Consider the following 72,089-nt stretch of genomic DNA (forward strand, 5'->3'; position numbering starts at 1 on the left):
TCTAAATAATAACTGTTGCGTAAAGCGCGCCACACACCGAGCTGAACTATGCTTGGTTTACATAGCTTACTCGGTAAACTATGCTGGCTTAGCTAGGCTCATCTTCATCATACTAGGCTTGGCGAAAGCTGTCCACCTCCTTATATCGTCCAACTATAATACCGAACTCTAAGGTACTATGGAATTACTCCACAAAGGGAATAAATTTATGTCCACCATCATGCGAAGGAAGCTCCCTTCTTGTTCACGGAAAGTGTTTTTTTTTTCAATTATTGCACTTGCTATCCTTTGCTAAATTAATTAATTATTTTTTCAGAGATGGTTTTGGATGGGATGATGATGAGTTGCGTTTATGATGATTGATTACATATGAAAAGACTTTTCACGATTTTTTTTTTAAATACCTATAGACTTGCGCTTGGCTGCAATCAGACCTGTAAGCAAGTGATGATGCAGCCTAAGATGGAGCGCGCTTGCCTAGAAGTTGCCTATTCACTCTTGACTTGAAGGTACCCATATTATAGGAATTATTCACGAGATTATTGTATGCTACTTGAGAAATAGTTTATCTTTAATTCAGATTATTCTATTTTATTTCTATTATCGGATATTACTCTATTATCGTCGTCGCTGCCCCACAGTTCAGTTAGCTGGTTCGCGATGTGAAGTAAAGTATGAAACAGTGCCGAAGCTGCCTGAGCTAAGCTAAGTTAGTTTAGTTCGCGGTGTGACTGTCGCTTAATATTCGCAAAATTAGCGTCCAAACATATCTGATAAGAATGGACGTGGCCATTTACGAAATTGTCCAACAATTATAACTACAGTAGGATTAATTTATATAATAATATTATCAATGTCAATTTCATTTCCCATTTATTCCCACGATATAAGTATTTGTTGCCTATGCGGATAAAATTTGATTTTTGTTTACACTATTTTTAATTTAATTTACTTATAAAAAAAGATAACAGATATCAAAATAGATAAGATAAAATAATTTGAAAAGATTTTCAATCATTTCTTGAACAAAGTGATGCCGGCGATTACGTCCGGGTTTTTACAGATCCTGGGGGATCTGTCTGATTTTCCGGGGCCGGACATAGTCTATGTTCTTCTTCGGGATACATGTTTCATCAAATTTCATCAAAATCGGTTAAACCTAGCAGACAGATAGACACACTTTCACATTTATAATATTAGTACATATTCAATTTGAAAATATAAGGCTAGTAACTTTTCAGTTTCCTAAGTTTATGATCCTAAAACCTAGAGAAAATTATTTGGTATACTTACCCACCCTATACACACCAGTTTTTGTGTCGAGAAAATCTAGAACAAAATATTTTTGACCATGAATTAGTGAACACTAAATTGAGCTGCTCCTAGTGCAAAACAAAAAGGAATATTTACTGTTCAAATAATTCACGAACGCAAACTGTGGGATTAAAGGTGACTGCACATCTAGATATTCGCACTGTCCGCATTTCGTCCTGCGCCAACTGCACTGTGTCAGAGTGGGACCTTCAACTAGCATAGTTAGTGATTTACTGATCTGTCTGTGTGGCCAGTGGTCTGGTCTGTGACGCCAAATATAGCACTGGACGCTGAAGTCTTCGTTAAATTTGAATACTGCATATTCAAATGACAGAATAAATACAGTAGGTATCTGGATGACATCACTTTAATACTTATTTAGTTTTTGGATTTTTACGTACAGTAACTTTGAAAGATCAATTGAAAAAATGAAATACAAATATTTTATATTAAAATATACTTTTACAAGTACTTTTGAATCGTCAAGTACATCTATTGACCACAGGTTCGGGACTGTACGACGAGTGCGTTGCATTCAGCGCGAGCTCACCGGTGTGCGATCAGCTTAACTCCACCTCAGTGGCTTTGCTTTTAGTTTTAAAAGTAAAAGCGATTGCATAGAAGTTATTTAGAGCGTAATATTTGTTCACCAAAAATAGCATTCAGCTGAAAGCTGAGCTTAAGGAGCACCACAGACGGCCGACAAACAGTCGGCTAGCTAGCTAAAAACGAATAATTCAAAAGTGTTCAAAAACTCGACTGCGGCTTGCACTGTATCAGGTCTGCTGTTTCTTCTTCTTATTCCTATCCTTGAGCTATTCTTCACAACAATTTACAAACACCTAATAAAATACAATCCGATTCAATCCGATCTCATGATTTTAGACGAACAAAATATATTAGTGATCAAAATAGGACGGGATTTCTTTGTCTGAAATCGGTTTTTGACAGATAAAAAATCAGTGTCTAGGCAAAAATCCGTCGTCTGCGTTAACATTAAAGGCTAAAGTTCGTAAGTAGAGCAGAGCCCGCACGAGTGGAGGCCGCCACAGGAGTTGAATTCAGTTGATTTCAACTGATTTCAACTATTTCCAATTGAAGTAATGAAGTACGTTGCAATTTAGGAAGATATTTATTCAATCAACATAGTTGGACTCATGAAAATAGCAATCCATATCAAATAGCAAGCCAACTGAGTTTTCTTGCAACAATAATTTGAACCCTATGTCAGAGTACATAAGCTGAGTTTAATCTCATGTGGTTTAATTTCATGAAGAAAAACTGGCCAGTACGAGGTGAACTCGCGCGGAGAAAATTACGTACAGTCAATATGTAGGCTGGGTCTTTGTTCTAAGATGGTCCGCTTTAAACACAGTTCGTTTCTACCAACATATTAGATAAGTTATCTGAACAGACTACAGCTACTAAAGCTACCTACAACCACTCAAATGTAATACTTAAAATTGACAGCAGTGTTGACACCGATGTTCGTTGGAACATATGTATACCTACCTATTGTTGCTAGGTGGCTCGACTCTTGTATAACCAAAGGTTACTTCCTCGTAGGTATGGAGCGCTGCATCTATTGGAACATTTAGCTACATCGCTGTTCTCTCGTTATTGGGTATTGGAAATAAGCCTTTATAACAAAAATAAATAAACAGAGCGTATAAAATATTAGTGACATTCATCAATTTGTGTTTGCCTAACAAATTGCGTGACGTATTGCATCCAGTGTGACGTGAAATAGCGTTGTTAGTTTAACAGTGAATGCACTTTATTACCTGCCTACTGTGTATAACTGTAGAGGCACTAGTAAATAAGCATTTTCGAGCTACGCCGTGTGAGGCGTAGCAAGTTTGGTTAGTTGCCTCTAGCCCGTTGTATTGTGTGGTAGTCTACAAGAATTGTAACTTTAAATAGTGAATTATAATATATATATTTTTTAGTGTTCATTTCTTTTGTTTTTATTACTACCCTGGTAGAGAACACGGCGCTACTATATATCCAGCAACATCAGTCGTACATTAAATATATGTACATTAAAATACCTGTACAAATATACCTGTACATTGGTGACTCGGACTTTGAACTACCAGGGTAGCGCGTGTTAATTTTATTAAAATAGTAACGTAACGTAAGCTAGGGCAACTCAAGTTAACACGTGTAAGGAAGTGAAAAACTAAAAAACTGTAAAAATGGCGCAACCTACGACAGTAGTGATGGATGAAGACACGCATCTAGCGTCGATATCTATCACGTCGAAGATCCCGGAGTTTTGGACCGACCAACCTAGGGTCTGGTTTATCCAGCTGGAAGCAATACTGGCACCACAAAAACAAGGAGACGCATCCAAGTATAATATAGTGGTATCCAAGCTGGGTAAGGATGTCATTCAACAGGTGACGGACATCCTCATCAATCCTCCGGAGGAGCGTAAGTACGAGGTACTTAAAGAAAGGTTGCTGAACATATATGAAGAGTCGGAGAACCGCCAGATACAGAAGCTCATCGGGGAGATGGAACTGGGTGATCAGAAACCCAGCCACCTCCTCCGAAAGATGCAGGATCTGGCCAGAGGTAAAATTAATAATGAGACCCTAAGCGTATTATGGCAGAATCTGCTACCAGCAGCAGCACGAGGCGTTCTGGCTGCGACAGAAGCTAAAGATCTAGACAGACTAGCCGTGATTGCTGACAAAGTAATGGAAACTATGAAGTCCCAACCAGTAGCAGAAGTGGCAGCAAAGGAGGCGGTACCCGGAACTTCGTCGATGGCAGCTGAAATAGCCAGGATACATGCAAGGTTGGACCAGCTGGACAGGTCCAGACACAGTTGGCGAGGCAGGCGAGGTCGCGAAAGGTTCCGTGGTCGTTCGCGTTCCCGAGGACGAGAGGAAAACAGGTCCAGACGTACCCCGGATAGCCCGGACTGGCTCTGCGTGCATCATTTTAAATATAGGCAGAGAGCTAATCGCTGCGAACAGCCGTGCACCTGGAATAAGCAGCAGGAAAACTAGTGGAGATGCAGGTGGAACCGGTGGGTACCTGCGTCGAATTAGGGAACCACCGTTTATGTATTACGGATAAGGACAATGGCATACGTTATTTAATAGACACAGGTGCGAACATTTCAGTGTTGCCTAAAAGTTATAAATCAGTGTGTGACAGTGCAATGAATAATAAATACAAACTTTATGCCGCGAATGGTAGTGAAATACAGACTTACGGAACAAAGACTCTAGTGTTAAATTTAAGATTGCGTCGTGCCTTTAAGTGGACTTTTGTGATAGCCGACGTTAAACAACCCATTTTAGGAGCGGATTTTTTAGCTAAGTATAATTTGTTAGTAGACTTAAGAAACAGACGATTGTTAGATCAAGAGACTAACATGTATGTAATTTCCACTATAGTAAACTCGGAGCATTCATCTATTTTTACTATAGCCGAATCGCATCCATGTTATTCTCTTCTAAGTAGGTTCCCAGAATTGACAAAGCCAGCGACGTTCAAAGAACCACCACGTCACAACGTAAGACACCACATCGAAACTTCAGGACCTCCGGTGCATGCGCGCCCAAGGCCGCTGCCGCCGGACCGATTTAAAAAGGTAAGAGAAGAATTTCGCCTTATGCAGGAAATGGGTATTTGCCGCCCGTCAAAGAGTGCGTGGGCGAGTCCTCTACACGTTGTACCTAAAAAAAATGGTAATATAAGGCCGTGTGGAGACTATAGAGCGCTGAATGCAATTACGAAGCCTGATAGATACCCAATTCCTCACATAAAGGATTTTACGTTTATTTTAGCCGACAAGAAAGTATTTAGCAGGATTGATATTAACCGAGCGTATCATTTTATTCCGATAGCAGAGGATGACGTGGAGAAAACAGCTATCATTACACCTTTTGGTTTGTTTGAATGGCCATGTATGTCTTTCGGTTTAAGAAACGCAGCACAAACGTTTCAACGTTTCATGAATAATTATGTTTTACAGGATTTAGAGGCAAATTTTCAGCAAAATAACCCGGATAGCGCGAATTTTAAAACTGAATTTGTTTTTTCATATTTAGACGATTTAATAATAGCTAGCGAAAATAGTTCGCTCCACGAAAAACATTTAGAGACCGTTTTTGAAAGATTACAACAAGTTGGGTTAACTATTAATTTAGCAAAGTGTGCGTTTTCACAAGATAAAGTTGAGTTTCTGGGTCATGAGGTTTCAGCCAGTGGCTTAAGGCCGTTGCCAAGCAAGGTCCAAGCCATTGTAGACTTTCCCAGACCGAAAACGGTAGAGGAACTTCGTAGATTTCTAGGCATGGTAAATTTCTATAGAAGTCATTTGCGTCAGGCAGCCGAATATCAAGCAGAATTAAATAACTATCTTCACGGAGCAAAGAAACGTGACAAAAGTAGTATAGTGTGGACAGAAAGTGCCGTTCAAGCGTTCGAACAATGCAAGTTGAATTTACAGAACGCTGCTTTGTTAGCCTATCCGATTTCAGGTCAAGTGCTTGCTATAATGGCAGACGCGTCAAATAATTGTGTTGGAGGCACATTGCAACAAAGAGTAAATAACGAATGGGTTCCGTTAGGTTATTTTTCGAAAAAATTGACTGACACGCAACAAAAGTACAGTACCTACGACAGGGAGTTACTTTCGCTTTATTTGTCAGTGCAATATTTTAGGAACATGTTCGAAGGTAGAGATCTCGTTTTGTATACAGATCATAAGCCGTTAACGTTTGCGTTTAAAAAGCTAAGTAGTAGTAAAGAAACGCCGCGAAGGACCCGTCAGTTATTATTTATTAGTGAGTTCACGACGGAAATACGCTATACAAAAGGCGAAGAGAACGCGCCCGCGGACGCGTTATCGCGCGTTGAAACAATTTCGTGCCCGTCTGTACTTGACTTCACAGAAGTGGCTATTGCGCAAGCCAACGACAAAGAGCTCACAGAATTGCTAGGAACAAAAAACGGTAATACGAGACTAATAAAAATTGACTTGCCGGGTGTAAATAAGCCGATTGTTTGTAACTTGCGAGGCGATAAGGCTAGACCTTACTTACCAAAACAGTTTAGGCGTATCGCATACGAAACAATACATAACCTCAGCCATCCAGGCATTAGAACAACAAGGAAAATGGTAACTAATAATTATTTTTGGCCTGGGATGAATAAAGATATAGGTATTTGGGCTAGGTCGTGCATAGAGTGTCAAAAAGCAAAGGTTCATAGACACACTATGTCACCTTTAGGGCAATTTGCAAAAGTAGATAGAATGTGTCATTTACACATTGACATTACAGGTCCATTCACTATTTCAGAGGAAGGCTACAGGTATTGTCTTACAATGATCGATAGGGAAACAGGTTGGCCGGAAGCATTTCCAATTAAAGATATTTGTGCGAAGACAGTAGCCAAACTCGTGTATGAAGGATGGATTACTAGATATGGGTGTTTTATTAATTTGAGCTCAGATCAAGGAAAGCAATTTGAGAGCAGTCTCTTTAGGCATTTAATGAATTATTTAGGAGTTCATAAGTTCAGGACGACACCGTACCATCCACAGAGTAATGGTGCGATCGAACGATGGCATCGTAGTTTTAAGGCCGCCTTAATGGCGAGATTAAAGGACAATAGGTCATGGGTTGAAGAAATGCACACCATTATGATGGGACTACGTGCAGCACCACGCAGTGACACAGGGGTAAGTGCCGCGGAATTAACCTTCGGGCGAACTCTGAGGCTCCCTGGAGAATTTTTCGAACCATCGGATAGTAAGATAACGGACGGTGAGGAGTACCTAAAGCAGTTGAAACAGGTAATTAGTAATTTAAGACCGAAACCCGAGACACAGAGAGACTCTCGGACTATTTTTGTGCACCCTGCCTTAAAAGACTGTAAAAAAGTTTTTGTTAGAAACGATGTAATGCGTAAGTGTCTGCAACCACCGTATGACGGTCCCTATGACGTCATAAAGCGGTTGGAAAAAGCATACTTAGTACAGTTACCCAATAGACAAGCACTAATTTCAATTGACAGGTTGAAACCGGCTTTTGTCCTGGATATCAAAAATCCACGACAAACGCTGGTTGAAACGACATGTAAGAAAAAATGTAGATTTAGCGACGATGACGTTTTGCCGACTCATACAATCCGTACTACTCGGAGTGGGAGAGTCAGCAAAACGCCCGTTAGGTATCAGTAGAATAATTCGAATAGTAACTAGCAATTAAGCAAATGAGTATTACGAAATAAGTATTGTAAAATGGCCCGATCCGCATATATTATTTTTTATTAGAAAACATAACTAAACCTTATTATTGGGAGTGTTAGAGTGGTTTGGACGATTGTTATAGTTTATTGGATAGTGTGTAAATGTAAAATGTAATGTAACCAACATTCGAAGTGTTGAGTGCAACGTAGGCTGGATGGCGCGGGCATAGCAACAATTGTAAGTGGACTTGCCACAGCGACCCCGTCGCCACCCGCTCAAGTTGTAGTGACCTCATCTCAAGTATGATGTGTTAAGAGATGTACCATGCATCGAATCAAAGGAACACTTTAACTGGGTGACGTGTTTAAATTATGATTTGTTGGGTAAGCGGATCGGAAACATTGTTAGGGTTGTCGAAAAATAAAGAACGAATATTGTGAAATAAAATTAAGGTTGCGGAAATTAGTATTTGTTTAATTTTTATTAAGATAAAAATTTGGGGTGGTGTGATGTAGAGGCACTAGTAAATAAGCATTTTCGAGCTACGCCGTGTGAGGCGTAGCAAGTTTGGTTAGTTGCCTCTAGCCCGTTGTATTGTGTGGTAGTCTACAAGAATTGTAACTTTAAATAGTGAATTATAATATATATATTTTTTAGTGTTCATTTCTTTTGTTTTTATTACTACCCTGGTAGAGAACACGGCGCTACTATATATCCAGCAACATCAGTCGTACATTAAATATATGTACATTAAAATACCTGTACAAATATACCTGTACAATAACTACGTAGGAATAGGAATAGGACTAAAGCGGTCCAGAGGTTAAATACATACATTTTCAACAAGGGGTTCACACTTATCGGTCAACTTACTTTATTAAGGATGAGTCCTACTTATTTTTTCTTTATTTCCTTTTACTAATTTTAGTAAAAGGAAATAAAATTATCTAAATTATTACTTTCTGAATTAAATGAACGTTATTTAAATGGATAATTTTAGTAAATCTTTCCTAGATTCCTTTTAGTAAATCCTGACCACCGCAACAAATATTCGTTACAAAGTATGAAAACATTAATAATAATTGTCGAAAACTGAACAACAACAGGCAGTTTTCCACGCTATGCCGTTATCAGTACAGTTATCAGCTTCACGGCGCGATAACCCATCGGAAGTCATTTCCATACATCGCGCTTATCACACCAGCCCATCGACCGACACAACTACCTACAATGTTCTAACATCGATATAGGTAAAAATACATGTACGGGAGCTGTGTGGCTGTATGTGTGCTCGACCGTAGCAATAGGGAAATTTCCCAACCGAGCGGTGTTGTGCTCGGTAGCGCCAGCTGGGCCGACGGTTAGACGTTGACTCCTCTATATATAGTGCAATTTGGTAAACGCTCTGTCAATGCGATTGGAAGTTGCGTGTTTCTCCTTGTATTCCAGTTAAGCTACCCGTGCTGCCATCTAGGCGTAGGTCGTGAGTTATCAGGCTGGGGTTCGTGTTTCGAGCGTTGTTGATTGATTGAGTTTAGAAGCGACATCTTCTTGCGAATGTGGCAACCGCTACATCACTCCCCTCTGAGACGACGTCGTGGTGTGAAGTATCGAGGAGAGGTGGCGTTGTTGTGCATCCAAGGGGAATGGCGCCTGGCTTAACCATCCAGAGAAGTGGCGTTGTATGCTGACATCTGCTGGTGGAGTGCAGACCCATTGTGCCCTGATGTGCGATGACGCTTGCTGCGCTTGCGCCGTGCGATCCCAAGGGTGTTGCGGTGTGTGCGCGATGCGTCCCTTGACCGCGTTGGTGTGCGCCGTGCGTCAGTGTGCGGTGTGCGTCCACTTTTTGGTCACGTCGGCTGTTGCGGTGGTGTGTGACCACGCTGAGTTGGTTGCGGTGATGTGTGATCCGTCTTCAATCACGTCGACTGCTTGTGGTGGTGTGTGTGACCACGCTTGAGTCGGTTGTGGTGGTGTGCGATCCGTCTTCGATCACGTCGGTTGTCACCAATGTACGGGAGCTGTGTGGCTGTATGTGTGCTCGACCGTAGCAATAGGGAAATTTCCCAACCGAGCGGTGTTGTGCTCGGTAGCGCCAGCTGGGCCGACGGTTAGACGTTGACTCCTCTATATATAGTGCAATTTGGTAAACGCTCTGTCAATGCGATTGGAAGTTGCGTGTTTCTCCTTGTATTCCAGTTAAGCTACCCGTGCTGCCATCTAGGCGTAGGTCGTGAGTTATCAGGCTGGGGTTCGTGTTTCGAGCGTTGTTGATTGATTGAGTTTAGAAGCGACATCTTCTTGCGAATGTGGCAACCGCTACATACATCTAATAAAACTTTTCTATCTTTTCTATCGGTCTTGTTATGCATCATGCTAAAACTACTAAACGGATTTGAATGAAACTTGATAAACTTATGTCTACTGTCTTCTGTCTGAGTTAACAGGATATTACCTATTTGCACCTTTCCTCACGCTATTTTCCTTCGCCCTTAAAGCAAATTTTATTTAATTGCTTAAAACACACACAACTCCGCCTGCGTGCCCGGATTCGAACCCCCGACCACCCGAACGGGCGGCCGACGTCTTAACCTCTAGGCTATCACCCCTTTTGAAACAAAATATGAGCATAAAAAGAATAGTGTGACGTCAACAACGCTGCAACATAGTTATCAGTGCAGTCATCACTGCGATTACGTGCGGAAGTCATTGCCATACGTCGCGGTAATCAGATCACGCGGCAACCCCCAACCCCTAACCCCCAACCCCCAACCCCCAACCCCCAACCCCCGCCCCGCGCCGTGTGCTGCATTCATAACAAGTGCAATCCCGTCCAATGATAAACTATGTTTCGCGCTAATTGGGAGTTGCTATTACTTGTTATTGAAATCAATCTTTTTTTTTAAATTCATGACAGGCAAGTGATGATGTGGCCTTAGATGGGACGCGTTTACCTAGAAGATACCTTTTTCGAACAGGTACATTCCAGCTCTCTCATTTAAAAACAAGAGTTAAAAAGATAAGACGTAAAACCTACTTAGCATTTCGCAAAGCAGATTATCTCGTGTGCATTTCTCCGTTCCCTCGCTCTCAGCAGCCGCGAGGCGTGAACGTGATAGTCAAGCGTAGTCGAGTGCGCTCGACGCGCGATGGGGGCGCGTTGGGGGCGCGCTGGGGGTGAGTGCATGACAAGATGTAGCGTCGCGGCGCAACCTCGCACTCTGCGACAATTATGTAAAAATGTGCTTCTTTTTATGTTTTTATCAGCCCCCTTTATTTGATACTCAGAAGGTAAGTACATCTTCAAAGATACAAAGTCGTTCATAAATTATTTATATTTGTACTTTATTTTTTATATCGAACTCAATGGTACTATGCTGTTATTTTTGAATATCGAAAGAATAAAATGAAGATGTAGGTGAGGTTAATTTATCGTTTGTCGAAAAGCTGAATCTACATTGCTACAATCTCAATTGTTGTGATTGGTTGAATTTATGGTTTTCTTGCAGCCACATTAATTTCACTCAATAGCGAGAGAGTGTCGTAGTGTTGGCCAATCAGAGGCGATTGTGATTGTCATACTGTTGCCATCGAACTACGCGGTAGCACAGCTCACAGCGTGGTAGTGGTAGGCTCCATATACACATACCTACTCACATAAAATTTGACCTCCCTCGAGTCAAAAGCAAATAAAGTCAGTTTCTGATACCTGTCTTTCAAATAAGTAGATATTCCGATTTCGACTTACAAGTAACAGACCATCGCAAACTAGCAAACTTATTTTTTTACAATAAAAATAGCGAGCAAACGAGCAAGACACCTGATATTAAGTGATTACCGCGGCCCATGAACATTTGCATATTGCAGCACTAGAGGAACCGCCGACGCGCTGCCGGCCTTTCAGCTATTTGTTATTGAATATAGTTTGCACATCAATGTAAGTAATCGTCTCCAAGACATTCTCACTCACCTTTAAGGTGAACGTCCACTTATCCGAGTTAAACGCGTCGAGCGAATCGAACGAAACGAATTTTAGAATTCTGTATATGAAATATCATGAAACCTCGCACACTTCCGATTCGGCGCATTCGGCTTCTGTCTGCTACCGTTTCGTGCGGCTCGGATAATTAGTGTGGGTTAACCTTTAAAATGCATTATGATAGTTATTCTACCTGAAGTAAACTGGAGGAAAACGTTACAAGGTGTGACGTAATTGGATAAAAATCGCAGCATCCCTGCGGAGAGGCGGCGGGGGGAGGGAGGGAGGGAGGAAGGCGCACACATGACAATTACATCACATTCCACTTGACTCGCGACCCCCTAATTGTTTATGGAGGGCTGAGATTTGCACTTAAGCAAACACACGCTTATGCTTTCATATTTTTACTGACGGTGACAGGTTTTCTTTCGACAACGATGTCACGTGGAAGTACCTACCTTGCAGTTTCTAGTACATGAAAGAGGCTCAGTCGTTGTTTTTAGGGTTCTGTACCTAAAGGATCCGAAGGGAACTCTATTACTAAGCCTCTGTCCATCTGTCTATCTGCTTATTAGCGGGCTGTATTTTATGAACTATGAATAGGTACAGAGTTCGTCTGTCTGTCCGTCCGTCTGTCAGCAGGCTGTATCTCATGAACCGTAATAGGTAGAGTTGTATAGAGTGTGTTTCTATTGCCGCTAATTATAAAAATTTCAAAATGCCCGCGAAGCAAATTTAAAAAATCTGAGTACATACTTAGTAGTGTGCCGGCTCGGTATTGGAGGTGACAATATTACTTACTGCCGTTAATGTTAAGGTTCCAGGGCGGGGGTGAGGGCGGGGGTGAGGGCGGCGGTGAGGGCGGGCGGCACGTGATGTAAGGCGGAGTGCCATTTGAACACTACTGGTACACGGACTAACTGCCTGTTAATGTTCCCTAAACGTCTTTTTAAATGGAACGGGACGATCTATTGCCCGCGGCCATACCTACCTAGTCTGTACTACATTTTACTTTACGGAGGAGTTCACACGACTTGTACCTGCCAACTGCCTAGCGACTAGGTTCCCCATATTAGAAATCTAAAATTGCTTAGCTTCGCACGGATGGTTTTATCCATACCTACGTGAATATAAACCTTCCTTACATTACTTTATAAACCTAGCAGTAGATATCTTGTGAAATAAATAATGACGTTGAAAACCACAACGAAATCCACAGTCTAGGCGAAACTTGTGAAAATGTGGGGTCCACATGATATAGAAATTGTATTCACTATAAAAGTGAGAGTAATTCTCGTCTTCACCGATGATACGCTCGAATTCTAGCTGTTACATTACAAGCGAATGCTTTTATCAGTGCGCACCCTTATGTTCCAATGAAACATCTTACCGGTCAGTTACCAAGATGTCAAAAAAATGTGAATTCAAGATGTTGAATAATGTTTAATTAGTAATAGAAGCCATAAAATAAAGGCAGTAGTTCTCACGAGGCATTAGGACGTTAGCGCACGTACGGAAGGTTCCATTCGACCAGTTCCGGCCTTATTAGCGAGGACAATAATTATCCCTTACGAGGACACGGACTGCCCTTTCACCCCGTAATTGGATTAACCATTCTCTTTTATGTCAGCCCGTTGCCTCCCAGACGCGCATCGACTGCCGTGATGTGTTCGGAATTTCCTGTAAAGGCTAGTGTTTTTAGTTTTAGGGTTCCGTCATAAAATAAGTACCCCTTAGTTTCTATGCAGACTGCATAGTTTTATTGCAGTTTACCATTATTGATTAATATTGCTATAGATGACAGGATCCTGCAGTATTAATTTGTTACCATGAATTTCAGTACTTGCTTTTTTATTACTCTTGTTTCCTTTTTATTACCTGCTAGCTGAAAAATGACAACTGAAAGAAAATTAAGTAATCGTGACATAATATCCCATAGAGATAGTATATTAATATCCCCTCACGCCACATACCTATATTCGTCCTCAGGTAAACGACACTCGTATATCAAAGTATAAAATATTGGTGAAGCAAAACCGCTCGGAAGCCGCCGGTCTTAGCGACCCTCTCGATGGAGGGGCGACGATATTATGCCGGGACACGGTTGCTTCCATTCTTAGTGATTTAATTTCCTTCCACATCACCAACATTCCAACACCTCCTCGCAACATATACTAGATCTTACCCCCTTGTAATACGGCCAGGACAAAAGCAAACATAAAGTGGCGGTGTCACCAACGTTTAGGATTTGTTATTGGCAGTTATGTGCCAAGTTTCATGTTTGTATCACCAGTAAAAGGGTTCTGAATTGCCAAATATTGGAGATTGCTTATTTAATGCGCGCTACAACGTTTTACTTTTAAGTGTATCACATTTTTTGCGCTGCAGGTAATTATTATCGTTTCTGGACCTGGTGGCTTAGGTATTGGTAGGTAGGTATAGATTCGTCATTGGTGAAACCTCAACTAAGAAAATGTAGTTTTCATAAATCCATACTAATATTATAAATGCGAAAGAGCGTCTTTCTGTCTGTTTGCTAGCTTTTCACGGCCCAACATTTGAATCGATTCAAATGAGTACAGAGTTAGCTTACATCCCGAGGAAGGACATAGGCTACTTTTTATTGTGGAAAGTCAAAGAGTTTCCACGGGATTTTTGAAAAAACCTAAATCCACGTGGATGAAGTCGCGAGCATCATCTAGTATGGTTATATTAAAATCAGAGAGAGCATACGAGCACGGCGCACTTCCCACAGCTACAGCACAGTCGCTAACTGAGTTAGTGGCGTGAAAGTAAAAATTCCCAACTTGTACACTTGTAACCACCCCGGGGCACGTAGCTGTAGGCACCTCCTTCAACTCACAGTTGCTGTGACTTGTTGTGCATTCATCTGAGAGCAGTCGCGCGGTGACTCGGCTCGATCATGTATGGTAATATCTACGAACTAACTTCTTTTGCAATATTTTTCAGTCAATGTATGCTTTTTAATGCTAGAGCCAAATAATTGTTTATGCCTCTTTCGAACAGGAGTCAAAAATGTTTTTCTTTAAATTATTTAAATATATTTAAACATCTTTTATGCTGAGTTTCTTGTCGACTCTTCTCAGTACAATCTATTTTCCGAACGTTACTAGAGCCATTAGCACAGATTTAAATTGGATTTCTGTGGTCATTAGCATAGGTAAAGGTCTAAGTTGTCTTACATGAAATAAATTGGTTTGAATTAAAATTTTCTTTGGAACACAATGATGATGGAGTGCTTGAAGATGCCTTATCCTCTGTTCCTTCCTCGAGGGTTATCGTGCATCTGTCAGTTGTCAGGGCGCCAGGCAGTGGCGACAAGCGCCGGTGTCGGTTTTTACTTCTTACGCAAACTGCTGAGCCACGACTTTGTGGCATAAGCGATATGTTAGAGCAAAACCTTGTACGGGGCAGGGCGCGGTGAGTGGCTTTGGCTTGCTGTGTATAGGTACTTTTCATCGCATAGTTCAATTTTTTTATTTAAATGAGTTCTTCCATAAATACCATGTGTTACAAAAAGGTCGTCGATAAAGTACCTATCTACTTCATAGCTCTTGCAAGTTTTTTATTAAAACTTTTACCAGTTACGACAGTTTTTATTTTTAATTCGCATTTTCCTATTTATATTTTTTAAGGATATTTTCAAGTAAGTATGTCTGTATCTATATTTGAAATACTTTAGTACCTTTGTTACTCCACCACAATACCACAGTTTTCGATAGTTAGGGAACTACTACCAAAACTTCGAGGCTTCACGTCACTGGCAAGCGTGAAATATTAGTACATTTGACGGAGGTAGCCCTAACGTAGCCCTATTTTTCTATAATTTTACCATAACTTATTACTTGACATATTATCGTCAAATTCAAATTCAATGATTTATTCAATAAAATGTAGGTACAATATGTTGGAATAATGTCTGATGAGCCTTATACATTTTACCACTATAACTGGTGTTTGAATATTATCGTCGATTCACAATCAAACCGAAAATTTCCCCACTCTAGTTCACTCTGCTAATACAATAAACATTGCATGACACAAGCTCAATCTGCAGATGTACGAATAAAAGATTTCAAGTTGGTACACTCGTCGAAGGAACTAGGTACTACCTGCTTAATAGCAGAATTAATGAATGGTTGTAATTTATTCTTCTTAATTATTCTAAACTTTGGATTAATCGGAAGCTGTCGCTCATGCGGCGAGGTAGTGGCCCCGCAGCCGCCGCCGCGCAGTGTGGCAAAAACCTACTCTACAATAATTCACTTTGTCTGTTTTACTCCGACTGTTACTTTTCAACAGAAAACTCTTTACTTGTAAGTTGTAATGTAAAACGTGGTAGCTAACATAGTAACCTGCATATCAACAGAAGAAATTTTAAGGCATTAATGTACAAAAGATCCCGAAGTATAAGCTTCAAAAAGATAAGTACTACAACACAAACAAAACTATAACAACTACATTCGAAGGAGGCAATTCCATTTGTTCGCTAAAATTCTATCTAACAACACTTTACAGCCATTGTTGCAAACTTCCCAACCTCATTACGTACATAATTATATTATGTATTCGCGCGTAGTACATCCAAAATATTACAATGTAACTAGATTTGAATATGACTGCATTACAATAAATCGATATTACGAACAGCAATTTTGCTAATCTCCAATTTCGATTACGAATCTAAACCTTCGTTGTCGGAAATTACATGAAATTCCGCTAAGCTCCTAGTAATGATGCATTTTCAATTAAAATAGATTTATTTCAACTACGGCCATAATTACTTTGAATGATTTTGATAAGTTTATAATTATTTTGCATTTAAATTATTAAACGTTGAAAAATTAATAATATTAGAATTAATTATACGTACTTAGAATACAGAATAAAGCAAAACAGATAATATTTTCCCTTCATCATTCTTGTTATGCTACGATCCATTTGACGTTTCAAAAGTACTTGTAAAAGTTTATTGTATTTGTTTGTATCTGTGAGTTTCAGTGCACACAAGTACAAAGGGGAAGATAATTAAAATTGTAACGATCCTTATTCATCTACTACGAAATAGAAAAGTCGTCCCAAATAATAACTGTTTACTGTAGATAACGATACTTGATGTAAGCAATAAATAAGTAATGTAAGTATGGTAAGTCTTTTTGTATGCAAGGCTATGATGATACAAAGCAACGCATAATTTGTGTGGATAACAGGTTTTAGTGTGACAGCTCGAGAAGCGCGGTTTTTATTCGAAACAACTTTTCTATTCCTTTTATTTTAAAGGGATAGTTCCGACAACGGTTGTGAGCATCTGATTTCGTATGATAACAAATTTTAGCTAGATTGCTGTACATAATGTAAGGTTATTTTTAAAAAGTTGATTTGAGTTGTCAAAAATAATATAAAATTATTAATTTAGCTGATGAAGGTAGTTTGGTAAAATCGATATTTGGCTCATTCGATGTCATACAATCTGTTACTAGGAGGCCAACAAGATTGAACTTGCATAAATACGGGTGTTTTGAAGGTTTTAGTTCAGTCTCCTTCTGAGATTCGGAGCGATATCGCATATTTTCGGTATTTGGATTGTAAACTGAATAATTAGATGTTGTGATAGCAATCACGCTCTAATTAAATTATTTATTTTGGCATTAGTTTGTTTAGATTAAAACTCTCGGATAACCTTACACATTAAACTTGTGTTTTTTTGTGTTGGTTTTGGAGAGGACATTCCAATAATTCGATAAAAATATTTAAATAATACCTGCTTTTCTGAGTGACGCCAATAATAATAACTACTACAAGGCAGCTATCTTCATTTTAATAGCGGTCTGATGATGCTAAACACCTAAACCAACACAGCTGGCTGCTGACGTTGGTCATTTGACTGTCACGCAGGGTCCATTTACACGGGTCATAGCAAAATTTTGAAATATCAATTTTCTAAAAGGTAAACCTGCAAGTATCATGACGTGAGCTTTATTCATTACCGAATGATGCCCGCGACTTCGTCCGCGTGATTTTAAGTTTTTAAAAACCGGTGGGAACTCGTTCATTTTCTGAGATAAAAAGTAGCATGTGTCACTTGTCAGGTCTTTAAATATATCCATGCAAAATATCACGCCGTTCCGTTGTTCCGTTGTGGCGTGATTGAAGGACAAACCAACAAACTCGTAAAATATCACATGAGAAACAAGAAAAAATTATAATAATACGTAGGTAGGCTTGTTCTAAACAATTGAAAAACCGAGGTTACAGTTTAAGTACCTACTCTAGTTTATTTGGCGCAGCATTCGAAAGAGTATGTAATGAAATGAAGGCTCAGGTGGGAGTGCTACGAGGGGACATCATGTAAAGAGGGCGAGGAGCGGGCGGCATTCCGTGAGATCAGCTTCACGCGTCGGCTGCTGCGAAAATGATACATAGAGCTGAGATGAAACGATGTTGCTTTTGCTCATTTTGTCGTGCCTTTTGATTAAAGGAGTCAAAAATTCAGTGATGAAAAACTTATTGCATTAAGACCAAAATACATAGGTATAAAAATTAGGCTGAATCGTACTATTCTTGCACGTTATTTTTACATGACTGCCCAAAAACAAGGAGTGTAATGTTTCCAGGGTTTATATATGTAATATGTGAACAGCTTGCCAAATACCTCAACAGATTTGGATGTATGTATGAATTGAGACTCATATTATGACTGAAATCAAGTTTGTTTCTAATGAAAGGTCCCTAACCCACAATCCGTCCAAAACTAATTAAAGTCACCGAAAAAAAATAGTATATTTCCACAGTATCACCATGTTCTTGTGCACACGGGTTCGATTATTGGAAGCCACGTTTCGGTTTAATAAAGCAATTTGGAAAAACGGCCATTTGCATCTCAATGAGGAAGGGTTGCGCGGGAATATCGAACCTGAGCAGGCGACTCGTAAATTCAGATCTTTACCTAAATAGGTTTTTCAGTTTTAATTTTCTTATTTTCCTTTTTAGAAAATCATCATCATCATCATCATGATTAGTCCATCGCCGGCTTGCTGCTGAGCACGGATCTCCTTTCAGAATTAATAGAGTTTGGCCATAATCCACCACGCTGGCCATGCGTGCCTGGGATCTTCCATCGAATCCCCGATCCAACCAATAAAAGTTTTAAAGACCTTTAAATCGAAAAAAATAAAATAACTAACCGTTGACTATTTCGATGTTTTTTTTTTTCGTAAAGAAAAGTATTACGAACCATCGCTAAGGTATATTCATATTTATTATATCATTACCAACAGACAGACCGTGGACCGCTCTTAGTTTTTTGCAAGATTACTTATTCTCACAAAAAACTAAGAAGTGTCCATCGAGTCTGACTCAGAATTATTATAATAAAGTTGAATAACACGAAACTAGAGGAGCAAATCTCGGCAGTTTACAGCACTGCAGTATATCTAGTATCTGCGGCGAGAGATAGAGCTGGGCTCGTAAAACGAACAACCGCTGGATCGCTTCACTGCTCGAGTTCTCCTCGTAACTCTAAACTGATCGCTTTATGACACTCCAAGCTTAACGCCTTCGGACCCTCCCCTCGCCCCGCGCCCCTCCCCCTCATTCTCATCGTACCCTCGTAAAACACTACACACGGCCCTGACTTCCTTTCTAACTTAGGCAACATTGTTTTGTTTTCGACAGCCAACTAAATATTATGTATTGTTGCAAATAGCGTTAAGTTTTTCCATTCTCGGCATTTCACGTCAAATTGATGCAGGTCAATCTAGTTGTACAACTAGACGTACGTCAGCAACTGTCAATTTTTACTCATGTACCGATATTTCTAAGAGCTCACAAGGCCACTGTGACTTGAGCGCGCTAACCTTGCGAGCTACATCGAAAACTTGAGTAATTTAGCTTTCCAACCAAGTTAGAAAAAAATGATACTAATTGAGTTCAACGATAAATTGGTCCAATTTCGTTGTCATATCTACCAACTAGAATGGTCCGTAAAGAATGTTCTTAGACTTTACAATTACTGTGAGCTTTTATCTCCTGAGGATGCTCTGGTGTCGGAATCAAACGTACGTTGAGTGTATTTTAGAAGATTTGTGTGGTGTTGGTGCCTATCAATTGCTTGGCTGCTTGCTTTTTCTGCATGTTTAGTAAGTAATTGGATGGTTGGTGCATATCTCAAGTCAGAAGCTGCGCGTATCATACAGTTTTATAGTACGTTTTAGCGGATTACAGCGAATTTTAATGCTCCTTGCCTATCATTCAATTCCGCAATGTAATGCCTGTTTCTATCCAACATAGATGGGTACATTAGTTTAATTTAAAAGTTGGTCCCGTGTGTAGAGGCTTTATACCGAGAAGTTGGTTTTGTGGCTCATTGCATACGTTCCGATAATATTTCCCGATAAGGCAACATCCAGAACTGACAGTACATATACATACACTTAACATTAAACTACAGTCAAGGCTTCCTAGTTAGGCCTTTGGTGTACAAAACAAGCCTAGGCAGTTAGGGATGGATGCCAAATTGCTAGCGTCCTACAGCGATAAGTGTAATCTTGTTGACAGAAGAAGATTCAGCACAGACAATCACGTCACAGTTCATGACAGTTGGGGAACTTCTAACGACACGTCGAGGCTTCGACGTCACTGGCAGGCATCAAAATATGTAACATTAGACTCAGGTAGCCCTAAAGTAGCCCTATTTTTCTTGGATTTGACATCACCATAGCTTGATATATTTTGACATAGTATCGTTGATTAAGAGCCGATTCACACCAAGCACGTACACGTGACCATAGACATGACAGCACGCATTACGTCTACGCGAACGTTCACGTTACGCAACCGGTATGCCATATCTCATACAGTTCCATACATTACAACGTCATGGTACGCGCTACGTCTACGCTTACGTGCTGCATACGCGTTTGGTGTGTCCCAGCCGTAAAGATCAAACCGAGAGTTCCCTCACTCTATGTGGTTCACGCTGCTCAACACATTCATAACACTTTGCCTATGGTGAGTTGATGGTGAATGTTTATGGCCGAGTCTACCTGGGTGATTTGCACTAGTTTGTCATGTATCTTATGGAACAATTTTGTAATAAAAGCTGTACCTAACTTTTATAATATAGCAGCCTTTAATTTTGGTTAATCGGGAATGATGAAGAAATGTGTGTCCATGCTTCTGACTTTTAATCAACGCGTAATCTACGATTTAACCTTTGACTTTCAGCAACTGTAAGTACAATTAGACCTTAATTTAAGCATTAATTGTTGTACAAAAGCTGTTAGGAAGTCTCTTATTTGGAGTCGTTGGCAACTCGACGGGTGTTTTTTCCAGCAAAACTAAACTTATTGACAGTTAGGCTGTAAAAGCCACCGGGAAGTTGGCCAGTCACTAAACTTTTACCTTATAATATATTTTTAAGAGTAGAGTTGATGCAGTCATTTATTTATTGTAAGTTACTACACAATAGAATAGAATAGAATAGATTTTTATTCAAAAAAACTTTTACAAGTGCTTTTGAATCGTCAAATAATAATTTACCACTAGTTCGGAATGCCGTTCCTACCGAGAAGAACTAGCAAGAAACTCGGCGGTTGCTCTTTTTTAATTGTTCAATTTACAATAATATTCCATACTATACCAGCAATTGCAGCCCCGCGCATTGCTGGAGCGAGTCAAATCCATGCTTTTTTATAATTTACATAATCTTCAATTGTGTAATATGCTTTTGCCAGGATCCAATGCCAGGAGGCAATGGTTAGGATCCTGCCTAATTTTGTTTAATTCTGACTAGCACCTTCTTTGGTACAGTGATGAGCACTGTGTCTTCTAAGTAGGAAGTCCTGGGTTCGATTCCAGTTAGGGCAATTGTGGGAGTTTATTATAAATTGGCTTAGGTTTAGTTTGGTGGATGGCTTCAGGCGTAGCTAGTGACCGCCATTCCGGCGGCAGAGGGTGCCGTAAAGAGATTTAGCGTTCCGGTACGATGCCGAATCGTTTCCTCGTGTGAAGTTTGAAGTAAACAAGTAACTTAAAAAGTTTTCGAAAAAACTTTGACTGTGGTTTGCACTGCATCTTTTCAGCACGCACATTAAAGCGCATAAAATCCGCCATTTTGATTTTAAAGAATTTTATGTAACCAGTTGCGGTACCCATGTGACATTCGCAGCATCAAGACGAATCTAAGGATGTATCATTTTATCAAAATCGGTTGAATCGTTGAGTAGTTACGAGCGGGCATAGGAACGGACATACATACATACCTAGACATATGTACATACATATTCCTGCGAATAAACTATTATTTATTTCTTTACATACGTACATAACCATTTTTTTGGGTTTAAATAAAATTACCTTACTTTACATGACTGGTGTTCATGTAAAGTAAGGTAATTTTAATTTAAATTTTCTCATTTGTTTCATTTCACCCGTCCGTTTCCGACAAATGTCTAAAATAGAACAGAAGTTGTTGCTGTTGAGCTACTTGTTAGGCACATTTTCTACACTATTTGGGACTACACTATTTGGGACTATCTGACCATGAAACCTGTCAAACAATAACTTTTGACACTCCGATTGGCGCTAACAATAAAAATAAGCTCTCTTATTGGTTTGAATTTAAGCGTGACTTTAGTGAAGAGAACACTAAAAAATTCTGTGAGTGCATATCATCAATATCTTTTAATGACATACTTGACAGTACTGAGACAAATAGTTCGTTTGATTCCTTTCATGACACGCTTACTCTATTTTATAAACTATGTTTTCCATTAATTAAAGTTAAAGTTACAGGAGATAAACAGGTTAATGACTGGGTCACTAGAGGTATAAGGAAGTGCTGCATTCGTAAGAGAGTTCTATATTTATCATATCGACTGAACTCTGGTGATAAGAAAACAAACAAGGTCAAATACAAAAATTATAATAAATTATTTAAGAAATGTATTGCCCAGGCACAATATTTGACTAACTCTAGATATGTTATAACTTCAAAAAATAAATGTAAAGCTGCTTGGAATATAATAAAAAAATATACAGCACCAACAAAACAAAATAAAACTAGTGAAATAAATAGTATAGAAATTGACAATACTGAATACATTGACGCAAAAGAAATAGCAGAAAAATTTAATGAGTATTTCATAAATTTAACTAACCAAACACCTAACACATCTCTCTCTTATAAAAATATAGATAATAATATAAAAAACAGCATTTACCTTTATCCCTCAGATGACTCTGAAATACGTAAAATTATTATGCAGCTAAATAACACTAATTCTACTGGTTATGACGAAATAAATACAAAAGTAATCAAACTCTGTTCCAAACATTTGTCGCGACCTCTGAGTCACATAATAAACTTGTCTTTTTTACAAGGAGAATTTCCAACACGACTTAAATACTCAGTGATAAAGCCAATACATAAAAAAGGGTCGACAAAAGACCCTAATAATTACAGGCCAATAACTATTATACCTATCATAGCTAAAGTATTTGAAAAAGTAATGTACAAAAGAATATACCAATTTGTCTCAAAACATGAAATACTAAAACCCGAACAATTCGGATTCTTAAAGAACAGCTCTACATCATTAGCTTGTTTTACCCTGACAAAACTAATAACTGAGAGTTTAAACAGGAAGATCCCTGTGGCATGCATTTTCCTCGATATGTCTAAAGCGTTTGATCTCGTTAGTCACAAAATACTTTTAAATAAACTGCTAAATTATGGAATACGGGGAAATGCACACCAATGGCTACAAAGCTACTTAAATGATAGACATCAGTGTGTTCAAATAAACAAAATCTGTGGTAATACAAAACTACTATATTCATCTAATTATAAAATAAATAAATGTGGAGTACCGCAAGGTAGTATCTTGGGACCACTATTATTCCTTTTGTACGCAAATGACCTCCCTGACTCTGTGGAGTGCAAATGTGTACAATATGCTGATGATACGACTCTCATAATACAATGTAAAAATAAAGAAAGCTTTGAACAGGAAATTAATGAAAGTCTGGATAATATCGTTCAGTGGATGAGCCAAAATAATTTATCAATAAATGTTAATAAGACGAAATATATACAGTTTCAAACATACAACAGTACTCCCATAAATATTAAAGTCACGTGTAATAATTTAAATATTGAGCATGTAGATCAAACTGTATTCCTTGGTGTGGTAATGGATAAATTTCTAAATTGGAAACTTCATGTAGACACTCTTTGTAAAAAATTAGATCGATTTGTGTACGCTTTATACAAACTTAAGAGAGTGACATCCAAAGAAGCAGCTCTATGTGCATATCATGGCTATGTTTCCTCTCTTCTACGTTACGGTCTCATCTTATGGGGCAATTCCGTAGATGTTATAAGAGCTTTTCGGGTTCAGAAAAAATGTATTAGAGCTATATATGGAGCAGAACCCCTACAAACTTGTAAGCCACTTTTTAAAAGCTGCAAAGTATTACCTCTCCCGTGCCTCTATATACTCGAAGTCTCTGTTTTCGTACATAAACACAGAAATTATTTTCCGAGTATGGATGACACAATATCAAGGTCGAATAGATTTCAAAATAAACTTGTAGTGCCTAGACAAAGAATTAATTTATATCAAAAAAACGTATACTGCATGGCCATACGAGTGTACAATAAGCTACCGGAACGTTTTAAAAAACTCAATATAAGCCATTTTAAATCTAAACTCTTCAAAACCTTGTTGAATAGGTGCTATTACTCGGTAAATGAGTTTTTTGAGGATGATATCAATAACATAGTTTAATATTTTGTCACTTTGTTTTGTCTTTTTCTATTGTAATATCTATAATTAATGAAATTTGAAATAATACACTTGACTATATATATAATTAATGAAATTTGAAATAATGCACTTGACTCTTAATTCTGTTTGACATTAATTTAAATTAATTTTGTTATCTTAAATATTTGCACACTAATAATTTAGTAGAAAGTTAAGGACTGTAATCATAAATTTCCATCTTATTGTACCACTTTCTCGCAAATAAATTATCTTATCTTATCTTATCTTATCTTTCCATTTACCCGAATTTGGGTTCAATTATTTTCTAAGAGGAACTCGAAATATTCAATGAAATACCTATAATATTCAAACTGATTTGAAAGCTATTCTGTGATTTAATTACAATCTGATCTGATAGGTATTGACGTTCTGGTGTCCCAGATCCACGCCCCAAACTGGGTTCTTGTTTTACTCGTAGGGCAGATTTATTTATCGCAAACGGAAAATGCTATATAGATGCGGATATACTAGTTATTAAATACTTTGCCAATATAAGCTTAGTGATTTTAAAATACCTAAGTACCTTAGATTCTCCTACCTATATCAACCAGGGAGAAGACTAAAAGTTTTTTTCACTTTCATTTTCAGAAAAATCTTTTTTTTTATATGTGACTATGTAGGGGTGATTAGGAAGTGTACAGCTCTAATAAAGTTTATTTTTAAAATGGCTATGACACACAGACAAACGGATTGAGTGAAACTATAAGGGTTCCTTGTTTTACTAAGGAACCCTAAAACCTAAATCCACGTGGACGATATCGTAGGAGAAAGTTAGTTCGATATAAAAGTGAATGTTTATAGCGGGCAGTGATCCTGAACGCTGACTCCATCGGGAAGGTCGTTATGGCGTTATCTGTACACCTAGTGCTATCATCATCATAACAATATTACGGGGAGGGTATTGATGCCCTTCCAAGCTACTGTGTATGTAGGATCTAATTAACGCGCATAAAAGAGCAGTTCATAAGAGTGTGTGTTTCTCCAGCATTTACATTAATACATATTATTACAATGTTATTCAAAGCTTGCAATAATATTTCAAAATAAGAATCATCAAAATCAGTTCATGATTGGCGGAATAATCGCGTTACAAACAAAACATAGAGTCGAATTGAGAACCTCCTATTTTTGAAGTCGGTTAGAAATATGGTTGGAAAGTGTGGTAGCTGGGTATACCTAATTTATCAAGTAGGCACCTTATTTTATTTATAAAAAGCATCATGATCAACCCATCACCGGCTCATTACTGAGCATGTCTCCTATGAGATGAGGGTTAAGACTCTAGTCCACCACGCTGGCCAACTGCAGATTTCAGTCCGCTCGCAATGGTTAACCTGCGAGCTATTTTAGCTTCGAAAATGTTTAATGTGCAATATAATATAATATTATTTCATTATCAAGTTATTATTTTATCTAATAAAGAATTCGAAATAGTCTTTCCAACGACTACGTTGGCATGGATCTTGGTTTTTTTAAAAATCTCGTGGGCATCTGTTATCTCTAAATCCAGCTCTTATACGGCGTTTTGAACCTACAGTGCTTTGTAAGGATTCCCATACTTTAACCACTAGGCCGCAACGGTTTAATTTCTATGCAATCGGGGAAAATGATATTATCGTCCGGAAGTCGGAGCCGGGGCACACTGTCTGGGTGTAACACGCTTTGAGGCTCTAATAAATTGAACATAAATTATGAACGCGCCGTCCACAACTCGCCGTGACACTGAGAGCCGATAAGCGGAGTTCACACGAATAGATTTACCGCGCGGTTAGTCTCAAGTGCAAACCTATAATAAAGTGTACTTAGAAATTTCCTTACAATTTCATCATCAACAAACCATCGCCGGTTTTCTATTGAGCACGGGTCTCCTCTCAAAATGCGAAGGGTTTGGCCACAGTCCACCACGCTGGCTAAGTTCGGATTGGCAGATGTCACACACTTTTGAGAACACTATGGAGAACTCTCAGACATGCAAGTTTCACCACGATGTTTTCCTTCACCGTTAGAACAAGTGAGGTTGAATTGCTTAAAATGCACATAATAATAATTGCCATTTACAAAAGTTTACTTGAATAAAAATGCATTCTATTATATTCTATTCACACCGTTTTGTGCGGCAGTTGCTCCATACAGCACTTGTCCGCCGCGCGGCGAGTTCACCCGTGTGCAAGTCGCCTTACACCCGGTAAAGTTAATATGGCACTCGTCCACTTGTTTGTTTGACAATTTTCGCTGATTGCTATTTTTACTGGAAGCCTTAATTTTTATCAAAAGCGGAAAAATACGTGGTATAAATACTTTTTCATTACAATGTCAGCTCTCACTAGCTACTGCTGACAGAGGCCTTCCTCCAGGAGCGCCACCGCGACCCTCAGCTTTTTAATTTTTACTCAAATTCCTAAAATTCAACTTATAAAGTTATAAGTACTTATAGTCTAGATAACATTTATTCCCCTTACCTAAACTTTATCAAATTAAGGCACGAATTGCTTCATTTTCATTTAAATCCGCTTCAAGCATTTAGTTCATTAATATTTCAAGTTAGGAAGTCCAAATTCAATGAAAATTAACTCAAAAGGCGCCAACTAAGAATTTCCACCATTCTAATTTCTTTGACGGTAGCAGGTACAACGTAAAGGAACATAAATTGGTTGTAGGATTCTCGCTGGGTGCCAACGGGATCCTATCGAGTTTTAATTTTTGAACTCTATCTTATCTGATGGTCATAATTAATCTTAACTATAACCCTACTTTAACCGCCTGTTGTGTAACTGGCCCATATAAATACGCTTTTGATACAAGTCCCGCATTTCGGTGTCTAACTTGGAGCTAAATTGGTCCAATTTCGTTGTCATATCTACCAACTAGAATGGTCCGTAAAGAATGTTCTTAGACTTTACAATTACTGTGAGCTTTTATCTCCTGAGGATGCTCTGGTGTCGGAATCAAACGTACGTTGAGTGTATTTTAGAAGATTTGTGTGGTGTTGGTGCCTATCAATTGCTTGGCTGCTTGCTTTTTCTGCATGTTTAGTAAGTAATTGGATGGTTGGTGCATATCTCAAGTCAGAAGCTGCGCGTATCATACAGTTTTATAGTACGTTTTAGCGGATTACAGCGAATTTTAATGCTCCTTGCCTATCATTCAATTCCGCAATGTAATGCCTGTTTCTATCCAACATAGATGGGTACATTAGTTTAATTTAAAAGTTGGTCCCGTGTGTAGAGGCTTTATACCGAGAAGTTGGTTTTGTGGCTCATTGCATACGTTCCGATAATATTTCCCGATAAGGCAACATCCAGAACTGACAGTACATATACATACACTTAACATTAAACTACAGTCAAGGCTTCCTAGTTAGGCCTTTGGTGTACAAAACAAGCCTAGGCAGTTAGGGATGGATGCCAAATCGCTAGCGTCCTACAGCGATAAGTGTAATCTTGTTGACAGAAGAAGATTCAGCACAGACAATCACGTCACAGTTCATGACAGTTGGGGAACTTCTAACGACACGTCGAGGCTTCGACGTCACTGGCAGGCATCAAAATATGTAACATTAGACTCAGGTAGCCCTAAAGTAGCCCTATTTTTCTTGGATTTGACATCACCATAGCTTGATATATTTTGACATAGTATCGTTGATTAAGAGCCGATTCACACCAAGCACGTACACGTGACCATAGACATGACAGCACGCATTACGTCTACGCGAACGTTCACGTTACGCAACCGGTATGCCATATCTCATACAGTTCCATACATTACAACGTCATGGTACGCGCTACGTCTACGCTTACGTGCTGCATACGCGTTTGGTGTGTCCCAGCCGTAAAGATCAAACCGAGAGTTCCCTCACTCTATGTGGTTCACGCTGCTCAACACATTCATAACACTTTGCCTATGGTGAGTTGATGGTGAATGTTTATGGCCGAGTCTACCTGGGTGATTTGCACTAGTTTGTCATGTATCTTATGGAACAATTTTGTAATAAAAGCTGTACCTAACTTTTATAATATAGCAGCCTTTAATTTTGGTTAATCGGGAATGATGAAGAAATGTGTGTCCATGCTTCTGACTTTTAATCAACGCGTAATCTACGATTTAACCTTTGACTTTCAGCAACTGTAAGTACAATTAGACCTTAATTTAAGCATTAATTGTTGTACAAAAGCTGTTAGGAAGTCTCTTATTTGGAGTCGTTGGCAACTCGACGGGTGTTTTTTCCAGCAAAACTAAACTTATTGACAGTTAGGCTGTAAAAGCCACCGGGAAGTTGGCCAGTCACTAAACTTTTACCTTATAATATATTTTTAAGAGTAGAGTTGATGCAGTCATTTATTTATTGTAAGTTACTACACAATAGAATAGAATAGAATAGATTTTTATTCAAAAAAACTTTTACAAGTGCTTTTGAATCGTCAAATAATAATTTACCACTAGTTCGGAATGCCGTTCCTACCGAGAAGAACTAGCAAGAAACTCGGCGGTTGCTCTTTTTTAATTGTTCAATTTACAATAATATTCCATACTATACCAGCAATTGCAGCCCCGCGCATTGCTGGAGCGAGTCAAATCCATGCTTTTTTATAATTTACATAATCTTCAATTGTGTAATATGCTTTTGCCAGGATCCAATGCCAGGAGGCAATGGTTAGGATCCTGCCTAATTTTGTTTAATTCTGACTAGCACCTTCTTTGGTACAGTGATGAGCACTGTGTCTTCTAAGTAGGAAGTCCTGGGTTCGATTCCAGTTAGGGCAATTGTGGGAGTTTATTATAAATTGGCTTAGGTTTAGTTTGGTGGATGGCTTCAGGCGTAGCTAGTGACCGCCATTCCGGCGGCAGAGGGTGCCGTAAAGAGATTTAGCGTTCCGGTACGATGCCGAATCGTTTCCTCGTGTGAAGTTTGAAGTAAACAAGTAACTTAAAAAGTTTTCGAAAAAACTTTGACTGTGGTTTGCACTGCATCTTTTCAGCACGCACATTAAAGCGCATAAAATCCGCCATTTTGATTTTAAAGAATTTTATGTAACCAGTTGCGGTACCCATGTGACATTCGCAGCATCAAGACGAATCTAAGGATGTATCATTTTATCAAAATCGGTTGAATCGTTGAGTAGTTACGAGCGGGCATAGGAACGGACATACATACATACCTAGACATATGTACATACATATTCCTGCGAATAAACTATTATTTATTTCTTTACATACGTACATAACCATTTTTTTGGGTTTAAATAAAATTACCTTACTTTACATGACTGGTGTTCATGTAAAGTAAGGTAATTTTAATTTAAATTTTCTCATTTGTTTCATTTCACCCGTCCGTTTCCGACAAATGTCTAAAATAGAACAGAAGTTGTTGCTGTTGAGCTACTTGTTAGGCACATTTTCTACACTATTTGGGACTACACTATTTGGGACTATCTGACCATGAAACCTGTCAAACAATAACTTTTGACACTCCGATTGGCGCTAACAATAAAAATAAGCTCTCTTATTGGTTTGAATTTAAGCGTGACTTTAGTGAAGAGAACACTAAAAAATTCTGTGAGTGCATATCATCAATATCTTTTAATGACATACTTGACAGTACTGAGACAAATAGTTCGTTTGATTCCTTTCATGACACGCTTACTCTATTTTATAAACTATGTTTTCCATTAATTAAAGTTAAAGTTACAGGAGATAAACAGGTTAATGACTGGGTCACTAGAGGTATAAGGAAGTGCTGCATTCGTAAGAGAGTTCTATATTTATCATATCGACTGAACTCTGGTGATAAGAAAACAAACAAGGTCAAATACAAAAATTATAATAAATTATTTAAGAAATGTATTGCCCAGGCACAATATTTGACTAACTCTAGATATGTTATAACTTCAAAAAATAAATGTAAAGCTGCTTGGAATATAATAAAAAAATATACAGCACCAACAAAACAAAATAAAACTAGTGAAATAAATAGTATAGAAATTGACAATACTGAATACATTGACGCAAAAGAAATAGCAGAAAAATTTAATGAGTATTTCATAAATTTAACTAACCAAACACCTAACACATCTCTCTCTTATAAAAATATAGATAATAATATAAAAAACAGCATTTACCTTTATCCCTCAGATGACTCTGAAATACGTAAAATTATTATGCAGCTAAATAACACTAATTCTACTGGTTATGACGAAATAAATACAAAAGTAATCAAACTCTGTTCCAAACATTTGTCGCGACCTCTGAGTCACATAATAAACTTGTCTTTTTTACAAGGAGAATTTCCAACACGACTTAAATACTCAGTGATAAAGCCAATACATAAAAAAGGGTCGACAAAAGACCCTAATAATTACAGGCCAATAACTATTATACCTATCATAGCTAAAGTATTTGAAAAAGTAATGTACAAAAGAATATACCAATTTGTCTCAAAACATGAAATACTAAAACCCGAACAATTCGGATTCTTAAAGAACAGCTCTACATCATTAGCTTGTTTTACCCTGACAAAACTAATAACTGAGAGTTTAAACAGGAAGATCCCTGTGGCATGCATTTTCCTCGATATGTCTAAAGCGTTTGATCTCGTTAGTCACAAAATACTTTTAAATAAACTGCTAAATTATGGAATACGGGGAAATGCACACCAATGGCTACAAAGCTACTTAAATGATAGACATCAGTGTGTTCAAATAAACAAAATCTGTGGTAATACAAAACTACTATATTCATCTAATTATAAAATAAATAAATGTGGAGTACCGCAAGGTAGTATCTTGGGACCACTATTATTCCTTTTGTACGCAAATGACCTCCCTGACTCTGTGGAGTGCAAATGTGTACAATATGCTGATGATACGACTCTCATAATACAATGTAAAAATAAAGAAAGCTTTGAACAGGAAATTAATGAAAGTCTGGATAATATCGTTCAGTGGATGAGCCAAAATAATTTATCAATAAATGTTAATAAGACGAAATATATACAGTTTCAAACATACAACAGTACTCCCATAAATATTAAAGTCACGTGTAATAATTTAAATATTGAGCATGTAGATCAAACTGTATTCCTTGGTGTGGTAATGGATAAATTTCTAAATTGGAAACTTCATGTAGACACTCTTTGTAAAAAATTAGATCGATTTGTGTACGCTTTATACAAACTTAAGAGAGTGACATCCAAAGAAGCAGCTCTATGTGCATATCATGGCTATGTTTCCTCTCTTCTACGTTACGGTCTCATCTTATGGGGCAATTCCGTAGATGTTATAAGAGCTTTTCGGGTTCAGAAAAAATGTATTAGAGCTATATATGGAGCAGAACCCCTACAAACTTGTAAGCCACTTTTTAAAAGCTGCAAAGTATTACCTCTCCCGTGCCTCTATATACTCGAAGTCTCTGTTTTCGTACATAAACACAGAAATTATTTTCCGAGTATGGATGACACAATATCAAGGTCGAATAGATTTCAAAATAAACTTGTAGTGCCTAGACAAAGAATTAATTTATATCAAAAAAACGTATACTGCATGGCCATACGAGTGTACAATAAGCTACCGGAACGTTTTAAAAAACTCAATATAAGCCATTTTAAATCTAAACTCTTCAAAACCTTGTTGAATAGGTGCTATTACTCGGTAAATGAGTTTTTTGAGGATGATATCAATAACATAGTTTAATATTTTGTCACTTTGTTTTGTCTTTTTCTATTGTAATATCTATAATTAATGAAATTTGAAATAATACACTTGACTATATATATAATTAATGAAATTTGAAATAATGCACTTGACTCTTAATTCTGTTTGACATTAATTTAAATTAATTTTGTTATCTTAAATATTTGCACACTAATAATTTAGTAGAAAGTTAAGGACTGTAATCATAAATTTCCATCTTATTGTACCACTTTCTCGCAAATAAATTATCTTATCTTATCTTATCTTATCTTTCCATTTACCCGAATTTGGGTTCAATTATTTTCTAAGAGGAACTCGAAATATTCAATGAAATACCTATAATATTCAAACTGATTTGAAAGCTATTCTGTGATTTAATTACAATCTGATCTGATAGGTATTGACGTTCTGGTGTCCCAGATCCACGCCCCAAACTGGGTTCTTGTTTTACTCGTAGGGCAGATTTATTTATCGCAAACGGAAAATGCTATATAGATGCGGATATACTAGTTATTAAATACTTTGCCAATATAAGCTTAGTGATTTTAAAATACCTAAGTACCTTAGATTCTCCTACCTATATCAACCAGGGAGAAGACTAAAAGTTTTTTTCACTTTCATTTTCAGAAAAATCTTTTTTTTTATATGTGACTATGTAGGGGTGATTAGGAAGTGTACAGCTCTAATAAAGTTTATTTTTAAAATGGCTATGACACACAGACAAACGGATTGAGTGAAACTATAAGGGTTCCTTGTTTTACTAAGGAACCCTAAAACCTAAATCCACGTGGACGATATCGTAGGAGAAAGTTAGTTCGATATAAAAGTGAATGTTTATAGCGGGCAGTGATCCTGAACGCTGACTCCATCGGGAAGGTCGTTATGGCGTTATCTGTACACCTAGTGCTATCATCATCATAACAATATTACGGGGAGGGTATTGATGCCCTTCCAAGCTACTGTGTATGTAGGATCTAATTAACGCGCATAAAAGAGCAGTTCATAAGAGTGTGTGTTTCTCCAGCATTTACATTAATACATATTATTACAATGTTATTCAAAGCTTGCAATAATATTTCAAAATAAGAATCATCAAAATCAGTTCATGATTGGCGGAATAATCGCGTTACAAACAAAACATAGAGTCGAATTGAGAACCTCCTATTTTTGAAGTCGGTTAGAAATATGGTTGGAAAGTGTGGTAGCTGGGTATACCTAATTTATCAAGTAGGCACCTTATTTTATTTATAAAAAGCATCATGATCAACCCATCACCGGCTCATTACTGAGCATGTCTCCTATGAGATGAGGGTTAAGACTCTAGTCCACCACGCTGGCCAACTGCAGATTTCAGTCCGCTCGCAATGGTTAACCTGCGAGCTATTTTAGCTTCGAAAATGTTTAATGTGCAATATAATATAATATTATTTCATTATCAAGTTATTATTTTATCTAATAAAGAATTCGAAATAGTCTTTCCAACGACTACGTTGGCATGGATCTTGGTTTTTTTAAAAATCTCGTGGGCATCTGTTATCTCTAAATCCAGCTCTTATACGGCGTTTTGAACCTACAGTGCTTTGTAAGGATTCCCATACTTTAACCACTAGGCCGCAACGGTTTAATTTCTATGCAATCGGGGAAAATGATATTATCGTCCGGAAGTCGGAGCCGGGGCACACTGTCTGGGTGTAACACGCTTTGAGGCTCTAATAAATTGAACATAAATTATGAACGCGCCGTCCACAACTCGCCGTGACACTGAGAGCCGATAAGCGGAGTTCACACGAATAGATTTACCGCGCGGTTAGTCTCAAGTGCAAACCTATAATAAAGTGTACTTAGAAATTTCCTTACAATTTCATCATCAACAAACCATCGCCGGTTTTCTATTGAGCACGGGTCTCCTCTCAAAATGCGAAGGGTTTGGCCACAGTCCACCACGCTGGCTAAGTTCGGATTGGCAGATGTCACACACTTTTGAGAACACTATGGAGAACTCTCAGACATGCAAGTTTCACCACGATGTTTTCCTTCACCGTTAGAACAAGTGAGGTTGAATTGCTTAAAATGCACATAATAATAATTGCCATTTACAAAAGTTTACTTGAATAAAAATGCATTCTATTATATTCTATTCACACCGTTTTGTGCGGCAGTTGCTCCATACAGCACTTGTCCGCCGCGCGGCGAGTTCACCCGTGTGCAAGTCGCCTTACACCCGGTAAAGTTAATATGGCACTCGTCCACTTGTTTGTTTGACAATTTTCGCTGATTGCTATTTTTACTGGAAGCCTTAATTTTTATCAAAAGCGGAAAAATACGTGGTATAAATACTTTTTCATTACAATGTCAGCTCTCACTAGCTACTGCTGACAGAGGCCTTCCTCCAGGAGCGCCACCGCGACCCTCAGCTTTTTAATTTTTACTCAAATTCCTAAAATTCAACTTATAAAGTTATAAGTACTTATAGTCTAGATAACATTTATTCCCCTTACCTAAACTTTATCAAATTAAGGCACGAATTGCTTCATTTTCATTTAAATCCGCTTCAAGCATTTAGTTCATTAATATTTCAAGTTAGGAAGTCCAAATTCAATGAAAATTAACTCAAAAGGCGCCAACTAAGAATTTCCACCATTCTAATTTCTTTGACGGTAGCAGGTACAACGTAAAGGAACATAAATTGGTTGTAGGATTCTCGCTGGGTGCCAACGGGATCCTATCGAGTTTTAATTTTTGAACTCTATCTTATCTGATGGTCATAATTAATCTTAACTATAACCCTACTTTAACCGCCTGTTGTGTAACTGGCCCATATAAATACGCTTTTGATACAAGTCCCGCATTTCGGTGTCTAACTTGGAGCTGCTTGGAGCATGCAAGTAGTGTAAGTTGTAGAGATTGGGAATTGCAGATGGAACTTATGCAATGATGCGTATTATTGCTGATGAGAGATGGGTGTTGGGTGATGTAGAAGGGTGAAATGGGTGTTTCTGTATGCGATGTAAACAAAACAACATATTCAATCCGTTAAACTGTACAATTTAAAGGTATGGAATAAAAACAGTTACGACGGTCAAGCGAAGTTCAAAATTTTATGAAAACATCATGATTAACTTATCGCAGTATAGCAGGCTCATTATTAAGTACGTGGCTGCTCTCAGAATGAAAACGGTTTAGCCATACTTAGGCCACCTCGCTGATTACAAGCGGATAGGTAGACTTCAAATACCTTTGACAACATTATAGAGAACTCAGGAGAACTCTCAGGCACGCAGGAATCCTCACGATGTTTTCCTTCACCGTTGCAGCACATTATGATTTCTTAAAGATAGACTGGTAATGTGATACTTAGCATACGAGATATCTATTGGATTTTGATCTGTCCCAAAACGACGCAAAACTTGGGGTTGCATATTGCAAAAAAATTGAAAGTACTTACTTTCCTACAAAAAATTATCAGGAAAACATATCCATGGGTATAGCTAATGTGTTTTTGGCATTACGCACGACGTTTCACACCCTTAAAGACGCCATACTTTCTAAAATCAGAAAAATAAAATTACTTACAAATTCATGAAACATCTTAGAATCGGATTTGCACTGGAAATTCGCAGATTCGATATTGGTTCCCACGCAACCCTTCCTCATTGCGATGCAAATGGCCGTTTTTCCAAATTGCTTTATTAAACCGAAACGTGGCTCCCGATAATCGAACCCGTGGACTCCCGGCGATACTGAGGGAATGTACTCATTTTGTTAGTTAGCCAGCTGGTCGATTACGGAAAAACTGCATTAATCTAAACTGCACAATATCAGTGGCTAAATTTATGTTTTTTTACTTAGCCCTGGACAAGTTAGCCCTGGACTGCAATCTCACCTGGTGGTAAGTGATTATGCAGTCTAAGATGGAAGCCGGCTAACCTGCAAGGGGTATGGCAGTACTCATATCCCTTTGGTTTTTACACGGCATCGTACCGGAACGCTAAATCGCTTGGCAGCATGGTTTTGCCGGTAGGGTGGTAATTAGGCACTGCCGAAGCCTCCCATCAGATCAGACCAGGGATTTAAAAATTATAAAATTCCAAACCCTGCCGGGAATGGAACCCGGAACCTCCTACTCATAAGACCGCAGCGCTGACCACTGCACCAGGGAGGGCGCTGTTAGTTGCGGCGATTGGCTGATTTCATAGCATTATTGCGTAATTAGGTAGCAGCCAGAGATTGTTGGCCAATCGGAGATATCTTGCGGGCTAAGGCGTACACACATAAACACACAAAGCTCATAATAAAGTATTTTTAATATACATTATATATCTCTATGAAATACGTTTACCTGACGTCGAGCTCGCAGCGCAGCGTTGGAAGACCCCCACTAGGTGTACAGACGACATGAATCGCGCCGTCGGGAGCCGCTGGATTTGGGCGGCACAAGAGGGTGGCGTGTGAGAAGTCCCTACAGGAGACCTTTCTCTAGCAGTGGCCGACGGTAATGATAATGACTTATCCATTAAAAACGTATTTATTTCGCTTAGCATCAAAGCACGAAGTTCAACTTCCCAAACGGCAATCGCGCGTTATCCTATCTTGAATTGGAAGATTTGAGAGCATTCCGTAAACAGCAGCCTTAGCACGAGTTCATTCTCGACCACGTTGACAGATATCGAGTTTAAACACCATAGTCAGTAAATTGGAACCAAAGATTCTAGATGTATAAAAACAATAAAGTATTGAGATGTCGAGTATTAAAGTTGTAGAAGTTAAGTTCTGCCTTCATTTCGTTATGACCTTCCTGGCGCTCTTGTACTATAAGTGGGAGGCTGTACGAGCCTTCGTCCGAGGTTAATTTCCACCCTACCGACAAAGCCGTACTGTGAAGTAATTCAGTATTCCGCTACCGCATAGATACCTACCGAGGAGTACGGGTTTAAAAGTAACATATCCCTGCTATCCCACCCAATCCCGCTTCCATCTTTGATCATCACTTACATGTGAGATTAAGTCAAGGTCTAACCTATAACTGAACAAGAATAAAGTTTTGTTAGTTTCATACATTTTATTTTGAGAATACTCGAAACATCAATTTTTTTATACTCGAAATCGAGAAGTGCAAACTCGTGCTAGGGCTACAGAACCATCAAGATGGTGAGCCCTCCCCCGTCGCCGCGCCCCGCGACCTCATTAGTGTGCCATTACACCTTAAAAAGATCCCTAAATATTTACCTTTTCTGCCTCTCCGTTTCCGAACTGATTATATTTTTTCTGTTAGATTTTTATCAGAACTCTCCGAGTAAAGAATTTATTTGTGAATCGTTTATCAGTAAAAATGTTATTGTCATATTTGTTCTTGAGAGCGGTGATAGCCTAGTGGCTATCACGTCGGCCTTCTCCTGGGAGGTTGGGCGTTTTTTGGAGTATGCGCAATTAAATATCTTTTGCTTTATCGATAAGGGAAACCTGTGAGAAAGCCTGAGAGTTCTCCGTAATGTTTTCAAAGGTGTGTGAAATCTGCCAATCATGCTTAGGGGTTGAATTTTCAAAAATCCCTTGTCATACAGAGTTAGCTCAATATGGATCTAGTTTAAGTTTAGTTTAGATAGTCAGAAAAGATTTAGTCGAACTGTCGGTATGTATACGTGCCAAGTCTCGTTCAGAACTATTGCGAAAGAAAATAATTCAGGTGAGCGGAGCTTCGCGGCGAAGGGACGACGGCCGAGTTGGAACGAGTTTGGACCTACAAGTATTTATTTATGGCGCCCCGGAGCCCGCTCCCGTATTGTAAAGGCCCCTCCAACACACACTTCCTTATCATTACCCATATTATTATAAATGCAAAAGTGTGTTTGTTTGTTGGTTTGTACTTCAATCTTGTCACTACCATCGATGTATGGTCGCCGCGGATTGACGTGATTTTTCGCATAGTTAAAGACATGGAGAGTGAAATGGGCTTTTTTTTCCAAAAACCAGGGGATTTCACAAAACTTAAATCTACGCAGACGAAGTCGTTGGCATCATCTAATATTTATATTTTTGGAAGAGAGTTGTAAAACTTCACACAAAACTAGTTTTTAGTTAGATAAATAAAAGCAACATGCCCTCTAAAATCAGAACTCTGTATGTGAAAAACTAACCCGAGCGAAGCATGCCCTGGTCGGAGCTGACACACGGGTTTCGTTCAATTAATTAATTGAAAAAATATTTTGACCTCACAAAGACATGGCTGTGGAAATGCCGGCAGAACACAGATACGAGCATAGTATTAGCACAGTGTAAACATATACAGTAAGACGACGCCCTTCATGTTTGCGGACGAATCGGTTTACATGCTGCTTGCTTTACCTGCATGTGCACTAATATACTCGAATGATTTGATCTGCCGTAAGTTGATGGACGTTACTTATTTTCTGAGAAACGAAATGTTTGAGATTAGTAGATTAGTAGTTTAGTGTGCCTTCTTGTGACATACGCGTATTTATTAGCTTGTACCGACGCGACGGCCAATGTATAGGTATCAGCCGCTAAAAGTACCTAAATACAAACATTACCTGCTTACTCACTTTTATTAAGCTCTTAGTGCTGATTCTTCCAACTTCTGCCTGTCAGTATAATAGCTCCCCATCACACTATGTTACCGCGTTATTGCTATACCTAGTGTCTAGATATCTCCGTCAACTGATATGTGAAGTGTCTCCTGATGCTGTCATTTCTGAACTGTAAGGTAGCTACGCTGCAGGACTATCCTGTTGTTTTGAATTTGTTAATTAAAAACTCCGGCCTCCTTCGTAGGTACATGCACGCAGACTGTAGGCTAGACTCCAATGTATGTTGTGTACGAAAAAATATTAAAACCTTTGAAATTTTTGAATTCAACGTGCAAGTCTGAGAACAAAAGAAAATGGTTTTTAAGCGATTATTTCTGAAACTTTTCATGTACCATGATTCATATTCTTTAACTAAATGTTCAGCCCAGTCACTATTTTAAGAATATGAGAAGATAACTGCCAGTTCTGCAATTTTTGATATGTATTTAGAAATTCTTAAGAGTATAATAGTTAGTTATGGCTCGAGAATAACGCAAGGTTTGAACCTACGACTATAAGGTCTTAGTCCACTCCCTGAACACCGTACTACGGTAGTAATAATAAATTTTATGATATACCAGATGACCGCGACTGCGTTCGCGGGGATTAAGGTTTTTTCAAAAATCCCGCGGGAACTCTTTGAAATTCCGGGATAAAAAGTAGCCTACGTCTGTCCCCGGAAGTTAACTCTGTACCTTTCATCAAAATCGGTTAAACTGTTGAGCCGTATTACAATGAATAATATGATATACGAGTAAGATTTCAACCCATAGTTCGTTCGTAATGATAATGTTTTTTTTGTATGTAATGTAAGGTTATTTTTAAAAATTGATTTGAGTTGTCAAAAATAATATAAAATTATTAATTTATCTAATGCAGGTAGTTTGATAAAATCGATATTTCGCTCATTCGATGTCATACAATCTGTTGCTAGGAGGCCAACAAGATTGAACTTGCATAAATACGGGTATTTTGAAGGTTTTAGTTCAGTCTCCTTCTGAGATTCGGAGCGATATCGCATATTTTCGGTTTTTGTTTTGTGAACTGGATAATTAGATGTTGTGATAGCAATCACGCTCTAATTAAATTATTTATTTTGGCATTAGTTTGTTTAGATTAAAACTCTCGGATAACCTTGCACATTAAACTTGTGTTTTTTTTGTGTTGGTTTTGGAGAGGACATTCCAATAATTCGATAAAAATATTTAAATAATACCTGCTTTTCTGAGTGACGCCAATAATAATATAAAATTATTAATTTACCTAATGCAGGTAGTTTGATAAAATCGATATTTGGCTCATTCGATGTCATACAATCTGTTGCTAGGCGGCCAACAAGATTGAACTTGCATAAATACGGGTGTTTCGAAGGTTTTAGTTCAGTCTCCATCTGAGATTCGGAGCGATATCGCATACTTTCGGTATTTGGATTTTGAACTGGATAATTAGATGTTGTGATAGCAATCACGCTCTAATTAAATTATTTATTTTGGCATTAGTTTGTTTAGATTAAGACTCTCGGATTACCTTTACACATTGAACTTGTGTTTTTTGTGTTGGTTTTGGAGAGGACATTCCAATAATTCGATAAAAATATTTAAATAATACCTGCTTTTCTGAGTGACGCCAATAGTAATATGTAAGTATTAATAAAATATCTTGAATCTTGAATCTAAGATTCAAGATTCAAGATATTTTATTTGCAGAAACATTTTTACCATGGTACATATTGTCCAGTAGAAATGTTACGTAATATTATGTATATTTGTAGTTTGTACCTAGGCTGTTCATTGAAAGGTACCTAGCGACGCGACGTAAGAAGTACGCAAATGTTACACATTGAAAACAATGAGTTACATATTCTTATGAATTCATATGAATTTTTGTAAAATAACATTCCTGGAAGTTGTGGAACAAGTCAGTTGTCTCCCACGCGATATTTCTATCAACTTTGCAGACAAAATTCCCGTTACTTATTGTGAAATGGAATGTAATAAAATAGAATTTGAAATGAATTTATTTATTTCATATCATACGGGTCAGCCTGTGCCATCACTACCCATATTATAAATTCGAAAGTGTCTTGTTTGTTGGTTTGTTCTTCAATCACGTCGCAACGGAGCAACGGATCGACGTGATTTTTTTTTACATGGGTATAGCTAAAGAAGTGGGTGCCTGGAGAGTGACACAGGCTATTTTTAATCCCGGATTTTAAAATCGGTTACTAGTTTTTCATATTTCACCCTCGTAGCTTTAGTTTTAAGTTAACGTAACTAATTATTACCACTACATCATTGTTTGGCAATCAGAAAGTGTACAATAGTACTCAACTTGAATAAATGACTTTGACTTTGACTAATTGAATGAATAAAACAGAGATCATCAAAATGCTCTTAAAGCGAAGTGAGCAAGTGTAATGCATAAAACTCCAATCCGGCCGCGCAGCACGAACGCGTAAAAGCCACGTAATAGGAAAACTTTGTCATTCCACATCCGACGAGTTTTATTTAAGGAGTGCTCAAACTTCGGCATATTTTTAAAGTCGGTCCCCCCCCCCCCCCCCCCCCCCCCGGTCCCCCGCCGGTACGCCGCGGTCCATTGGAAGCGACGTTTGCGGGTTATTGTTGTGCTGTTCACGTTTTTATTATTATGTTTTTCTTAAATAATACGGAATGTGTTTCAGTCTAATTTTTTTTTAACGATGCGATCGTCGTATGATGCGAGTACAAGTACGCTTACCTACAAAATACTTATCTTACAAAATTCTGAATTAGAAGATAGAAACTTGTGTTAAAAACTATATTAGAAGAAGACTCTTCGATATTCTAGTGATATGAATTAGCAAAAAGGAAGCGAATCGCTCGTCTACGAGCTAGGGATCTGTAACACACGGACAGACAGACAGACACACACAGACAGCAGTAGAGTGACATTAAAAGGGCTTCGTTTTTACCCTTTGGGAACGGAAAAAGAGTGATCAAAACTTTTCATCCCAATAAAACGAATGGTTACTACAAACATTTTAAAAACCTAAATCCACGTGGCTACACAAGGCTTACTCAGTAGCATAGTTGTAATGTTCAGAGCTAATTCAGATGTGAGCGCACGTGAGCACACGCAGCATCTGCCGACACGTCGCGACCTACGATTGTCAGACATGAGACAAACGCCTCGCAAGGACGGGTGCCATTGCTCTGTTACACATTATTGAACGAACAGATATATTAAGCTTTTAAATATATTTCGCAACACTTGTACGTCTATTTTGTAACAATATGTTGTCTTTTGAACATTGAGAAAATATAACAAAAATCATTATTTGAAAATCCGAGGACTGTAGCAATTTACTTACAAACTGTTTTCGTTAGGCTAATATTTATCCCGGAAAATCTATGAGTTCCCACGGGAATTAAAAAAAACCTATATCCACGGGAACGAAGTTGCGAGCACAATTTGCCTGAAATAAAAGAGTATATTCATTTATTTATTTAAGTTTCAACAAGAAAACAATGCAAACAGTCCTTCAAAGATTAATTCGCGTTAGACAAAGCCGGTCGTCACTCGTCGCGTACAAAACGACTTGGTCGCGCGTGATCCAACTGCAGCGCCACTACACACTAGCGACGCCACTCGACAAAAATTTTTTCTTGTTTGGTATATGATAGAGGATACACTCAGCGATACATTCAAATTCAAATTTCTTTATTGCGAATATGGGTAAACAGGGGAGATGTTACAAAAACAAAAAGGGTACAGCCAAATTCTGCCTATTACAAGTTATTTTCATCTCACTAGCTCGGAAAGCTTATTTAATCCTTCAAAATCTGCGTAGAAAAGTTATTTGAAATTTGAATGTGACGAACTATGGTTTGTAGATACCGTATCTAACTTTTTTCTTGCTATTAAAAAATGACTCTTACTAAACTTTGACTTAAGGCTGAACCACGTTTCTGAACACTTCAGATTCAAAAAGGCCGTTCATCCTTAAAGTTGCACGCCGTGTTATTTGCTGCCGTAAATGTAGCTTAAGGCAGTTTTATTTGTAGTAGTTTTGGGATATCCTTCCCGTTGGGCTTGTCACACCTTATAGGCTCATTAGAGAAGCCATAAGTTGAAGCACATTGGCTACTATCATATGTTTTGCTGATATAGACTAAAGAAATGCACTTAGCTCGGTAGTCGTTACGGCAACTACAAAATGCTAAAATATTCCTCCCTTCTTGATATTTTGTTAAAAACCAGTTGCTTATCTTCTGAAAGGAAGCAATCGCTCTGGTATTAATAACCATGGGGCGTCAAGCTGGACATACTGCATTATTTGCCAATATCAATATAATATATCGTGTTGGTTTCCTATTTCCATGCACCTCCAGCGTGTTATAATTCTGATTGCATGTAACGACTCGACAAAAATGTTGTCTATCGACGTCATACAGTACATAGAAACATTGTTAAAATGCCCCTACTGTCCTTATTTCATATAAATAATATCGCGTGTACAAATGCGACGCGACAAAAAGTCGTGCAGCAAATTGCCTCGAGTGTGTCGTTTAATTTGTCGGTGTTATCTTTGGCTTTCAGTTTGACAAACGGTGAGAGAAGTGGAGTCGTGCTTCGTCTCGAGATTAGGGCGAGTTCACACGCACGTGACGTTCACTTTGTTGTTTTATGATTTATCCCGGCTTTGGAACTATCCACGATTTAGTAGATAGCTTTATATGAGCATCTTAAGTGATATGGTAACCACTCCAAAGTTTTTGAATTACCTGAAACTTCTTCAGGCGTGACTTGAGTGCAAATCAGATATTTTTTCGGATGGAAGTAATGCAAATGTTCGTAGGCGACGATGCCATGAAGTCCACACTTGGCCAGCGTGGTGTACTATAGCCGAACCCTTCTCATTCTGATTGAACGCCCACATACATTAGGAGCTGGCGATGGATTGATGCTGGTGATGATAATAATAAATACAAAATCAGTGGCATCATGTTCTAAAATAACTTTATAGTAGAAAGAATTTCAGTTTTAAAATACTTCACCAAGTGCGTTTCAAAGTAGGTACGTACGTAGTAGCGGGCAATAGCTTTGCTGCAAGTTTAAACTAACATAGTTTACGCCTGCCACTGAGGTCTTTTAAACAGCAAAGTTCAGAAGTAAGTATAACTTGAGGGGCGGGGTGCGGGGGGCGGGGGGTATCAGCGTTGCAATTTAAACGCTCGCCGCCTCGCGTCGACTGGACGCGGCAAAGTGTCAAACAAGTCCAACTCTCGCACCTGGCCCGCAGTCCGACCTGACCTGACGCAGGCCCAAGGTACAAGAGACAAGCGTATTTCATAGGAATTCAGAATACCTGAAAATTCAACGAAATGCTTATAACTTAAAATAATGTTACACCATTTGCAGTTCCTGATTCACTATAGTTTAGGAGTGCTGTACCCTGTATCATCAGGGTTGAGGAGTTGGGACTTGGAGTCCAAGCATGAGGTCGTTGCTTGGTGCCTAGAATATTAATTCACTATAAAAACTTCCTGAATCTTGATAATGTAGGCGGGGCAGTAACCCTGCAGCTTCAGGATTTTAAGCAGTTGGATCCAGAATTTTTTATGGGACCACCATGGAAAATTCTACGGCAAGGAAACATACAAACGGTCTTATAAGTGGGAAGCCCCGGGTTCAATTCCTGGCAGGGGTAATTTGTGAATTTATTATTTCTGAATTGTCTCAGGTCTGGACTGGTGGGAGACTTTGGCCTCGGCTAGTTACTACCCTACCGCGTAGGCCAGTGCCTCCACGTGGACGCTAAAGTTCTAGTATGATTCTGTGCATAAACTGATAGGAATTAGATGTAGGTAGATTGTAGTTAGTTAGAGTTATGTAGATGAATACTGAAGAAACGTCGTCATATTTTGATAGCTCCATTATTTTGACAAATAGTTCTGGAGTCACGTTATTACTTTGAAAAGTTATATGGCTTCTGAGTAGTTTTGTTATCTGGCGGGATTTAGTGGGGATCGTCGGTATAAAAGATTGTCTATACCATTTATGCTTAGAATTTTGTACAGTCAGCAAAAAAGCTAGGTTTGCAGCCGCAAAACGAGTATGGACGAATGCCAGCCTAGCTTTGTTGCTGACTGTACCACGCACAAATTTTAAACGCCTCAGCGCCCGCTTTGAGCGGAAACTTGGGTCAATTGGGTCCTTCTCTCTGTAGACTTGAACTTTCACCAAATTTGCTTTCCCGAGTACGAGTAAGGTGCTCTCGACAAACTTTAAAGGCCGTTTGAGTTTCACGATTTTTCGAAACGTTTCTTCTTATTTATAACATTGGTATCGGATACTTTGCATTTCAAATAAGATGGAAATTATTCAACAATTTCATTTTTGTCTGAGGGGGAAAATTGTGAATATCTGTATTGTTAAGTTCGAATAATTATGCCTCGTTTACGTTGAACTCAGAAATCTATTTATTGTTTTATGTAAACTACAGCAAAGGGCAAGTTCTTGTAGAGAGCATCTGTCGAGTTTCTTTCTGGTTCTTTTTAATAGGTGGGGCATCCCGAACCAATACAAGTGGGTTCATTCAACGATTGAAAACCCCTTAGCGTCACCTACCGATGGTTTAAGACTTCAAAATGGATTCAAAAGAAATTGTACATGTCCACATCGATTGTAATACATCAATTTACCCAATTTAAAAGTATAATATCGCCAAATACGTAAGTCTTACAAAAAAAGGTTATTCAGTTTAGACCCATTTTCAAATGAGTAGTGTTTTCCTCGTAATGAAAGGATTGTACAGTGAATGCCGACTGCAGTTTGCAGGTAAGTGGCAAGGAACAGTAAGACTCAATTATGGCTTCAACTACAATTAGTAAATGGTAACAGGCCACAAAGCGACGCCCGTCGGCATGGTCGTTAGCATCCCTTACTTCCTTCCTTACGTATGGCAAAATGACGTTTTGTGAAAGAGTCAGGCTAATTAATAATGTTGGACGATTGCTTTTTAAATAAATAAGGGTATTTTGTTGTACTATCATCATCAACCCTCGCCGGCTATAATCACAGATAGACATAATATTAAGTACTTATAATTTTCAATTTTATTTATTTGCATGGATCGACTGTTAATAACTTATCCAATCTCAGTGGCAGACTTTACTTGCTTAGTACTCATACACAGAGTTTTTTAAACAATGAAATCAATAACCCATTCAAAGTTGGGATTAATGTTCGCGAACTGTGTAAAAGTGTAATACAAAGTACCGCGCTAGTTGTTTGCTGGATACTCGCACAGTTCAGAGGTTTTATGAGTTTAATTACTCTTTTGTAGAGTTTGTAAAACGAAAAGTAATCAAAAAATTGGTATTTAGAAGTGAAGCACTTTAATATTATGTAGTAAGTATAAGTAGTAAGTATAGTTTGATACGCCCCGTACAACCGCACGTCGGCCTGTGAGGGTGTCCCCACCCCGATCGCCATCTCGACCTGTCGCGAACTATAGGTATAGGGTCATTCCCAAAGGTTAAACTTTTATCTCATAAACCTATTTCTACAGTCTAAGCTAAATCTACTCACAAAAATTAGAGAAAGATTTCGCGTAACCTTATGGCTTCATGACTTTATGTAGACAGATTAAAAAACTTATATAAGAAAATATTTAAAATTAGGACCTGTTCATAACCATCTAAATCTTTCTGTTGAATAGAATCTCAGTAATTCTAATATCAATAATCACTATACTACTTCAGGCGGAGTCGATTGTGTAGATAAATACGATAGCTTAAACACACCTTTGCCAAAATAAAACTTATTTTATTACTTTACAAATCATGTCCGCGTGGAATAGTGCCAAGAATACTGGCTGATTTTCTGTTGAAAATCTTTCAGAATTCCAAGTCGATTCGTCAGCTAAAGATTTTTGTTGTGAAACGGGCCCTTAGCGGTTTAATTGCTTAACAAATCCAATTCTATCATTTAATTTCGAGCTTTGTAAAGATATCAGGTACAAAAGTTCGCAAACAACGAAACAGTTTGGAAGGAAAACATGTCAGTGTCAAAGTTAGCGCAAAGAAATGCACTTCGTCTTGGGCGGGATAGATCGCCGCCCTCGCCCTCGCCCGCCCTCCCCCGCCGGCCGCTGCAGCGAATATCGCGTGTTACAACTTACAGGTAACATTGTAAAGCCGTGTCCTCCATAGAAACAATTTGTGTCGAATGTTGGGTTTACTGTTTGGTATGATTGCAGTCAAGCGGTCGGGCTAGTCTAGTCGGGCTTACATCGACTAAATACGACTACAGTGTATACTTAAAACATGTGTGTAGTTCACACGCGGTAGCTAATCAGAAAACTAAACTTGGAAAGAAAGAGATGAATGCAGAATTTTAGGAGTAGGATATTTAATATTGTAGGGTTTCTTTGCCAAGTTTAATAAAGCATTTTACATTTTATATTATGTAAGTACATATTATTACGAAACATATTGTACCTGATATATTCTATCACATTCTCTTGCAAGCTAAATCCTATAGATGTATATGTATGTCTCTTTTAAGTGTCGGTTTTTCGTTTAATCGGTTTCATATCACTATAGTGCTATAAATTTTTAATTTACACTTGTTCCTTATTCTGTGTTCCTGCTACATCGATGGTCGTCATAATAATTTCCGCGGATCCTGACGCAAATTTAGTATTGTGGTGCACTCGGCTTTACAAACAAAGTAAAAGATGTTTGAAAGTCAGGAAACATTTTTATTATTCATCTCAAGAGTTTTGTAGGGGCAGTTTAAACTTAGCTATAAAGTATAAACACAGAATTATTCGAAATCAGTTTTGTGGAAATTCTTAAACAGAATTGAAAGATTTGTGCGTTTAGTTAGTTTGAACTACTAGATCGTTTGAAACTAAATTTTGCCATTCAGTTAAAAAGCTCAAAGAATTATATATTGTTCTATTTTTAGGATCAAATTTGTCCAGTTCAAATACAAGTAAATTGTTGAAGTTGTTGAGACAAAAGCCGTGAGCAAAAAGCTTAATCAATCAATCAGCTTGTTTGCGACCACGTTACAGCGGATAGATACCGTTAGCATTTCTATTACACTTTTTGAATTCTGTACTACTTGTAGTAAATTAGCCTTTATATAAATGTCAAGCTGTTTGGAGTGCAGGTCGTTAGCTCGGCGAAGAGATAAAACTGAATGAAAGGGAAACAGCACACAGCGAGTGGGAGGTAATGTATTTTTTGCCGGCTCGCATTAATCATCGTTTTTGCTTATAAGGCAATTAAACTGCCGCGCTTGTTTGCTGCGACTTGCAACTCATAACGGTTATTAATACACTTTATAAACGTTACGTGTATAAAAGTATGTACCTACTTTGAATTCCAGTTTGAATTCAATTTACTTATTCATTTTAAGATGAACTCGAATTTGATTTGAAAACTTCAGAGCTTTAAATGCCTTTACAAAAGAATATAGCTACCTACAGCACTGGCAAAATGTAGCTCGATGAGAATAGTTCCTTAAGGTATTCCCAGAATGTTTCATCAAAACATAACGGTAACAATTTTTTAATCTTTCATATTCAAAACTCCGATGTTCGGACTGAAACTGTAAATAAGAGATGTTTTAAAAAGGAACCCCGTAAAGTTTCAGCAGAGGGAAGCATCTCAACACCGAATTCGCTGAAACTTGAAGTCTGCAGGGAGCGCCGAGTGACCCAAGTTTTTGTGCCGCGTAGCGCGCTGAGGCGTTTTTAAACGACTGACGGCGAGTATAAGTTGCAAGCGGACGCGATCAAATGTAAAGAACGGAAAGTAGGTACAATCTGCATTACAATATGACCGAAAGCATAAGTATAGCAAAATAATAATCTTGCAATATCATAATGTTACGCGTAATCCTATAAAATTAATTTCTAAGCCTTAAAAAGTCTTTTTGCATAATGTAGTATATTGACAAATAGAGCAATGTGGACGCACGTCGATGCGTGCAAAATTCTAAAACTATTTTCCACGCAAGCGCCTCTTGAACACGAGAAATGAGAGTCAAAAATGTTATATTATCATCTTGTGTCTTTAAATAACTCGTGTAGATTAGGTATATTAGATTTCTTGGACGTTTAAGAAAATGCAAAAGGTGCCAATTTTTTTAATAATTAGCATGGCAACTTCACCTTGTGCTTTTTCTGACACGAACTTGATCAGTTCTATTTGTCGCCGGTCGCTTGTGCCTCGGGCGTCAGGTGGTGGAGTGTCCGCCAGGTGCGAGAGTTGGCTGTTGTTTGACACTTTGCCCAGCTCCGGCGGCCAGCGTTTACATTACTGATACCCCGCCCCCCCCCCCCCCCCTCTCACCTGTAACTCTAACCTTATGAACTTAAGTTGAGCGATAAGTAAGATTTAGATGTATAAGTCCCGACACTGTTACTAAAGGTTAGCTTAAATCAGAGGTTCCCAGACTTTTTTTCTCATAGACCACTTTCAAAATTTAGCTGTTTCCGGTGGACCCCCTGCAGGTACACTTCTACCATATTCCCAAAACTCGACAAAAAATTGAAGATTAGATCTAAGTATAGTTTGCATTACGGCTGAGTTCCAACCATGAAATAGTTTTCGAAAAATAAAGTGACGATTGATTGATTGGATTGGATTTTCTGGGACCAAAAGTAGCCTTTGTCCTTTCCCGGGGTGCAAACAGTCTCTGTATACCAAATTTCGTCAAAATTGATTAAACGAATGGACCGTGGAAAATTAACAGACGAGATATTTGATAAACTAAAATCCACGTGATAAAGTCGCGGGCATTGAATCGTCTATTTGCTAAGCAGTAGCTTGCATCTCAAAAACGGATAAAGTTTACTTTTTATCCCTGAAAATCCAAAAGTTCCCATGGGATTTAAAAAACCTAAACCTTTGCGGACGAAATCGCTGGCGACATCTAGTATAGTATAAACTTTTTGATTTTGTTTGACGTTATTTTACCATCGAGGCTCATTACCATTTGATGTTTGACTTCCAAAGTTATCCGGAAAAGTTTCAATTTTCGTGAAACAATGAATATTTATAACGATTCAGACTCGGAGGCCGCCGACAACGCTATGGAACCAAACTTGGCGAAATGTGTTTATTTGTGTTTTGTTTTAACTTTAGTTCAAGGCGCGAATAGACCTCTATAGTTGCCATAATTTCCACCGACTTAGTAGCTCAATGTTCAATTAATTATCGTCCCTATTCCCACGCAATAAGAGTTTTTGCTAATGTATAAAATAATTAACATAGTTTAGCAATCATAGAGATGGCCAACGAAAGCCTAGGGCTTGTATAGATAAACTGCAGTTACCTTTTGGGATCATCGTCATCATGATCAACCCATCGCCGGTCGCTTTAAAGGGTTTGAGCCATAGTCTAGCCACGTTGGCCGAGTGTGGATTGGCAGGTTTTTTGAGGCAGCGAGATATTTCAAAACTACGTTGTTATACATCCAGCACGCTTGCAAGCTTTTTCAATCCCTACTTACTAAATTTTGTCGTCCAGTTAAGTGGATGTATCGTGAAAATGTTACAGATACAAGAGCATAGTTTTGCATTTACAATCCATATCCCTTGTCGGCGTCTACGCAGCATCGTACCGGAACGCTAATTCACTCGGTGACAGGGATTAGCTGTTGGGGTGATAACAATTTGGTAACCACGGTCAAAATCGCTCACCACACCGGCCTACAGTCAACTTAGAAATTATAAATTTCCAAATTACCTCTGCCGGGCATCGAGCCAAGGACCTACTGGTTATAAGACATCGCTAACCACTGTATCGAGGAGAAGAATAAGTAGACTGGTTTTAGAAAAATTATTATTATAATTTTAATGTCGAAAAAGGTAGGAAAGGTATTCCCAACCAGTGGTATATGCATTAGACAATTCAAAAAGTACTTGTAAAAGTTTAATTGAACCAAAATATTTTATTCATTTATTTATTTATCAACGTGTGAGTTGTAGCAGTCGTCTTCAAGTAAAAGCTTTACCGAACTATAAAAGGTTTGCTAAGCTACGGCATTAAGTTCCAAAGTTGGGGGCCCACTGGTGCGATAAATAAATAGCGCCAGGTAAGGCCGAGGTGTAAGGTTAAAAGTTTTTCTAACTTCTCGCCGCCGCCCCCGCGCCCCGCGCCGCCCCCCGCACGGTCCCTCACCTGAATTATTTTCTTTGGCAATAGTTGCGAACGTGTGTTAGCAACAATTTCCAACTTTGACTAAATCTTCTTCCGTTTTCTTTTTAAATTCGTGCCTTAGTAAATCTTTTCCTTACCACCTGAAACGGTAAAGTTATGATAATTTAGCCTAGGTCTAGTAGTTAGGACGTCTGTCATCTATTCGGAAGGTCAGAGATTCGATTCCGGGCGTGCACCTCTGACTTTTTGGAGTTATGTGCGTTCTAAGCAATGAAAAATCAATAATTTTAACGGTGAAGGAAAACATCGTGGAAAACCTGCACGCCGGAGAGTTCTCCATAATTATTGTTCTCAAAGATATGTGAAGACTGAAATCCGCCTGGAGTTAGGAAGTTGGCGGTGTTTAGCCCCCGGACCTTGAAGAGTAGGCGCGTAAAGCAATACGTCGATCCTCCATCGAGCTATGTACTATCTATATTCTATAGTGCTGTGTGATCAAGTGCACCTGCACTCCCTATTCCCTCAATTTTAAAAATGATGCGCTAATTGTGTAAGCGCAATTCTACGGTAGATATTTGAACTTATATTTGTCAAACAATTTTTCATCCGAGACTTGTGCAATTATCTGGATCATGTGTATGTCTGTGGCACGTATTAGCATCCCCGCAGCGCAAAGAAAGTAATAGTTATGCAAATGTGGCGCGCGGCGCTCGTACAACACGCTCGTGGCCCCGCGCTGACTCGCAAAACTGCCGCTAATGTTATCTTGTTTTCAAAATTACACGTGTTACAAACACAACACGCTAGCTAATTATTTTTAATTATTTTCAGGGTTCCGTACTTCAAAAGGAAAACGGCATCCTTATAGGATCACTTTGTTGTCTGTTTGTCTTACTTTGAAAATTGAAAATACTGATTAGTTATTCATGAACACATTTTAATCTTTTTTTGTGATACAACCCCAAATTCATGGTTTTCGGATTTTTTACTTTACTTGTGCTAGAAGACCGACCTACCTGCCTTTCATGATTATAGGTCAACGGGAAGTATCCTATAGGTTTTCTTGACAGACACGATGGACGGACAGACAGGCAGACAGGTAACAAAGTGATGTTTTCAGGGTTCTGTTTTTGAACCCTAAAAATCAATAAAAACGACGCTGACACAAAGAGTGAAAATAATGTAGACTGAATATCGTGCAATAATATGAGGTGAAGGAATTTACCGTTCGCTTATTGCAGTCATCACATGATACGGTGTTTCATCGACAACAGCGACTGCGCCAATATCGCATCGGCTCCGTCGACTCCCTGGAGTCGCTGTGAGGAGTCGTCCACCAGATTGTGATTACCTTTCTTGAGTCTACGGATACACTGCGGTCACGCTGGAGACATGTCGCTCGACAAAATGTTGCTACAGTTTTATTAATCTCTCTCTCTATAGTCGTATTCCTCATAGCTGAAGGTCGTGACCCCTTTCCATTAATCCTATAATGAATGGTAGGAGTTCTCTTGGGATAGTAATGCGGTGGGTTCCCAGATCTTTCCGCATACAAGTCGACTAATAGCTGAACAATTGAAGCAAATCATTAAACTGACTACGAGAACGACATATTTATCAGATGGCAATGACAATGACCGGGACCAACGGCTTAACGTGCTCTCCGATGCACGGAGGAACGAAAAGGCCAAATTCTGAAGTCGGTCACCCATCTAGCTACCGACTTGGGTCAACGTTGCTTAACGATATTCGTTGTCACAAGTAGGCCACACGTCCCTCTATATTTATCAGTTTTATTAATAGAGAGTAGGTATGATTTGATTTGAGGATTTTTTAATTTTTATTTATAGACTAGCGCTTGACTGCAATCAGACCTGCTGGCAAGTGATGATGAAGCCTAAGATGGAGCGCGCTTGTCTAGAAGATGCCTATTAAAAATAATGCCGAAGGGTGTTCCATATCCTAGCGGTTTGACTTGTTATAATTAAATAAAGTCTAGGAATACTAGGCTATTAACTCTAATTTGAAAAAAATATCATATAAATAAGATAAAGAGTATAATGCACCTGTATACTTGATTTAAAGTCAGCAATGCATTGGTTATGATCATGATGATAATCAGTAAGTAATTGTATCTTTTTGTATCCTTATTAGAGCAAATACTTCTTTTAGGTACTATTTATTACCCTTTGATCTTTAAAACTAAAAGTCGCTAGTCTGGTACTAGCGCAACTTTGCTCGATGATATCGGAGGTCGGTGGCGGCGGGCGGGGGTCTGGCGTGTGTGGTCGCTCGTCGTTGGGTTATGATCCGATGCGGGGTTGATTGGGGGCGCTCCCGCGTGGCCGAGGTGTCACAAATGGGGTTTCCGGCTCATTTGCGCTGTCTCGCATTGTGCTTAGTACGAGATTGTACTCCTCACAGCTCACTAACGTCACAGTTCACGACACTCATGAAACTTGTACCCAAACCTTGAGGCTTCACCTACACTGGCAGGCGTCAAAGGTATTCTATTGAACTACTATAACTCGGTCGCGCTAACTTTGCATCTCGCTGGAATGCGGCGCCTCTCCCACTTCCCCGCTCACCTCCCCGCGGTCATCATGTCGCGTCAGTACGGTTCGCATACCGTACCTAAACGTCAGTGTGACGTATCCGACGCGAGGTGCAAACTTAGCTTGACCGAGTAGTAGGCATGTGACATGGGTCATCGTGGCAGCGCACCATAATTATTATAAACGCAAAAGTATGTTCACTTGTTCGTTTGTCCTTCAATCACGTCGCAATGACACGATATTGATGTGATTTTTGGCATGAGTACAGTTATAGACCGCGAGAGTGACATAAGCTACTTTTTATCCCGGAAAATCAACGAGTTCCTGCGGGATTTTAAAAATCTAAATCCACGCGGACGAAGTCGCAGGCATCAGCTAATATTTTTAAATTTTAAATTTCAAGTCATCCCAAGTGGTCAAATATTTGACCACTAAAAAAAAACCTCTTCAATTTAAGTCAAAAATTCACTACCACAGAATTTAATTTCGTAACGCTTCCGCTTGCAGCGCTGGCTTTAGGTGTATAGATAAACTTGAGCTTTAAAACAAAGACATTAAGATCCCGTTTACTTTAACGCTGAAGTGCTTGGACACTCGAATACTATCAACGTTGGTGAGATATAAGATCCCATACTAAGCATAGCTACAACTATCTCCATTTCGCTGGCTAAGAGAATGTTGTCTAGATCCGTTCGCTAGATTCGCTCACACTCTGGGGATTTTCGCTTATGATTAGAGACGAGAAAGCTAAACTTATTTAGCGATACGATATATTTTTATAACTTCACATTCAATTCGTTGCTATCTAGACAAGTGGAGACGCCATATTTTGGTTGTGATAAAGTTGTGAACATGATATTCAAAACGAAGCTTATTTAACAAACTCAATCATAACACCTTTTTGTACAATTTTTTCAGATAATTGCTAGTTTTTTTAGACCATGACTATAGATTAATAGGTAGGTCGGACTCCTCATATTATTATATGCACGCAGGGTTCAGTTCCATCGTACAAGATAATATCTCTAACACCTTTATGTAGTACTAAAGTAAAATCACAAGTAACACTCACATAAAACACACAAAGCACAATTGTCTCCAAAGAAACGTTCACATTCATTAAACAATTATTCATCGACAATTAATAATTAATCGTCAAACTTTATTAGTTGTGCTATAAGACCATACATGATACCTGCATTGAGGTACGGAACCTAAGAAAGAAGAGAAATTGAAAAAATACTAGATTCAGCAGTACTACACAATTATCGTCTTTTTCCAAAATTATGATTAATTAGTATTTATTTATAACTTCTATGAAAATATTAAATACAATTACTACCGAAACGTCCCAAAAATTGAGGATGGATTCACTTCTAAACAGTTAGTTTTTGTTGTACGGAGTCTGGTGCAGTTAGTTGGTGTTGCGGTCAATCGACGTGAGGTCTACAGTCTACAGCCCGCGCTCGCGCTGCGCCGTTGACTCGACAGAACGGAACTCCACCGCAGCGGTTTACTTACTATAAACATTCAACTGCACTTTGCCTCTGTGCAAACTCATAATTGGCTTTGCCAGTGTTCACTTACCGAGATCGAACTTTATTCCTGTTTTGCAACTTGTCTTTGTGAGTGGAGGTATAGTTTAATTTTTCTTACTTGACTTAAGATAGATAAATTGCGGAAATCATGTCGGAGAAACACGTAAGTGACGCGACTTTCCCGGTGCTTTGGACCTTTTGGAGTTAGGGTTTCACTCGTATCATGCTTTCATTGTCAGTTCGCGGCAACAAGGTTGTATGGGTCCTGTGATGTGGGAGGTAATTAATATCTCACAAATATAATAAGATATGCATCAAAATAATGCCTTCGACAGGGAAACTAGTCTGAGTTCTGAAAGGTGTATGAAACCTACCAATCTGAAATGGCCACCGTGGTGAACTACGGCCTTGATGGATGGTGGTATCTTATTCTAAAAGAAGACCCGTACACAGTAATGGGCCGGTGATGGGTTCAAATGATATTGAGGATGATGGCAATATAACTAAAATATTTCAAATTTTTTGTGAAGAATCATCATCGATCATCGTTAACAAACCTGCAACTTGTGTCTAGTTAAGAAGTATTTAAAGTAAAACCGCAACTAAATATGTTTCAGTATTCCAAGCAAAATGATATCTCTACACTAAAGATAAGATATATTCAAGCAAAGATGAAACATTACCAAATATCCTCGCGATAACGCGATATAACGTGGGAGGCAATTAAGATGTCGCAAGTATAATAAGATATGAATCAAATGGCGGGGCGACAGCTTATTCATTTAACTCCGACGAGACGTGAGGGATCTCTCATCTCAGACGTGGTTACGATTACTCGTTACAAGTACGACTTCCAGTTTCAAGTTTGTCCTGTTAATAATGGTCAGAAAGCTGGTGGGTGGTTTTGTGGGTGTGTTATAATATTATATCAACTTTACTTTGTTACTGTACCTTTACACTTACGTTGTGATATATCAAAGCAAAAGGTGACTAACTGATCTATCAACGCGCAGCTCAAACTACTAGACTGATCGGGCTGTTGCAAATTCAACATTATGAGAATTCAACATTTTAGGAATTCAACATTTTGAGCCTGAAGGAATATTTGTCATGCAGATAGCTATTATGCCGCAGACGTCCACTAAGAAGGGATTTTTGAAAATTGAACCCCAATGTGGATAAAATAGGGGTTTGAAATTTGTTTAGACTACGCGGACAAGTCGCTGTGATAATTTATATATGTATACATATATACATACATTAAAAGAATACTAAACAATAAATTGTCATCATAGATACAATGGATGCTACAAGCAGGTATATCTGCTAATCTCTTTGAACGAACTCTTCGATAATAATTAATTATTTATTCTCGATTATTATTATCGAATTTCACTCACATGTAAGTTTTTTTAAATCTAATAAGTTACGGCAATTCGAAAACTTCGCAAGCCTAAAATTTTTTCCGGCATGCATATGCATTTTTTTCATGCAAATTTTTTTTCTAGTCGAGAATTTATTACAAAGAAACTAAGTAGGAGGAAGAATCGAAACATATGCTAACTTAAATTAGACTGATATCAAGCTACTCCTAAAAATATCCCACCCGCTCTTCTTCTATGATATTTGAGTAACTTAAATCTGTTTTAAACTTTAAATTGTTGTCAATAAGGCGTATTTTACAATGGGTTATCGAGTAGTAGGTGTAAATCGGAGGCAGCGTTTAAATGCCGTGGGTTTTATTACCGATGTGATGTAAGGGAAAATGCTGTGTTTGTTTTCCGCTCGAGCGAGCCGCGGGCTGTAAACAAGAATGTATTACTTATGTGTTGGTGTTTGTACAAAGAAATGTTTATACGGATCGGATTTGTACACGCCGCCGGCGACGTTTAAACTCGATCACGACAAAAATGTTCTCAATCATGGCTTATGTGCCTGTTTTGTTAAAGATATCAAATATACCAAATTCTGCATGTTATTAAGGGCCTGTGCCGACGAAGGTAATTGTCCGCGAAGGACCGAATTGAAATCGTACACGATGAACGGAATAGCAGAAACGGTAAAGAAAAACATCGAGAAGAAACGTGCATATCAGAGAGTTTTCCATAATGTTCTCGAAGGTGTGTGAAGTCTGCCTCCGCACTGTCCGCAACTGGGCCACTGCACTGGGCCAGGCCAGCGTGGCAAATTATAGGCTAAACCAAGCCTACACCCTTCGCATTCTGAGACCTGTGCCCAGCAGTGGGCCGGCGATGTGTTGATCATGATGATGATGAAGTATTCAACTATTGTAAAAAGGACCGAGGGTTACATGATTAACTATCCGTAGAGATAAAATAAATATTACAATATTTCTTCCTATTGCATCTATAAAAACCTAATGACTTTGCATAGGTACCTATTTCCTATTTAGTTTTCTTAATTAATTGAAAAGGGCTACTCCTTTATTATTTACTAGCTGATGCCCGCAGCTTCGCCCGCGTGGATTGGTCAGATCCCCTGCAGCATTAGGATTGAGGAGTTGGACTCCAAATTTTTTATGAAACAATGTCGCAAAGTTTCTCTATCGATTAAAAAAAAAAATACGCAAATCGGTTCAGAAATCTCGGAGATTTCGGTGTACATAGGTAGAAAAAAACAACTCCCTATTTGAAAGTCGGTTAAAAAAGTAGCCTATTTTACGCCCTGGTCAATACTCAACTTGTCTGTGAAAATCCCGTCAAAATCGGTTCAGCCGTTCCGGAGATTAGCCTTTTCAAACAGACAGACAGACAGACAGACAGACAGACAGACAAAAAATTTAAAAACGTGTTATTCAGTGTTGGTATCGTTCAAATAACCATATGAGCTTAATATGAGGTAGTTATTTCGAAATTACAGACAGACACTCCAATTTTATTTATTAGTATAGATGGAATAAGTAAACATCACGTCGTGGTAACTTTCTAAGCTATGACGAAAAATACACGACCTACCTACCACAAGATTACTTACATATAAACCGCGTCGGAATTCCTTCGCAAATATTTTAAATATTGATTCGATTTCATCTGGCACGTGATAAAATATTCATTAGGATACGTTTACATGTAATGGAGCCCAAATTTGATATTTTCCACGAAGCTTATTTGAAAATATACCTAGCTACTACGAAGCAGAAAATCTATACCTATAGTAATTAGTACGCGACAGTTTGAGATGTCAATCGGGGTATGAAGCGGGACGTTTCCACTTCAGTTGCCATGTGAACCTGTCAGTAAAGGTACTTTCTTATTGACTTTCTTTGGAACAAAAAACGTAAAGTGGGGTAATCGGATTGCGAAGCTGAAGTGGTAAGTGGCAGGGCTAATAGTTCGGAAAACAGACACTCTTTCGCATTCATAATAATATTATTAAGTTTAGATTGTAATAATTGATAATGATCTTTGTTTTTCTTCTAAGTATCCCGGAAGGCTTGGACGATACTGGATTCCTCCATAGAACTTGAACTTGACCCTTCTCAACGAGACTTTCCTATATTTTCGCCGTTAACTTGATCCTAATAAAAAATAATTTTCAACTTCTAACAGCAAGGTCGTTAGCGTTTCGAGGAGATAAAAAATTTAACAGAAACAGAGACTTGAAGGTAATTTATTTTTTGTTGCAGACCCATTAATCATCCGTTTTATAAGTAGGATAGACTGTATTGGGTAACTCGAGGCTTGGTTTTGTACCTACTGGGGGTCTGGGTACAGGCGATAAGGCGCATAAACACTAAGTTTAGACTTTCAAACTTATTTTTAGGGTGATAACAAGTATTGGCTTTCAAAAGTGTTTTCATTAATTGCTTTATGATATAAACTGTTATTTTAGACTAGAATAAATTATTTCACCAAAAATTTCCTATTTATGATAAGAATAATAATTAAAAAATACATTGTTCATTAGCCACTGATTTTCTCATTTTATCAAACTTTGATGTAATACAATAATATAATTAGCATCATAATAAAAACTTACTTACATCCTTTAAACCAAAAATTGTCAAAATGGAGAACACTCAATCATGCAGGTTTCTTCACGATATCTTCTTTATCATTATGATATAGCAAATAATATTTTCTTAAAAGTTCATAACTCCGAAAAGTTAGAGATGCGAGCCCGGGATCAAACCCCCGACCTGCAGAAAAGAAGGTCAATCTCATAACCACTAAGCTATCACCTTCAATAACAACGTTTGCAATGATCGCATTCCATAAATCTCAAGTTCCGTAATACGGGGTCTGATGAATGTGAGTAAATGTCGCAAATGTGCACGATTTAGCCAAGTTCAGGAGCTGTGCGGCGCGTTAAAGGCCAAGGATTATAACTTGGCGGCGAGGGGCGGCGCCGCTACTGTACGAGACTACGAGTTATAAGGCCGGAGGATATAACTTGCAGTGCGGAGTTAGGCAGTATTTTGAATTTAGGAATGAAGTATGAACGTCCTCCTGACCGAATTTCATTTCTGAATTTCAGCCTATGGCGGCCGATCCCGCCAGAAACTAGCCATCAACCACGCAGAAGAATATTCCTAGTGCACAACTGCGTGCTAAATCACAGATGCTATCCGTTATTCCTTCGTTATTATGGTCTGATGGCATGCCATGATCACGGCATGGCTTTACCTACTCTTTGAAAAAAAACCGTCTCATTGGGATTTTTTGATAATCATGACGGTTCCGTAACTGAATAGTGCCAACGGGACCCTATTACAAAGCCTTCGTTGTCCGTCCATCCGTTTGTCAGCGGGCGCTGTATCTCATGGACCCACCATGGGACCGTATACAATATTTTCCCGTTGAAATTGTCACCGATTTTGTATTTCTATTGCAGCTATAACAACAAAAAACCATGAGGGCGATTTCAAAATGGCCGCCATGCAAATTAAAAAAATTATAAAAGGTATATAGTGTTTTACGGAACCCTCCGTGTGCGACTCGCACTTGACCGTTAAAACCATTTTTAAACAAAAAATTTTAGTTCCTTCATGTTATTGTTCTCAATAGTTTTGAATACACAGAGGGAATGTAGGAGCACAATATTCATAAGTTAGGAGGAATGCGCGGCGAGCTTAGGGCGCAGGATTAAAGCCGGGCGGGTTCGGGAAGTTATTAAATAAGTTGAAAGCGACCAACTTGCGGAGCCCACCGTCTTTATTGTTAGCAATAACTGTTGTAGTGAAGTAGTATTCGCATCTGCTTTATACGTCTATAGATATTCAATAAAACCGGCCAAGTGCGAGTCAGACTCGCGCACTGAGGGTTCCGTATTCGGGTATTTTTCCCAACATTTTGCACGATAAATCAAAAACTATTGTGCATAAAAATAAATAAAAATCTGTTTTAGAATGTACAGGTAAAGCTCTTTCATATGATACCCCACTTGCTATAGTTATCTTACTTTGAAAATTGAAACATATTTTAATTTTTTTTTAAATGATGTGACCACTTTGCGGTTTTCACATTTATTCCTGTATTTGACCTACCTACCTGCCAAATTTCATGATTCTAGGTCAACGGGAAGTACCCTATAGGTTTCTTGACAGACACGACGGACAAACAGACAGACAGACAACAAAGTGATCTTGTAAGGGATCCGTTTTTCCTTTTGAGGTATGGAACCCTAAAAAGGGAGCAGTAAGACATTTTTAGAAATCTATGATACACAAAAGGAACAGAGTGCTTGATTTCCTAAACGATGACCTTTGTGGCGGAGTGATGAGTGCAAAGTTAAAGTTTAAAAGTCTCTGGCAGGGAGTTACCACGACACTGAGTGTCTGGCAATGCATGACGTGATTTCTAATACTATTGCGAAGAAAATATAAAACAATTAGACCTTATACTTTGACGTAAGATTTTTTTACACCTTTATTATCTGTTATCTCAGAAAGCCACCATGATTCAAACTTCATAGTCGCTGTTCGTTCCTCCCTGATTTGGGGGCAATACCTACACAGAGAAGCTTTTAGCTTTTACAAAATAACGAATGTCTGGCACGCGCTGGCTCTTGGTCTAATGTTTAGTTTTTATTTGGGAAACTTTATTACACACACAAACACATTATACAGAAAACATTAGAAGAAACTCATAGGTCTATGAAGAAACTAAACTACATTTTCAGAGTAGTTACTTTGCTAGGGTAATAAATGTACGTGCGCTAGAACATGCGTGACTAAGTAAGGCAGTACATGAATTAATCAGCGCCTTAATAGAGCGGCGTTGTTTGAGAATAGCTTACACATACATTTAGCTATTACACAACACAACATAGCTACTTTAATTACCCACGAGTAGGAACGTTTTACAGCTTTATTTTAGTACGGAATAAATATACCGATCTAATAGCTTAAGCCCGCGAATTCGTGCGCGTGGACTACCCGAATTTCAAACCCCCATTTTACCTTCTTAGGGGTTAAATTTTTAAAAATCCTTTCTTAGCGGATTTTTACCACATAATAGCTATCTGCATGCCAAATTCTAGTTCAATCTGTCCAGTGGTTTGAGCTGTGCGTTGATAAATCAGTCAGTCAGTCAGCTTATTTTTTTGTATAGGTATATACAGATTGTGTTTACAAAGGTATAATAAAAAGAAGTTATAATATAAAGAAGCAGTGAAAGAAGAATGGTTAAGACGTTGACCTAACAGTCGGGGGTCCAGGGTTCGATCCCGGGCACGTAACTCTTACTTTTTTACTTTTCGGAGTTAATTAAATATCACTTGCTTTAACGGTAAAGGAAAACATTGTGAGGAAACCTGCATACCTCAGAGTTCCCCATAATGTTCTCAAAGGTGTGAAAAGTACGACAATTCGCACTTGGTCAGCGTGGAAGACTATGGCCGAAACCGTCTCATTCTGAGGACACGTGCTCAGTAGTGAGTCGTGAGTTGATGATGATAAAGGGCCCAATAACAGCTATATCACATTGTCCTATCTAAACCATATTTAGGTCTCACAGTAATTTGAGAAATAGTACCTATTAAACCATTTAGAATTAATGATAAACTTGCATGTTATTTGGCCAATATGCTTCCATTCAATTACCCAATTCAAATATTCTCTCAATTTCGATAGATAGCGGTTACGACCAGGACAGGGAGGCTGAGTAGGGTAGGGTAGGGTAGGGGAGGGGAAGGTATCCAAATCGGATTCGCCGTAATTCGCTTCCTGGCGGCTTCTTAGCCGGGGATTAAAACCTACTCCTGGACTCAACCGATAGACCTGACGCTAGACGTGGCTTATACATAATTGAATAGTCAATTCGATTTGCCCAAAATATCTAATACTACCCTACTTGCAAAGACATTACAAATGTAGCCACGCGAGGAATGTAATCTCGGTGAGATATCTCGATATAATCATAGCCTCTTATGTAAAGCGTACTTTGACTGCTCCAAAATGAGATAGATTTATACTCGTATGTAAGACATTCATCTGTCGTCTCATTTAAACTTTATCGAAGCATATCTATAGCCTAGTGGTTAAGACGTCCGCCACTTGTAACTTTTCTTAGTGCGAATTAAGTAATTAAATATCAGTTGTTTTAACGGTGAAGGAAGACATCGTTAAGAAACCTGCATGCCTGAGAGTTCTTCATAATGTTCTCAAAGGTGTGAAGTCTGCCAATCCGCACAAAGTCAGCATTTTATAGGGTTCTGTACCTCAAAAGGAAAAGCAGAACCCAGGATAACTTTGCTCTCTGTGTGTCTTTAAACTATAATTTACTAGCTAGTGCCCGCGACTTTGCAACAGAGCTTCGCACAGATTTCGGATTTGTTGCAGGGAAAACAGAAATACAACTTAATATGATGAAGACGTGAAAGAAAGTCTACACTGAGGTAGTAAAAACATTCGACCGACTCACTCCCAGATATCCGCAACCAGAGAGTAACTCGGAGTGTAAATAAGCAACTGAACTACTGGAGTAACTTTACAGTAGTTGAGGAATACAGGTGTATTTATACAAAATAGTTTTTAAATTATCGTACAAGAATGTCGAAAAAATGCCCGAATACGGAGCCCTCGGTGCGCTAGTCTTACTCACACTTGGCTGGTTTTTTATATAGGGGTGAAAAATTGGTGTGTATTTTGGTTGTATACTAAGTATAGCTAAATTAAAAAAAAATTGATATAAGTAATTTAGAGATTAAAAAATCGGTTGATAAAACTGAATTCTTGATTTAAAAAAAATAATACGAGCTAAAACTCAGTTTAATAAAAGCAAAAGCTCAAAACACAGGTCCGGTATCGCCGCTGTATAAAATCGCAGTAATAAATACTAGTTAGGAGCTGCGACTCCGCGAACTGCACCAAGTTATTTAATTACTTCCTTGACCAGCCACCGACGACACTTTATTACGTTTATTATATTATATACTGGCGCTTGCCCGCGACTCTGACGGAAAAACGGATGACAAGTTAGTAGATAGATAGACAAACTTACACATTATTATTGTAAATTGAATACTTGAAAAGAGCAACCGCCGAATTTCTTGCTGGTTATTCTCGGTAAGAACGGCATTCCGAACCCGTGGTAGATTATTTTGACGTTTCAAAAGCACTTGTAAAAGTTTAATTGAATAAAAATAATTTGAATTTGAATTAATTATGATGATGCCCGCAACGTCGTCCGCGTGGATTTAGGTTTTTTAAAATCTTCGATTAAACGAATGGACCTTTGAGGACCCCGTGGGTACTCTTTGGTTTTTCAGGAAAAAATTGGCTTTGTTCGTCCCCGAGATGTAAGCTAACTCTGTACCAAACATCAAAATCGGTCAAATTGTTGGGCCGTGAAAAGCTAGCAGACAGACAGACAGACACACTTTTACATTTGTAATATTAATAGTATGGATAATTTTAGTAAGTATGGAAAATCTGTTAAAGTTGGCGATTGAAATATCAGCCTACCTTGTTCGAAAAAATATTTCAATGAACTTTTGAATTTCACGCAAAAATTGTAATATTTTTTCAAAACTGTGCAAAAATTTTATCACAAAATAAGTAGGTATAACATGGATAACATTCACATAATTAGCCTAGATTACAAACCAGCAACATCTCCTGAAAGTTATTTTTGGAAACTTTTCATTTTCTCTTCCTCTCTCGTAATTAGGGTAAGCTAATGTTGCAATTGTGTTTGTCTGTGTCATTATTTTTAGATTCTAAATGTCCATGCGACTTTCACTATCATATTATTATTTGAGATATTTTTTTTTAGATTTTTCACTATAAAGATATTATTGTTAATTTAGTCAAAATATAATACCTACCTACATAATAAATTTGGTGTTTTTAGGGTTCCATATCTCAAAAGGTCTGTCAAGCAAGCTATAAGGTACTTTCCGCTGACCTAAAATCATGAAAGGCAAGTAGGTGGGGTCTTATAGCGCAAGTAACGTTAAAAATCCAAAAACCCGGGAATTTGTGGTTACATCACAAAAAAACAAAATGGTGTTTTCGTCTTTCAATTAAGATTACTATACTAAGAGGGATATCATATGAAAAAGCTTTACCTGCATAGTCTCAAACAGGTTTTTTTAAGCATAAAAGTTTTTGATTTATCATGCGAAAGGTTGAAAAAATACGACTGTAGTACGGAACTCTCGGTACGCGAGTCTGACTCGCACTTGGCCGGTTTTTTGTTTTTGCAGTTTATCTTGACAAAATAGGAAATGTGGAAATTCCTTACTTGGGTTATCTAACGATTTAGAAATTAGCCGTTGGTTAAAAAAATAGGTAAGCCCACGCCGACATGCACAAAATCTCAAAGCTAGTTTCATCTTTAATGAATGCAAATGACAATAGTGTCGGAGTGGCAGATTGTCTCGTGCCGCGTCTGCAGCATCCGACGATAAAATGCATCTTATTACATTTGTCACATGAATATGTAGATTGCAGCAGGTGTGGCGGTGGAATTAACCACGCCGCTCACTTCTAGAGTTCCTTGTAAAGAAGAAAGAATCTCAGGATAAAGAGAAATTCCTTTTTTTTATACGACTTGCCAAAAAAACGTGTGTAATATTTTTAGGGTTCATGTACATGTACTATGTACGTTTATTTTTTCTACCGTAACTCCTAAATTCCTGAACAGATTTTGATGTATACCGGGATACCGTTTTAGAATCCTTTTAAAAGAGCAACCGCCGAGTTTCTTGCTGGTTCTTCTCGGTAGGAAAGGCATTCCGAACCAGTGGTAGATGCTTTTGACGATTCGAAAGAACTTGTAAAAGTCTAATTGAATAAAAACATTTTGAATTTGAATTTGAATTTACATCATCTTTTAAAACACTATGCATCAAGTTTTTGTTTGAATTTTATTTTAGGAAAAGTCGGCTAGAAACTCAACAGTAACTGTTTACAAAAAACAATATCATTAATTCCGTTAGGTGTGTGACAGCTGCATGCGAAGTCAAATTAGATTGGAATTCATCGAAAATCACAAAGTAGTTATACTTTTATGCGGAACCTTCGCAGTACGAATACGACTTGGTATTGACGTATTTGTTTGCCCTCTCTGCGTCTAGACTGAAGAAGATTAATACAATTATTGTATGAAGCGCGTGGCGCCACCTGGTAGAGCTGGTTTTATAAAGTTTTATATTTACACTAATTGATGTTCACGACTTCGTCCGATTTAGCTTTTTTAAAAATTCCGTGAAAACTGATTTTTCGGGATGAATAGTACAGTGGCTATGTCCATTCCCAGCATGCAAGCTGTCTCTGTACTAAATTTCATCAAAATTGGTCATGAAAAGGAAATAAACAGACAGACAGATAAATTATCTATCATTTATTTTGTCTATTACTAGATGATTCCGATTTTGTCCAGGTAAGTTTCGGTATTTTAGAATTCTCAAGAAAACTCTTTGATTTTCCGGGCTAGAAAGCAGCCTATTTCCGTCTCTGGGATGCAAGCTATTCTTACTAAATAGATGCTGCCTGCGATTTCCTCGGCTACGGAACCCTAATAAAAAGTAGGTAGGTATAGATAAAAAGAAAAAGTAAGTATTACCTCGAAATAAATACCAACCTTATTTTTATTACTGAGAAAATGAAATGATTGAGACAAGATAATATACGGTGTCATTAAATGGAATAGAAAGAACGATATAAAAAAACTTTATGAAGAGGAACTTTATACTTTATGGTAAAGCCATGTCGTAAAAAGAGTAAATTCAATAGCTTCTTCCTGTAGTAGGCAGCTGAACGAAGTGTAACGGCCAGTATAACTAGTCGATAGTCGGTAATCGGCAGTCGGTAAGCCGGTAATAAAATTCCGCAACCGGTAATCCCGACCGGCGCGGCTGCAATCCTCCGCAAGTTATTCAATTAGTCCTCTATTTTAGCTATTTTACTCCTTTTGGGCTCTTTGTGATGCTAGAGATAGGCTCAGTGTCCACCTAGCGGAGAGATGTGTTCAGTCGACCATTTAAATTCTTTAAAGATGACGTGATAATTTTTTCGCGTCATCAATTATGAATCCGATTGGTCGACTGAACACATCTCCTCTCCTCTCCGCTTAGGTGGATACTGGGCCTTATGTTTATTGTTATAACTTTACCTTAATTTTATAAAACGGTAGACCTGATTTAATTTGCGCGATACTCGGGCCTTGGCCAATCTCAACGAACTAACTAGCTTCGCAAGAAATATTACAGTGCACAAAAGAAACAGGTGCAGTCTCTGTTCCTTCACTCTCATAATTCGATAGGACGTCACTCCAATATGACCAAGAGAGTTCAGGTGCACAACTAACAGCCTTACGTAAAATTAGTCAAATCAAATCAAAATTATAGTTTATTTATCTCTAGGATATCTAGTGTCTTTTATGCTACTTATCTTCTTTTATGTGACTTTATCACCTGTTTGTCATAATTTATATTTATCTCCAGGACATCTAGTGTCTTTTATGCTACGTCTGTGACTGTATCACCAGTTCGGAATGTAAATTCTACTGAGAAGAGCCGGCAAGAAAATCAGCAATATCATAAAATGTGTAACAATTAATATCAATATGTAACAATTTACAGTACACCACCACCACACCAACTTGTAGATAATGAAAGCTTAGCCAGTTGCTTCCATGCAACTTTGTCAATAAGGCAACGAAATGAGGCAATTATAAGTAAAGTGTACCTACCTACCTACATAAAGTGAAGTATTCAAGTGATATTCAACCCGTTGCACCGGTAGGTAGAATACCTACCTGGTCAATAAACGGCGGCGGTCGTGCAAAAACGCGCGAATGTGTAAACTTGTGAGCTAATTGAATAACCCGGCGCGGATCGCTCGCTGACCTCCCCTCCCCCTCCTCCCCTCACCCCGGGCGCAGCGGCCGCGGGGTTGCGACCCACCTCATAGTTACCTGTTCAATTAGCCGCTTAACTTTTGTTAATGAAGTGTGGCTAACTGGTTTTTTGTAAACAAATTAGTTTTTGCTAACTTTTCACGTTCGGAGTTTCTCTATATTAGTTTTTAGGGCCTTCACCCTTCTCATTGTGAGAGGAGACATTTAAGGCCCGGTAGTGGACCGGCAACAGGGGTTAATAATGATGATGATAATGATGATGTGTGGCTTCCAACTCGAACTCGGTTCAGTCGACTGCAATAGGTAATCAACGTTGACTCAAATCAGTAACTGGATGGGTGCTAACTTTGAACATCCAATTTTGGCCTTTCATTTCCTGTCTATATCTTGGAGAGCACGATAAGCCGTGAGTCTTGCGCCTGATGTCTCTCTTGTCATATCAGATTGCTGTCCTTGAATATGAGAATTAGGTATATGTAGAGAGTGTACCTGTACTTGCGCACACCTAGGCAGGTAATATCTCGTAGGTAGTTGGCTAGTTAACGTCGAGATTGGGCGTCGTGGCCGAATGTCGGTCAGGAGCACATTATCGCGGGTCGATGGAACTGCCTCAGTGATAGTCGCAGACAGTTAGTTACTGAGAGCGCAGAGTCACCGCTGGGGGGCTACTTATATCTCTGCACGAGCTATCGGCGATTGCAGGCGGGCCATTGGCCTAGCGAGTAGCTACATGAAATTAATACTTACCATGAAGAATATTTTGCTATACGTTACAAGTTTAAGTTAGTGTACACACCGTATGATAGCGGTTTAGTAGTTTATTTTATTTTTGGTTATATCTCTTTTATATCTAATATTAATGCGTTAATATAGTATTATATATGGTTTAGTTTATTAATTATTTATTTAGGTTTATTACATACACCACCTCCCACTGTCCATTTGTTTGTTTTCTCCATATCGTTAAATCTTGTCTGGAAGAGATCGCTATTTAGAGATAATACCGCGTTTTTGCACCTTTCTTTGTTGTAACTTGTCATTTGTATTTTGTGGTGTAATAAGGTATATACATACAATACATACATACTAGTATCATTAGCAATCATTATTATCATCGACCCATCGCTGCGTTATGTAGCAGTGTCTAATGAGAAGGTTTTGGCTATAGTCTCCCACGCTGGCCGAGTGCGAACTGGCAGAGCTCACACACCTTTGAGAACATTATGGAGAATTTCTTCTACACGCAAAATTCAAATTTTTAGGTCTGGATTGGGCTATACATTGGTCAATCAATCAGTCAGTTTTTTTCTATATTCCGCATATCCACTGGCCCCACTAAGCCCCAGTTCGAGTCAATCGGACATCGGACAGAGGTAGCACTACGCTCTTATCGGAGGCTTCTTTACGGACCTCTATTCACACCTACGAGTATATACCTAAGCGGCTATTCTCTACTTCTCCACATTGTGCCGAGAAGGAAATACTTACCTACTTCCTGAATTTTGGAGCTCGCTTTTGTCGTGTTTGCCGTAAAGGTAAATAAGCTTTTTGAAATTTATTTTGTAATGTCATTGATCGACCGTCTACTTGGGTAAAGTTCATCCGTCGGTCCGTCCATCTGACTGTCAGAGCCTCGTAACTTCTAAATGAATATACACAATTACTTTACTCCAAATTCGTAATTTGCAAATCAGTAGTCCACGATGAACACACGATTGCCGCGAAACAACGAACTTTTTGAAAACGACTACGCCTTGATTTTTTTTTATCAAAAAATTATAGCTCATGTCAGTAATATAATATTGTACATATACTAATTATTGATTCTAATGACACACACATCCCAATCTGTTTAAGCATTTAGAAGTTATGGGGGAATTAAAAAACTCTCTTAGAAATACCACGAAAACATTACACACGTGTTTAGGCAGTCGTATCACAAAAGACGCCATAATACTTTATAATACAATGCAATATAAAAGTGAAGCATAATGCCTTATATCTGGCACTCCGAGATTCCCCAAACTTATGTAACGGCCGAGTTATGCCGCACTTTACACTATCTCACTATCTTCAACTACATTTATGTAGAGTTATGTTTGCATGAAGCAGTAGTAAGTACCTAGTAGTGTAGAAAGTGGCTTTCTTTTTGAAACTAGCTTTTTATTTTGAAGGCGTTTTAAGAATACGGGGGTTTTTGATGTCTGAAGACTCAAAGGAATAAAAACCTTAATTTGCTACAATCCCCTGAAAAAGGCAAATCTGTATGGTACAACATGCAGCAAGCGACATGCTAAGCATGCAGAAAAAGCCAGCCACCAAGCAAGCCCCAAGTAACCACGCAACACCACAAAAAACCCACCAGAACACACTCGACGCACTGTCGCTCGACGTTGATAACAATAATGATGATGATAATCCCGTATGATATAGGAATTTGGCTTTCATTACGATTGAAAGGGTTTACTACTTCATATTATAATAAATATTTTATCGATTTTAATTCCACATTTTTGATTTTAACACAAATGAAAGTTAAAATCACACAGCAATAACTGCGAAAGTCATGCATACAATATTGTATTAAAAACGTTCAGTTTGATTAGGCGCGTAGTTCGTTAGCTAATTGGGTAAATATTTGCCAATCGTTTAGTAGTACCAGCACATCGCGCACAGCTCACTCTATAAAGTCCTGTTACCGGTATCATTATAATTATATCCTACTAATATTATAAACGCGAAAGTTGTATGTATGGATGTTTGTTACTCTTTCACGCAAAAACTACTGGACGAATTTGACAGAAATTCGAAATGGAGATAAATTATTCCCTGGATGAACACATAAGCTACTTTTTATCCCGGAAAATTAACTCCCACGAGATTTTTAAAAACTTAAATCCACGGGAACATCAGTTTTCATCTTGGCCATCAGTTTTCGTTCAGGCTTTTATTTTTGAAAGACCGTCATTTGATCACATTGATTACAATGACACCCCAATCATCACGCAAAAGCACGCTTACACGGGCAATTGAAATTCCTCAATGTCATGCAATTTATTCAATTATGACGTCACGAACACATTGAGCTGTTTACCGCAATACCCAGAAATACTTGAAAATTTCGGAAATGTTATGAGAAATAATTACTCCGGATTGCTTCTTGTTTTTTTTTTTTGCTCCAGGTTGATCCATACGTGTTGCCGAGCAACAATTGCTTAAAAAACATGCCCTTGTAAGCGCACCATAAGATAGACTAAAACAAATTCAACGTCAGTTCACGTGTAGGGCACGTAGGGTCAGCGTGGCTAGGCTTGCACCCAGCCATAGTCGCTTACACTGGCGGATGCAAACCTATCATTGTCGCTGTTAGTACCTTAATTTTTTTCCAAGTATTTACAACAACAACAACAGTACAAGAAATAACACTTAATTTCTTTTAATTATTATGAAGACTTTTTTAAAAAATTTATGATTCCAACTTCAACTCTCTACCTATTACCGTTCGCGAGATACAGCTCGCTAACAGATAGACGTATAGACAGAGGAGGCTTAGCAATAGGGTCCCTTTGGCACCCTTCGGTACTTAACCCTAAAAAACTATTTCTAGCTACAATATAATGTAGGTCAGGTCAAAGCATCCCAGCAACATGCGAGCAACTCTGCAAAATATCATACTTTTTGCTCATTCAGATATGATATGGAAGCATCTTTCAGCTGTTTAGCGTGCAATATATAATACAAATGACTGCGGGTTTACGTGTTACAAGCGAATGAAATAAAATAAACGGTTCTCTTTCAATCAGCGACCGTATCGCGCCGCATCGCCCGTTACTTGCTTCAAAATGTGTGAATGGTTTTACTATCGCCCGCTGAGTAGAGATATATTCAATTTTCTTCCCGAGAATTTGTTACCAAGTGTGTTACATTGCATGATAAAATAAAAAAATATTTTTTATTTCATTAAACTTTTACAAGTCAAATGTATCTACCGCTGGTTCGGAATACCTTTTCTACCGAGAAGAACCAGCTAGAAACTCGGTGGTTGCTCTTTTCAAGGATTTGATGTACAATATTTACGTCATGTACGTAATTGAAGTCCTGCGCATTGCTGGAGCGAGCTGCAGGTCAAACTCACGTTCTTTATCATTAACATAATCTTCGATTGTATAATATGCCTTTTTCAGGAGCATATTTTTAATAGATTTTTTAAACTTGTGTAAAGGCAAGGATACATTGTAATGTGGACTTTTTGATTTTCCGAGACAAAAAGTAGCCTATGTCCTTCCCCGAGATGTGAGCTCTAACCAATTCTGTACCAAATTACATCAAAATCGGTTAAACTGTTGGGCCGTGAAAAGCTAGCATACAGACAGACAGACTCACTTTCGCATTTATAATATTAAGTATGGTGGATTTATGTAGTTTAAAGATTAGTTATTATGTAGTTAGAAAGAGAGAAAGGAATTCCTAATCTCTGAGTATGTAATCTAGTAATCAGAATTAATACAAAAGAAAATTGCCACCACCCAGCGAAAGTCCCGTAATTCACGGTAAAAAATATAAACACTCCCCTTATTATGTGATTGTTGTCTTTGATGAAAATGTCTTTTGTTGAGTATAAATAGTCCCCGTCACTGTCAAAGGGCGTTTCGTTCGTTTTCGTTGTTCCTCTCAGGCTTGCCTATTGAATGTCTACGCAATATATATTAAAGGTAAATACATTTACATAGGGAACGAATATTAAGAGCTGATTTTCTGTTTGCTCTGAGTTGTATTAGGTTCGTATTAAACTTTTTATGAAAATAGATTTAATCTAAGAAGTGTGTGCATGAATTTAGACTATTGAAACTCCACCAATCCTTCAGAATGTAAG

General features: G+C 38.3%; 1 long non-coding RNA gene across 1 annotated transcript; it reads left to right on the forward strand.

Annotated features, from left to right (window-relative positions):
- Positions 1-27,663: 27,663 nt before the first annotated feature.
- LOC123874215 lies at positions 27,664-49,230 on the forward strand. The gene is made up of 4 exons (XR_006797857.1): positions 27,664-27,674; positions 34,714-34,720; positions 35,538-35,544; positions 49,069-49,230. It is a non-coding gene; the product is annotated as an uncharacterized LOC123874215 (long non-coding RNA).
- Positions 49,231-72,089: the final 22,859 nt, after the last annotated feature.

Source organism: Maniola jurtina, chromosome 18, assembly GCF_905333055.1.
Source record: "Maniola jurtina chromosome 18, ilManJurt1.1, whole genome shotgun sequence".
NCBI classification, from domain to species: domain Eukaryota; kingdom Metazoa; phylum Arthropoda; class Insecta; order Lepidoptera; family Nymphalidae; genus Maniola; species Maniola jurtina.